A 72089-nucleotide genomic window follows, 5' to 3' on the forward strand; every position below is an offset into this window, starting at 1 on the left:
AATAAAAAGACCACACATGGAATGAGAGAACATATTTTCCAATGCATCTAATAAGTGGTTAATATCCAAAATAGAAAAAAACACATAACACTGAAAAAACCAAACAAACCAATTAATAGTTGGCAAAGGACCTGAATAGAAAATTCTCTAAAGAAGACATACAGATGACCAATAGACATATGAAAAAAATGCTCAACATCATTAATCATCAGAGAAATGCAAATTAGAATCACCATGAGTTACCACCTCGCACCTATCAGAATGTCTATCATCAATAATCAGCAAACAGCAAGTGCTAGCGAGCATGTGGTGAAAGGGGAGCCCCTTTGCACTGTTGGTGGGAATGCAGACTGGTGAAACCACTGTGGAAAGCAGTATGGAAGTACTTCAAAAAATTAAAAGTAGATCTGCCTTCTGACCCAGGATCCCATGTCTAGGAATATATCCTAAGATACCCAAAACACTGATTCTAAAGAACATAAACGCTCCTATGTTCATTGCAGTGTTATTTAAAGTCACCATATATGAAAGTGGCCCAAGTGTCCATCAGCAGACAAGCTGATGAAACAACTATGGGACATTTACAAAATGGAGTACTACTCAGCTGTAAAAAAAAGAAGAAATCTTATATTTTGTGACAGCATGGACGGACCTGTAGAACATTATGTCAAATAAAGTAAGTTAGTCATAGAATCAGACAAAAATACCATATGATTTCACTTTTATGTGGAATCTAATGAATAAACTGAACTAACAATCAAAATAAAGAAGATTCATAAATAGAGAGCAGGATGAGAGTTATTGGGGAGGGAGAGAGGAGTAAAAAGGAAAATGGACTATTGGAGATGGACAATAGTGTGGTGATTGCAGGGGTCATAGGAGTTTAAAAGAGTCAAATGGTAAAGGAAATGTACAATAAAAATAAAAACCAAATTAATTTATTCATATATGTATTGTAACATAAATAAGCCAATTTGATACCATATTTTAAAAGATAAATTCTTGGGGCCAAAAAGCATAACAGATTTACTTTGAAACTGCTAAATATTAACCTGTTATTCAATCTTTTTTCAAATAAGATAAATCTTTTTTTTTAATATTTCTGTCCAAGTGGATATTTATTTAAAATTCTTTCTTATTGCTCCCTTTGGTGAAATAAATATATAAGCATATATGTGGAAGAGAATTGAAGTATCGCAGGATTACTTGACTATTAGAATGGACTCTCTAGACATAAGACACTGACTTTACTGGAGCTTTTAAAAAATATATGCCCATCTGTTTAATACAAGCTTAACTATTCTACCAGGGTATAGAATCTATTTCTAAACTTTTGGATTTTCTAAACTGCTTTTATAAACAAGCTCTTGATATCTACGGAATTTTTAAAGAATCATTTAGACTTAATTTACATTTAATTTATTAGTGTACAAAGAGGTGTTAGTTTGTTGTAAAATGTTTTTAAGTACATGTTTATAGCCAAAATGTATTTCCCACTAGATTATTTCAGTCTAATGGAGGTCACCTTCTGGTTTAAATTAAGGGGTAGGTAACCTTTGATTTTTCAAAAAAATTATTTCAATTTAACTGTGATTTCTAGGTTCAAGGACAAAAAGTTTGCTCACTAGGAATAAGCATATCATTGGAAATCAGGTTAATCTGATAGATGACAGTTTAGGTAAAAGAGCAACAAACAAGAGTTTCATTATGTTTGTTTATTTTTCTTTAATACTTTTTCTTCCACCAGTCTGTATTCTCTCTTTTTGCAATCTTACTTCTTATTTTCATTGTTTCTGCCTAATATAGCCAAGGAAGGCTCTGGTAGTAGGGTTGAAGTAGAAAGTTAGTTACTCGAAATACCATGTTTCATGTTGGGTGGCAGTTGCTATATTGGCACTTCCAGCTTAAACATCAGTGTATATACATTTCAAACAATCTTTCAAGGGTTCTTGTGAATACGTGGATGTGTTTTTATGGTTTTTTTAACCTGACATTAAGTAAAAATACATTTTTCATAAAACATACTATTCACTTTCAACAAAATTATAAGATGTAAACAAGGACAAATGGCAATTTAATCAACCTATTCAATGAACAATTTTGAATTTTAAATGCTAACAAAAGTAGACAGAGATTTCCTGTTTCATGAAGGGGTTGATACATCTCATCATGACAATCATGAATATGCTTAGTTCTTTCTAACATTTTCTTCTTATGTATATGCTAACATCAGTCTAACTGCAAATGTATAAATAATATTCAGAATATGCATCGTGTACTGCAAACTTTTGAAAAAAGCTAGAACTATGTTAAGTATTAGCTACTGTCTTTTATTAATAAAAGTGTCTATCAAATCACCATTCTTATAGTATATTTGAATTGTATATTGATTCTAATTTGATATAAATTAAAATATAATCACAGAACATATTTGAATATAACCAGTTGTGAGTAAATGAGGAGCACATGATGAGATGCAACATGTGGATTTCAGTGTTCAGACCTTATGAACACTTGCACATGTTCAGGAAAGCCCACTGGATAAAATTTATGTATTGCTAATGATTTTTATTGGCCCCTTGGCCCAAAGTAGTGGCAAGCTGCCCAGGAATCTGAAGGAATCCTGTTTTCAGTTAGTAGTCAGAATGCAAAGAGTAATAAAATTCAGAAAAGGCATGGTGGAAGCTAAAATACATTTATTCAGGTACAATGAGTCTAGCCAACCTTACAAATGTGACTTTTGCCTCTTTTTCCTGAGGTTATGAAATTTTGTTTTATCAGAGTATTCTAGTTGGAGGATCATTTTAAACAAAGTCTTAAAAAGTGCTGCTTCACCCATTTGTGTATATTTGTTTATATGTGTGCCTGCACAATGTCATAAAATGGCTTATATGATCCATGGCTTCCTTTTTTCCTACTGAATGAATGATCTCTTACATTGTTGATGGAACTTCAGGCAAACTGCTTTGCTTATATTAGAAGCAGGCATTTGGATAATCCAAAAGTTATATGTAATTGTACATAAGAACTCTCTCTTTCATAGTAAGGTCAAATTTTCTGCTGAACTGTGCTCATACAGCCACAAGAAAGAGATGGCATAATTAAAAGCACGTCAGCTTTCAATTTTTTCTCAGGCTGGTTATTTGTACTTTTTATTACTAATTAAAAACTTAGTTTTTTGTGATTATTCATATATATATAAATATATATAATGCATTATGGTTGACTACTTTTCAAAGAATCAAGTAATGGGAGTGTGGGGGAGTGTTTGGAGAATTTGAATTAGTAGCTGGACAGATGGTATACAATAATTTTTCTTAATATTTTCAGAGAGATAATGATATTATAGTTCTGTTAAAGAATATAGTTGTTTTAGTTTAAAATACATAATTAATCAAGATGAAGTAATATGTATCTTAGATATAGATATAGATAAGGAAATAGGAGTATAGTTACAGGAATTGGCTCATGTTAGTATGGAAGCCAAGAAGTCCCAAATTGCCCTCTGCAAGTTGGACAAACAAAGAAGCCAGGGGTATAATTTAGCCTGAATCCAAAAGTCTGAGCACCAGGGGAGCTGATGGTGTTCCCAGTCAGTCTGAGTCTAAAGACCCAAAAGCAAGGATGACCCATGTCTGAGGGAGGGAGATGGTGGGCAGCCCAGCTCAAGCAGAGGAGCATTTTTGCATTTCTGTTCTACTTAGCCCCTCATTAGATGATGCCCACCCACACTGGTGAGGGGGATCTTCTCTACTCAGTCTACTGATTCAAATGCTAATCTCTTCCAAAAATACCATCACAGATACTCTTGGAAATAATGTTTCACCAGCTATATGGGCATCCCTTTCCTCATCATATGGGAGCAAAAAAATTAGCTATCACAGTAGACAAGTATTGGAGGTGGATAGAGGGTACATAAGGATTATTATACCACACATCCCTCTTTTGTATGTTTGAAATGTGAAATTGTCATAGCATTTTTTTTTTAGTACTTTCTAAGATGATGTGGACTATTTCATCTGTAAGTTATGCTACAAGGCAGGTGTCCAAAAGTTTAAATCATAGTATTTTAAATGCCTTGGAAATTTCCTATCTAATCTGAGCTGGTTTCCATATATACAGGCTAATCCAGAAGGCTAGACAGTTTTTCTGAACAGACCCATACGCGTTTTTAGTGGATGAGAGAGAGAGCTGATAATCCCTATATACAGAGAAGTATGAATTGAATAAGAAACTAAACCAGGTTATAGGTACAGGAAGCAGGGCTCAAGTACAGAGGTGGTTGAAGAAATTTGCTACCAGAACCTAGAAAGGGAGTGCTCAATTACAGTGAAATTTGTGTGGAAGAACAAGGCTCACATTCTAGCTAGGGGAAATATAAAGTGCTCAGGTATCTAGGCACATTCTGGTTACAGTCATGTTAGAGCAGGAGACCAGCATCTGGGCTAGCAACTGTGGTAGGGCCCCCACAGAGCCGAACCTATGTTCCCAGTGACTGTAAGGAGTTGGGCTATCTGTATGAAATTCTCAATACATATAAATCTTTGGGCTACAAGTAAGGATAGTCAGTTCCTGTTCTTCCATGACATTTTTAAACTCATCCTCCATATTATTTCAAGGACTACCCTGGTCAGTGGCATACTCTATGTGAGACCCAATTTTCATGTTTGCCCGATGGGTTAATTATTTACAACTGCATATATCCCATTATGTTGCTTATTGTTGAAATGAAATCAGAAATAAAAACAATAAATAACTTAAGAAGGGGAAATAAACAAAAGAAAATCCTAAATGCCTATTCAGTGGGATAGCCATAACTATCTTAACAACCAAAATGTACATGACACAAGACAGAACAAATGGAAAAGGACCCAAGAGAAGGCTATTGAACATATGGCTGCAAATAACCTACCTAAGCAAGTAGGAATAAAATTCACAGGAAATAAAAGCTAGTATAAAAAAAAAGCATGCAAAATAAGGATGATAAAGCAGCAAACATGATATTCATAAATTCCCAGAATTCAGTTGAATGTGCAGAAAATTTAATAAGCACAGCCATTATCAAAAGTGCTGAGAGTAAGCAAGGCAGGCAGCTCAGGTGTAGTAGGGATCTTTGAAGGGGGGTGGAGCTGATCGGCCAATGAACAGAGGCAGACACAGAGGCCCAGGCTGAGAACAATGACCTTTTAAAATAGATACAAATGACCTACTTAGAGGGCCTGAAAAGTCCCAAGTTTAAAGAAAAATAATAGGAAAACCTCAAATAGCAAAAATGAAAAGCCTGAAATTATAGACAAAAGCCTATACTGTAAGATGGAAAATATCAGCAGGTGTAAATGCAGGCTCTTATTGGTATGTGGAACAGCTAGAAAGAAAGGAAGGAAAGATGGAAGGGAGGGAGGGAGGGAAGGAGGGAAGGAAAAAGAGGGTAAGGGAGAAAGGGAGGATTAGTCCCCAAAAGCAATAGTTTCAATTGTCTCTCAATAAGAATACTATTCCTTAAAAAAAAAAACAAAAAAACCCCCCTGCAAATAATAATTAAAGACATATTTTCATCTAATACAGCACAGTAGATCGACAAATTTATTAAACATGAAATTAGAATAGGATGAGCTTTTCCACCTAATTGTTGCCAGAATTTTTTTAAAAGGTACTTTAATTAGGAAGCTTTCTTTTACATCAGTAAGTGGGAAAAATCATACTTCTAGTCTCTCTATGGCCATAAGCCAATTTAAAAAAAACATATCAAATAATATATGCACCATGTAAATAAATAGCAACATTTTTTTCAAATATGTTTTTTAGTGGAAGAATTATTTTTGTTTATTTCTCATAGGAGAGATATACATGATTGCTGGGGGTAGGTGGGATGGCGTGCTATCAAAGTGCCAGAAACTAGACAGCTTAAAAATAGAAATGTTATTTCTTCACAGTTCTGGAGGCCAGAAGCCCAACATCAAGGTGTCTGTAAAGTTGGCTCCTTCTGAGAGTTGTGAAGAAGTATCTGTTTCATTGTGCCATGCCTTTCTTCTAGCTACTAATAGTTTCAGGCAAACTTTGATGTTCTTTGACACACAGACCTGTACCTTCATACTCACAACCCATTTTCTCTTTATGCAAGCCTGTGTCCAGTTTTCCCTTTTTTAATAAAGAAAAATTGTTAAAGTGCAATAGGAGTCCACCCCATTCCAGTATATCCTCCTCTTAAATACTTATCTCTATAAAGATTCTATTTCCAAAGGAAAGTCACATTCTGAGGAACTGGAAGTTAGGACTTCACCATACGATTTTTGAGGGCCATAATTCAAAACATTAAAAGAGATATATGTTAAAGTTGTCAACTCGAATACAGGACATTGGGGCAAACTTGAATTTCAGAGAAACAACAATTTTATACTCCATGAAATATTTCTATAAGTATTTTTATGTAATATTTGTATTTTTGTTTGCTGAACTTGTCAACCATAGAATCTGTACATCAGTATTTTCAAGATTGTAATTTTTGGTGAATACCAAAGCAACAGTTATTTAGTTGTGAGGTAATTCTCACTTAAACCAAAAGCTGTGAGATGAAGTTACTGACTCAATCTTGCTTGTCAATGTGAGCACACCACAAAGCAAGGTACTGAGCACACAGTATATACTTAATTTTAGTAACTTAATTTATTAAATAAATAAATTCCACCTTTATGTTTCAAAATTGCCGTGTATATATTGCATTGTTAATTAGAATTTGTGAACAAAATTAATATCTCAGATATGCATCAGGAGAAAAAGATTCTTCATTCTCTTCTTTATATAAAATTCAGCCCAGTTGGAATGTGAGCATATAACACAAATTGACACAGATCAATATCCTATAGTAATTAGGACATATAAACTAGTGAAATGTTACTATTATATCCTGAAATGCATAATATAATGGTAAGTCCTCTTACTAAATGAACATACTCAGATAAAATTAGAAACTGAAAGATGATACATGATTCACTTGTTGAATCTTCTTAAACTCTGTATTTTTGTTGTGCTAGCAGCACCTTGACACTTCCCACAATCCAGCGTGTCTCATTTGACATTCACATTGTTTCTTAACCTCCATGATTCTTTTAATCGTGCACCTCCAGCCAGTATGCAGCCTCCTAGATGACAATTATTAAGCTGACTTTTTTTTGCCCTTCCAATATTGCCGTCAAATATTAGGTGCTAAAAATAGCTATTTGAATATGAATAAATGTATTAAAGACAGCAATAATAAATGAAAACTGGTATTACATGTTGAAAACATAATGGTTATAGTAAATGTTATATATCTGCTCAGCAACTATTGTTACATTTTAAAGTAACTACATTGGAGGAGGGCATGCTAAATAATTGACCCAACTGCTTCGAAAATGTACAGCAGCCAAGTTTCTAATTAATGGCAAGACCATAATATATGTAGTCTCTTAGAAAATTAGACTAGTAAGTGAATGTTAGAATGTTCATTTCTCTGTGGTCCTCCCCTGCTCCACTCTTTATGCTGGTCAAGGCAAGACTGGACAGAGTTTACTTGGCTGGGGTAACTACTACAGAAATTCATGTGGATTCTTTAGGGAAAACAGTATAGAATTTCCTCAAAAAACTAAAGATGGAACTGCCATTTGATCCAGTGATTCCACTGATAGAACTATATCCTAAGAATCCCAAAATACAAAATCAAAAGAACCTATGCACCCCAATGTTCATAGAAGCACAATTTACAATATCCAAGTGCTAGAAACAGCCTAAGTGTTCTTTGGTAAATAAGCAAATCAAAAAACTGTGGTACATGTACACAATGGAGTACTATGCCGCAGAAAGAAAGAAGGAGCTCCTACCTTTCACAACAGCATGGATGGAACTGGAAAGTACTATGCTAAGTGAAATAAGCCAGCTGGTGAAAGACAGATACCATATGATCTTACCTATAAGTGGTACCTAATCAGCAAAACAAACAAATGAGCAAGAAAGAAGCAGAGACATAGATAATACAAAGAACAAACTGAGCCCTGGCTGGCGTGGTTCAGTGGATTGAGTGCTGGCCTGTGAACCAAAGGGTCACCAATTCGATTCCCAGTTGGGGCACATGCCTGGGTTGCAGGCGAGGTCCTCAGTAGGGGGTGCTTGAGAGGCAACCACACACTGATGTTTCTCTCCCTTTCTCCCTCCTTCTCTCTCTCTAAAAATAAAAATAAATAAAATCTTTAAAAAAAAAGAACAAACTGACCAGTCACCAGAGGGGAGGGGGAGGGGACTAACAGGGGAAAGAAGTGGAAGAGGACAGTCAAGGAACACATATAAAAGACCCAGGGACATGAACAATGGGGTGGGGTTTGAGTATGGGAGCAGCGGGGGCGGGATGGGGATGGGGGGAGAAATTGGGACAACTGTAATTGTATAACAATAAAAACAAAGAAACATATGATGGAGAAACAGGCAAAGATTAGAGTTTGTGAGTCTCATCCTCTGAGGTGAATCAACATTGAATGGTGTCATATATCTTCAACTAAGACAGAAATAAGTGCAGACTACTGAGGAGCTAAGAGAAAAATGAGAAAAAGGAAGTAGTCAGATACACAGATACACATGGGTGGGTTTGACCTAGCAGGGGTATCCAACCTTTTGATGTCTCTGGGACACACTGGAAGAAAAATAGTTCTTTTGGGTCATGCATTAAATATATTGCAACATGTAATCACACACACACACAAAATCTCACAATGTTTTAAGTAAATTTACAGTTTTGTGTTGGGCCACATTCATAGCTATTCTGGGTCATATGAGACCTTTGGGCCACAGGTTGGACACCCCTGAAAATATTCACATCATCTAAGAGTGCAGGCAAACTGGGATTATTTATAGGAATTAGATCCATGGTAAAGCCTAACACAATATGGGAATTCAGAGAAAAACAAACACAGTGATTGTATTAATGTTTGTTTTCTCTTATGAGTACTGATCTTTAGTACAGTAAAAGACAAAGCATATATGATCTGACATAATTATAGATGCATATATATTTCAGTGTTTATTGAATTGTTTTCTGCATATTACATATCAAGAAGCAATTCCAAAAAAATTATGGAAAAAATGTTTAAATACTCAGAATCTGTTGTTGTTTTAACCTATGAATTATCACTCAACATTATCATCCTCATTGTCATTACATCATCAGGCTCTCCAAATATGAGGCCTGTCCAGAAAGTATCAATCCATTAACTCTGAAGAACGGAGACATTAACTGAAGAAGATATAAAGTACAAGAAACATTGTACATAGGACAATGACACCTCAGTCCCTTCAAAGTAGACACCTTGGGACCTCAGCAGTTTCTCAGTCGCCATCAGTTGCCCTGTTATATTTTCCTGAATTTCATAGGTGGCTTGAAATCTTTTCCCTTTCAGAGGAGATTTTAGTTTTGGGAAAAGCCAGAAGTCACAGGGCTTCAAATCTGGGGGTGCTGAGTCACCTGGGTTATTTGATGTTTTGCCAAAACAATCTGCATAAAATGTGATGCATGAGCTGGGTGCATTGTTGTGGTGAAGCTGCCAATCACCAATGGCCCAAAGCTATGACCTTCCAACTCATTCAAATTGTTTCCATGGAGGAATGTTCAAGCTTATTGCAAAATTTGATGTAGAGTGGTTGTTTTATTTGCTCAGTCTTTTTGAATGTACACCGCAAAGTACAGATGCTAACTCAGTGGCATCTACTGCCTCCAGTGGCTAGTACAGTGAAGTCATCATGGTTTATGTATGCAGTCCACTCTCTTTGACTGTCAGGTTACATCGATGCCATGAAAACCATTCTCATTATGTTAAAAATGGTTGGATGTTTTTTGGACAGGCCTCATATTCTTCAAGAAAAATTATTTTATATTATGGATCTAAACACTACACCACTTACACTGAAGCTCAATAACTGCAAATAAAAATGTAATTAGAAATTGGTACCCTTTCATATTGTACTGTAAAGTCCATCACTTTTTATATGATCACAGTTTCAAAGCCAACACCAATCATCAACAATTTTATTTTCTTTATTGTCTTTATTTATTTAAATTTATAAATCATGTTTATTCCATTACAGTTGTCTCTATTTTTCCCCCTTTACCCCCCTCCACCCATCCCACCACCACCATCCCCCACTCCCACAGCCAATCCCCACTCTGTTGTCCATGTCCATGGGTCATTCATACATGTTCTTTGTCTAATGCCTTCCCCTTCTTTCCACCATTGTCCTCTTTCCCCATTCCCTCTGGACATTTTCAGTCTGCTCCATGTGTCCTTGCCTCTGGTTTATTTTGTTCATTAGTTTATTTTGTTGACTAGAGTCCACTTACAGGTGAGATCATATGATATTTGTCTTTCATCAACTGGCTTATTTCACTTAGCTTAATATTCTCCAATTCCATCCATATTGTTGAAAAAGGCAGGAGTGCCATCTCTCTCTCTTTTTTCTTTCGTCCTTAAATGAAGATTGATTTTATCTATTTTTTAAATGCCAAAGTTAATTATAAAATATTAAAAAATTTAAAACCATTATAAAGTCTCAGCAATTAAAACAACATGACACCAGCACAGAAATAATCAAGTAGATCAATGAAATATAATAAGCATTCCAGAGACAAACATATATATCTGTCTAAAAATGTAATACATAATTAAGTTGATATTTCAAATAAGTGGGGAAAATTAGGCTTATTCAACAAGTAAGGTGCATGGACTACTATTATGTGAAATAAATATATTTCACACATTCTACAAAAAATATTCAGGTGACTTAAAAATCAATATGCAGAATATAAGGAGTTTTAGGAGAAAATACAAAGTTATATTTTTCTTACCCTGAAGCAAAATATTCAAACCCAGAAGCTATAAAGAAAAAATATTGACAATATGACCATATTAAACATTTAAGACTGTATAGTAATATACAAAGTATATAAAAAGTTAAAGGACAAGTAGTAGAATAGGAAAGTGTTTGCAATGCATCTAAAAAGATGGCAGAGGAATGAGTGGAAGTCACACTGACCTCCTCCCAGGAACAACCTGGAATAACAACTAAATTGTGGAGAAATCACCTGGCACAAACAACTGAACAATAGCAAGAGAGGAGCCTTGTAACCTCGGAGACAGAAGAATTGGCTTTAGTGCAATCTAACTGGTAAGGAGTGCGGTAAAGACCTGAGAAGGGGGGTGGGGAGCCCATGGGCGGCAGCACCAAAAAGATATTGAAATGGCCAGTTGGGTCTCCCTGAGAAGGGTGGGGTCTAAACCAAAAGCAGGGATCTCTGGCCTACAGCACCAAAACCCAAAAAGTACACAGAAAACATCCAGCTTCGAAAAGCAGGACTGTTGCTCTCTGCCAGAAACAGGCAGCTGGAGATGCAAAGAGCCTTTTAAAGGGCCAATGCAAAATTTGTATTTGCAGCCACTTACCCTGGTCTCCGGCAAAGGTGGGGGCAGAGTGGGCTGGAGACGCCTGAGGAGAGACTGGGGAAGGAGGTTTTGGGGAGAGAACTGAGAGAATAGCTGGCTGGATCCCAGTGCTGACTCATCCCCCAAGCAGCGGCAGCTGCAGCTCTCTTGATTAATAAGAGACCACTCCCCCTGAGCAGCACCAATGTTAGAGAACCCAATCGCCCCACCCCAAAATGGGATTCCACCCTACCCTGTGCTGTCTAAGCCACCTATTGACAGTATATCCCTGGCTAAGGGGAGTGCAGAGAAGTCTGGAGACCCTTGAGGAGAGACTGGGGACGGATACTTTGGGGAGAGAACGGAGAGAGTAGCCGGAGAAATCCCAGTGCTGACTCCTCTCCAATACTGCTGCAGGGAGAGAGGACCCAACAACCCCACCCTTAGGAGGGACTCCTTCCTGCTTAGGTGGCCTGCTGGGTACAGAGTGACTAGATTAACAGCTGAAGGAGACAGCCACAAATAGTAGATTGCTGTAAGTCTCGAACAAACTGCCTAAAGTCAGACAGGGACGACATCTGACATAATCAGAGGTAGATCCAGAAAATAAAAACAGCGGTCTCCTACCACAGAAGTTCACACCACAAAGTCAGGAAATCAAGATAGATCTACTTAAGAAGCAAAAGCAAAAAAGAAAAGTCTCAAAAACCATGGCAAGACAAAGAAATACTCCCCACTCTAAGGGAAAGGAGGAATCCCCATGAGGAGAACTAAATGAAATAGAGGCAAGTCAATGATCAGATATTGAGTTCCAAACAACAGTTCTAAGAAAGCTCAATGAGCTCAGTGAGCTCAGAGAGAATTACAAAAAACTACAGGGAAACTACGAGGAACTTACTGCCAACTATATCAGCCTGAAACAGGACATAGAAACTATAAATAACGGACAAGAGGAAATGAAGAATACAATTTCTGAGATGAAGAACACAGTAGAAGGAACCAAAAGCAGGCTAGATGAAGCAGAGCATGGAATCAGTGAGCTGGAGAATAAGGTAGAAAAAAGCTCACAGAAAGAGCAAGAAAATGAACAGACTCCAAAAGAATGAAGAGGCATTGAGGGAAATGCAGGACAACCTGAAACATAATAATATCTGTATAATAGGGATACCAGAAGGAGAAGAGGATGAGGAAGGGATAGAGAACCTGTGTGAAAAAGTCATGATGGGAAACTTCTCTCATTGTAGGAGAGCAAAAGTCACACAAGTCCAGGAAGCACAGAGGGTCCCATTCAAGAGGAACCCAAAGAGGCCCACTTCAAGACACATCATCATTAAAAGGGCAAATATCAAAGACAAACAGAGAATCCTAAAGCAAGCAAGGGAGAAAGAGGTAGGAACATATAAGGGAGCCCCCATATGGCTATCAGCTGACCTCTCAACAGAAACTCTGCAAGCCAGAAGGGACTGGCAAGAAATATTCCAAGTCATGAATAGCAAAGGCCTGCAACAAAGGCTACTCTACCCAGCAAGGCTCTCCATTAAAATGGAAGGCGAAATAAGGAGTTTCCGAGACAAAAGAAGGCTAAAGGAATACGCCTCCACCAAACCAGAATTGCAAAATATGCTAAAGGGATTGCTTTAAGAAAATGGAGAAAAAGAGTCTATGAATACCCAGTTCCTTTCACAGTTGCCAGTACTTGATATTACCAATATTTTTTAACATGCATTAATTTGATTGCAACAATGATGTGTTATTTTAATTATTCCTTTATTATTTGTTTTAAACTAAACCTGTTTTGTATATTTCTTGCCTATTTATATTATTTTTGAGACGCTTACATGACTTTTTGGTGTTCTTTATCCATTTTTTTATTATATGTTTGTAGAATTTTTTCCCTAAAATAAATTCATCAACAATTTTAAACAATATGAGTACATAAGACTTGAAATGATATCAAAGATGTAGTGATAGTTATCAAAACAACAATGGCAATATATAATTTCAATCTTGGACATAAAGATTCCACTTAGGAGGGGTGGTACACTCTCATTCATTATATTCTGACAAACAGAAAATAGGAAAAAGGAGAAAAGCTAAATCAGAAAAGCTGATTGTGGTATCATTTCAAATTCTAGCTTTTATGTAAGCATCATTAGGTACCTTACCTATCTTAACACTGGAAAGAAACTTAATGCAGCTGTGAAGCAGGTATAGCTTCACAAACCTTTTCATTATTGCCCTTGCAGAATCAGCAAAAGCTTTATGGAAAATGTCTATTGTATTACTCCATATCCTTTATTTAGCATTTATTATAAATTTTAAAATCATTTAATGTTTCATTTACTCTTTTACTGCAAAGTATATTAATATTAATTTCTATACAAAAATAATGAGGTGAGGGGTTATAGCTATTTAGGTTCTAATTTAGCAGTATCAGAAGGAGAAGGACAGTTTTATTTTCTAAGAAAAACAACTAAAACACTATCCTTAATTTGCCAAACCTGGTTTTACCTCTTCCATCTTTACACATTTTGGGAACACACTCTGATAATGCATGTAGAAGAGTGTTTACATTAATAGCAAGGTCATGATTAGAAATAACTCTTTAATCCATAGCTATGACTGGCTTCAAAATTTCTCTTGCATCATAGTCCCAGGCTGTAGGTTTTCTGCTAGGCTTTCATCCAGTGTCAATCTTCACATTTCATGGATAAAGTCGTTAAAATGGTGTCAACATCATGTGGAGTAGAAGCAGGAGAGATAGAATTCAGACAATCCTGTGATTACTACTAAGAGAATAATCCATAAGGAGTTTAGGCTGGCCCACAGTATATAGGTATACATTAAAGATTTAAATGCATTTTTTCACAAGATGTAGGATTTGCCCTGGAGGACTCTGCCAAGATTCTGGAATCTGGATGTAAACCAAGAACCTGGCATATCCCTATAGGGTAATAGTCACCTTATAAAACAAGATTTATGTATTTACTTAATTATGCCACATGATGCCCCTTCAAATTCATGACCAAGTTCAATTTAACTAAATTTCTTTGTGATGAGTGTACCTCTCAGATTGAATAAAATAATTTGTCAATTTTTCAATCATGGATGTAACCAAGATCAATTAAATGTACATTGACATTATGCCATCAATAGTTAAGAATGAGGTTGCAATAAAGAATTTTTAGGTTTAATCAATATTTTTATTCAACTTTTGCTTAGAAAAGAAAGAATGCATCAAGGCACAGTTAAACCATTAACATGAAACACTTTTTATATGTAGAAGAGTGACTGACCATTTTTATTGTCACTAATAAAACTCATGAATGATGTTAAAATATAAGGCAAAATTTAAGAATATTACGACAACTCCTTATTTTGTAATTTTGAATAACAGGAATGAATCACCTCCAGATTAGTGATCAAACAAAACAATTGTTAATGAGAATTAATAGCACTAATATTTTTTTTGCAAAAATAATGTATACATACGTATTAATTGTGCTATTAGACAGAAGTCACAAAAGCAAAGGATTTTATTGCTGGTTGTTTTTTTTTTTTTTTTTTTTTGTAGTTCTGTTAGTGCTTTTATTTTTCTTTTCCACATACTGCAGAATATTTTCTATAGCCTTGATTTCCACTTCTTGATAAGTTTTATGTGATTGATGGCATTGGTGACAGCCATTTAGAATTAGGATTGAAAATTATATCCATCCTTGAACACTGCTCAGGCTTTCTGCTTTCCCTCTCTAGAGAAAACTACTGTTAATATAATTTTCTTAAAGCTTCTCCCTACCTAGTTTTTTTTCCCGCTAGATGTTATTTCAAGGATAGATTCTGCTTCATTTTCAAATGTCTAGAAAATTTAATGTGGCATCAGAATTTAGGGCTGATTATATAGCATCATTACCTTTTCACACAGATAACATTCCTACAAAACAGTGCTCCATAGCTGAACTCTAAATATCAACTGGCAGATTCACATGCCTTCTGAGGGCACTGTCATTATTCACATCTGTGAGGAAGGCAGTCAGCACTGGACTATTTCAGATACTTAGTGGTGAAAGAGAAGATAAGTTCTGAAATTTTGAAAACTTTTCTTTATTTCTCTTCATCTTCCTCCTTCTTTTCTTCTTCCTCCCCTTCTCCTACTCTTCTTCTTCTTCTTTTCTCCCTTCTCCTTCCTCTCCCACACTCCCTTCTCCCCATGAGTAATAAAAGATGGACTGACTGCATATCTACCATTATTTAACAGAATACATAAATGAGAAGTGGAAACATTGATTTGTCTACAGTAATAAAGCCAGGGAGATTGAATTTCCAGGGGAAGGTCATATCATTACCAAGATATTGGGAATTAAAGTAACTGAAGAGAGAATTAAATGATTCATCTGGCGATGTACAAATCTCCCAACCAGCATAGAACATCAGAAAATTCTCATACAAAGTTAATGTAGCATTTGTTGTATTTAAGACAAAAACTTGTGGAGTGCAAAAGTATGATTTAAATGGAAGAGAAAGTAGAATGGCCAATGACCATGAAGTATAAATTTCAACACAGAGCTACCACAACATAGGAAAACTCTCTGCTTCATTTTGAAACCTCTTTTATCACCGCGAATCCTAGGAAAAGACATTTGATTGGCATGAATCGGTTATAGCATGTAGAACAGATTAGAACTAAATTCATTTGAATTTCAAAGGGTGGGATATTAAAGTAGACATTAGAATTATGTAAGGGGAAGTCAGTAATTAGATACTGGATGTATATGAAAATATTCTACAACAGTTACTATGCTGAGTTATCAAAGCTTACTTATGCAGAATTATTCTCAATATATTTATGTACTTTAGCCACTATTTTTGTTAACTACTGTGCCATGATACATTAATGGATAATAATTTTTGGAGTAATTTTCTACTCTTCCTTCTAAAGACAGCTGGTACAATAATATAGTAACTAGTAGAAAAATCTCTCACATAAATATGTGTGTGTGTGTGAGGATACGCATTTTCTCACAAATTTTTTGTTGCTAGTATGGCAGTATATCTGAGATATTCCTCTTCTTTTAATATTTTGTATGTTAATAGTTCAGTGTTTATGCTGTCATGTACAAATTATATAAGAAAAAAATATAATGGTGTAGCTTGACTTTAGAGAAACTGTATTGTATATATGTATGTATTTACATGATCTCTGTTTCTGTCTCTCTTTTCTCTCCACTATTCCCCTACCTCATTTTTCTTTCTCTCCCTCTTCCCCAATTTTTCATCTTTATAAAATATCCAGTATGTACCCAAGAGGTTAAAAATAGGACATGCTATTTTTTAACTTTATAATTACCCTACATATCTATCCGAACTTCTAAAATGTTCTTAAGAATTTCAGTATGATTCTCCCATAGTCACTTATTTATAAGATGCAGAGGTTGAAATGTCCTAGGGTTCTGGAGTTGGCAAGTCAGGTAGGAAACTGATAAAAGTACCTTAACCATTAGTATCTTTTTCCTGTAGCTGAAGAAACTAAAAGAGTGATTAAGTAAACTTGCCTTAAGTCACATAGTTCATAAGTAGTAGAATTTATGTTTTAATCTAAAATATATTATGAGAATATGCTTTTGATTGCATTAGCACTTTTAATTATCAGCCAGAAACCTGTATTTCAGAGAGAATGTGGGTAAACTTCCCACGGTCACATACCTACTTAAAAACAATTTGCACATTTAAAGAAATAATCATGAAGAAATTTTCTGTTTTATCATTGATTAACCATTTCTTCACTTGGAAACCACTATCATTACTTATAGTCAAAAGGTGATGTCTGTATGCATGTATACATGTATTTTCACAGTTCACCCACTATCTCCCACTTGAAGGATAGTTCTAAGACTAATGGCTAGAAAATTGAGCTCAACATGCTACTTTAATTTTATTATTAACATGAAAATTTTAAATTAAATATTATATATTATATTACTCTATAATATATTTTAAATACTATATATAATGTTATATTATATATAATTGTTTTTTCTTTTAAGAAACCAAGAATATGTATATAAGAGCCAAAGTAAGTTTATACTTTATGACATGTCACAATATTAGTAGGAAGTAAGTTTAAGGAGAATAATATTTCACTTCTGAAGGAATATCTTAACAGATTTAATTTCTTCTTAAGAGAAACTGTCATTGGAAAAGTCTGAAGTTATTTTATATATTTTCCTATTCTTTATATCTTTTAGGCCCCAGAGTTCTCTGCAAAACAAGTTGACTGAAGGCTGGAGCTGCTCTATCTCTGGCTTAGTTCAACGGTAAAAAACTATGGACCTCAAGCCAAACCCAAACCCACCCATTTTGGTATATAAAGTTTTACTGGAACACAGCCAAACTGATTTATTTTTTATTTTTTTATTTTTTTGCATATTGTCCATGGTTGGTTTCTTACTACAAAGCAGAGTTGAATAGCTGTGACAGAGACCACATGGCCCACAAAGCTATAAATATTTACTATCTGGCCCTTTACAGAATATGATTGCCAAACCCAGGTTAGGCTTTTACAACTCAAGAAACAGGGCCTCCTGTATTCCTTCTAAAGCCAAATGCCAGGTCCAGTAATGTGAAATGGTGTGAGACACAGAGTACTAGTCTATGGATCGGTTATATTGTTCAACTTCAAGTTGATCAAAACCAACTTGCTAAATTTTATTTTGACATAATGTATAACATTTTATTAATCGAGCACTTAAAATGCATTTAAAATAAAATGAAAGTAGACCATTTTATTTCTTTAGTTCTTTAAACTTAAAACAAAACATAATCAATTCAGCTTAAGGTTTCTATGGGTATTCTTCCTCTCCATCTCATATACTAATCTATACAAACTAAGCTATATGGTAGTCTCAGCTCTGTAGATAAAATTCAGCTCTTTTTGTCCCTGCAGTGGGAACATTATACACCTAAAAAGAAAAATATCTGTATTCCAAAACTCTACCAAAGATATTGTATTATAGAACATAGAAATAAACAATTGCACTGCAAGTCATTTGAAATACATGACTTGAAATAGGCAGGACAATAAATATATAATTTCAGGCATATTTACTGCTATATGAATTCAGATTTTTTCAACGTTTATTTTTAACATAAAATTTAGGAATGAAATCGAATACATAAGGAAGCATGGATGGAAAATGAAATAGAACTTCTCTGGCCTGTCCTCATCTCAGCTGGTATCTTGTTTCTGCACTTCTGCTGTGAGCAGAAGTAAATCAACAATATGTCTGAAATATATGTCTACTTTAGGTCAGAGAGACAATGCCAAATCTTTGAATTTGGGGTCCAGCCTAATGGGTCATTAAGTTCCAAATTATAACTTGAATCTTTATGGCAAAGAATTTTTTGGTGAAAGGAGTTCTCAAAATTGTAATTATTATTACCAGAAATTGGCTACATGCAAAATTACATCTTTTTCTCATATAATGGGTATATGTTTGGGCATGGTAAATACATTTAAATGTAGCATTTTTTCTCTTTTCTTATAAGTGGGGAGAAAACAATTTCAAGTTCCTTTTTCACATACTTTCTTGCTCCTGCACATTTTCAGATAAGAATATAAATTCTGGAAATGGATAGGATTACATCTGCAAACAGGAGACCTGGCTGCAGCAGAAGTGAGTTCAGGATAGGAACGACCAGCCTGTGCACCTTCAGGGAGAAAAAAAAAAGCCGTCTATAATGCAGAGTGACCACAAATGAAGCTAAATGATGTCATTATCCCTCCAAGAGTTAGAAAAGATGGGCAAGTTACTGCTAAATGATTTTTGTGAGGACTGGAAAAGGTACCAAATTTCAACATTTTGGTTTGAGGACATCAGCAGGAACTGAAGGAGAGGGGTGACTTTGAGATTATGTCACCTGCCTTTTCATCTGACACTTCTCTCTTAGAGGACTCAATCCATTTACACAGAATGAATTGCAGTTCTCTGTATGTGAGAGGCTTCTTCTCTCTTTCCTTTTCTCAAGCTGGTCCTTTGGCCTACAACACCTCCTCTGAACATTGTCCAGTAGTGTGATGGAATCAAGCTTTAATTTGAGCAATGAAGTCTCAATATAGCATCAGATGGAAACAGAAGGGGACTCAATTGATGATTTTAAGATGTAATATGCCCAAAAAAGGGACTCATGATCATCTCTCACAATCCCATTCTTGACAGTTTTGCACCTCAGTAAAAGACTCCTTCATTGTTCTAATTCTCCGGTTGAATTCCCCGGGATCAGTTTTGACTCCTCTTTTCTTTCAAAACCATACTTAATGCATAAATAGGTTCTGTTTATTCTATTTTCAAAATATATTTAGACTCTAACCAACTCTTGAAACTCTGACGGCAATCACTCTCATCTTCCTGGAGAGAGCTTCCTCTTATGTCTTCCCATGTCACTCAGAGAAAAACCAACAGCTCTTCAATGGTGTAGCCAGCATAACTTCTGTTTCTTTTTCTTTGCACACCTAGTTACTTTATTTCCCACTATTATCCTGATTTCTCATGGTGGTGTGGGAGCAGTGAACATGCCCTCTCTACCAACCACTAAGCCAGTTAGGAAAACGCCTGTGAGGGCTGGCCCACTTGCTGTTCCTTCTGAATACAATGCTCCCTTCCCACCCCACACACATACACAGGACTCAGTTCCTCATTTTCTCCAAAGCTTTGCTAAAATACAGTTTTACCAGTAAAAGTTCCATAAAAGAAACAGAAGCAATAAGTTATACATATGAAGAGGTTTTTTTGTTTCCTGCTTTTTTTTTTTTTGTTGATATTGTTGTTTTGAAGTGAATGTTGGGACCTCAAAACATGTAGGGCAGGAAGGAATTAAAGGACGCGAGCTTAAGTTCCAAGTCACAATTGGAATTTCTTCAGGGAACCCTCAGTTCTGACCTTAAGTCCTTGCAACAGGTTGACTCAAAACCATTCTTATTATTGAAAATAATCTCCCTTAATTACACTAAACTGATTTTAGACTTTAATCACATCTACAAAAAACTTTCACAGAAACAATTAGATTAGTATTTCAATAGCTGGAATAGCCAAGCTAAGTTGACACAAACATTTAACTGACCATCATATCTTTTCAGTGAGGCGTCTCCAAACCATTGTCATTAACACTGCAACCCCTACCACAACATAGAATCATAGACACCTGCCATGCCTTATTATTCTAATCTCATTGTCTTTTAAAAGCCAGTACATACATTTTGGTTAATTTTATATCTCCTGTATACACAAGAACACTAGCCAATACAGAGTAAATACTTCAAAATATTTGTTGAAAAAATATATACAAAGCCAGAGTAGGAAGATAAGAAGAGAAGAATAAAGGTAAGAGTATGGTATATGGAAGAAACCCCTTGAAACTTCCCATAAAAACTCGGAAAACAATTTAAAACACATGGAAAAGTCAAAATGATAGCTAAATAAGTCTTTATACTCTTCACCTATATACTAAAGATTCCAAACAATATTCCACCCCAAATTATACCATTATCGCACACTTAAAAATTATTAATCTTATACTATTTAATAAATATTCCATACTCAAATTCCATCAATTGCTTATCTGATATACCATATTTTGAAACCAGACTTTGTTCTTAGCATTAATGACACCAGCATTTAATGGAACTTTACTCATTTCACATGGTTTGTATATCTCCTTACTTTTTCTAGACCAGTGCCCCCACTTTTTTCCACTGTATTATACTGGAACAACAAATCAGTTGTCTTATAGGATAAATTATATTGTTCATTTGTCTGAAACAATCACAGCATAAAATTTATCCATCTACTTCCAATATTTTCTGTAAAGTGGGAGCTAAATTTAGAGCTTTAGAAAGAATACTCAATATGCTGCTTTTTTATTCTTCATATGACATCATATTAACTGTCACAGTCACATAGTGTTTATTGAATAGAAACATCACGTTTGAATAGAGATCTTTTGAGATCTATTATAAGCCCCATTTTGCATGCCAGGCTGCCTTATTTAGAAAACATGTGTTATATACTTTGAGTTTAGACCTTTGTTGCTACTTTTAAAAATATGTACCCTTATGGCAATAGATGCAATATGTGGCTTTCTGGGAAAAGAAAACTTCAAAAATCTTTGAAACATAAATTTAGATTGGGTCTCCAAAAAAAAAGGTAATGTGAGACACAAAACACTGAAATGAAAATAAAGTCTTCTACAGTCTCAATAATGAAGAATAGCTGGAATATAGCATGTCATAAATATTGAATATGTATGCTTCCATTTGATTTTATATGTAAAAATTTAACCAGGGAACTAATCACATTGTATCTTACTGATCAATAATTAGAAAACTGACAAATTAGTTTACAAAAGTATTTTTGAAAACAATAAAACACTATTTTATCACATTTAATATATGTTCAAATTATATACATGTATATTTTCCCTTTTTTTTATATTTGTAAGTGTGTTTCTGGATATTCAAAGTATCATGTTTTTCTTCTGACAAAGGAAACTTTGAGAATGAAAGTTTTATATAAAATAGTGGTAATTTATATTTTATTCATTTTTTTCTATAGTGCTTTTGTAAATCTATCAAACTCATTTTACATTTTTTAAGAGGCCATTTTGTGCACAGAGAGGTTAGGCTGTTAAAACAATGTAGGAACAGCTCTTGTGTTCTTCTCTGTACCTGTTCTCCAATATACAGAGTTGCCAGATGAAGCCTGCATGCTACATCCCTCTAATGCTACAAACTACTCCAATCAAGTTGTACTGCAGCCTCTGTCCAAGTCAGAGCCCAGATTCCCTTTCTTGTCCAAAGTTCCTACCCCTTAAGTACTAACCCCAAATGAAGCAGGCTGCTGGCCAGAAAGTGAAGTAACCTAGCATGACCTACACATGTGAGCCTGTCAAGGCTATGGGGCAGTTCATCGTCCCCAGGCTCAAGGCTTTGAGAGGACTGCTTTATGAGGTTCCTTCAAGGCTGTGAGAAGCTGCTACCTCCAGTTACCCAAGCGTCTGGGTGAGGGAGCCAGACTGCTTCCACTTACCCTACACGAGTGTACATCCTTCCTGGGTGCTCTGTGCTCTTTGAAATTGGAGGCTGCATCTTACATTTTTGTTTGTGAGTACCTCACACAGCCTTGATGATTCTGTGTGTTGAAAAATAACATCTCTCAATCTCCCATCTTTCTTCTTAATCTATTCCTCTATCCTTGAAATAAGAAAAAAAAAACCTTATTTTTAAATTAATTGGCATTTTAAAACTATTTAATTTCTAGTAGCAAATGGAAAGTCTTAGAAGCTTGTGCACACACGTGTGTGTGTGTGTGTGTGTGTTGTTGCTGCTGTTGTGGTAGCTGTGGTTGTAGATGTGGTTATTATTGTTGTTGCTTGAGTTTCTAAACACTTAATTACAAAAAAATCCTAGAGATGAAGAGAAGGCTTTCAGAAAAATAGCCATGGTGGAGAGTGCTGGTAGATGTAGAAGAGGTTCTTTGGATAGCAATATAAATTCTGAAATTTTGTCTAGATGCAATTGAGTAGCCTACAGGATGCAGGACTGCAGTTACTCTGGCTACCTCTGCATACCCTCTATTAAGCTATAGTTTGGAAACATCAAGCTTTTATTTGCATCTATCATAATGCTTTAAGCAGAATAGATATTCAACAAACCTTTGGGAAAACTAAAGCTGGTGTTAGGGTGGATGTAAAAGGATTTGCAATGTCGGCTCCCTCTGGTATATTGGAATCTCATACCTAATTTTTCTACATTAAGAATTTTATTTTGGGACCTGCTCTAAGTAAATTGTGGTAGAGAGGTTACAGTTCTGTGGTCAGACTGAAATTTAAATCTAGACTTCTGTTACAAAAATAATTTTCCACCAGAAAGTTAACTAATATTCCTAAAAGCATATATAATTATTAATATTAAGAATATATTTAGAAAATGCAATATGTAAACACAGGCATACATATATAATTTATCAATATTTATTTTAATAGTTCTTGAAGTTTGCTTATGTGACCAAATTTGTGTTATCTTTTAAAAAATATATATACTTAATATTCTGCTATTGGATTTAATGGCACACATGTTTACATATTTAAGTAAAACACTGCAAAAATAAACATATATTATTTAAAATACCTTAAAAAGCAATGAAGCCAATATTTTGGCACAAATGAACGTAGTTGTGTACTTTAAGCTTTTAAAAATCTATATTTTCTCAAATTCCAAAATGGAAAAAAATTATTGGCTTCTAAATCACTGAAATTGAAATTTGAAATAAAACAGGAATATGATGCACATTATAATTGATGTCAAACTGTGAATTACATTTAGATTAATACATTTATACATCCAACAAATATTTAATATATATCATTTAGGGTAAGGGACAAAGTGGATTTATATGTAAATACGTAGAAACCTTCCTCAAGAGACTTACAAAATCATATTCATGGTAAAAGGCTGTATTATTATCTTTATGCATTTTGTTTGTTTTTGTAGAGGAACTAGTATGAAACTTTATCCATCAAAATGAGATGATTGAGTATCTTACAAGAAACAATTATATTCTGGGACATACTCTCTAGAAGCTTGATACAAAAAAAAAAAGGAATACAGTTTAAGTATTAAAAAGAAACTGAAAATTCTTTATGTGGGCTTTGGGACCTTCCTCTTAAGTTTTTATGGTCAATACCTAGTCAACACTAATATTTGCTAAAAAATCAGACAACCTTAAGAAACATTAGTTCTTTCAATAAATTTGTATTGAGTATTTATGCTCAATGAGTATCCTCCATAATTTGATACACCATAAGATAATTTTCTTTTTAAAAATATCCACCACTCAGAGGCTGGAGTATATCACTGTCTTGAAAGCCACTTTTCCCCACAGACATGAAACTTAATTTCTTTCATTGAAACGCAGGAGTTCACAGGCAGGACCAACAGGTAGAATAATGCACAAAAGCAGCCAGGATCTAGAAGTCTTTTTTATCCTAGTGGGCCAGAGAATACCTACTTCAATCTCAAAGCTTTAAGGCAACCCTGTCTGCAGAAATCCCTTCTGACCTCTCATGCAGAAACAGTATACTTTAGTGGGAGCACCAGCAGAGTGAAATAAACAAAACAAAACAAAACTAACAACAACAAAAACCTCATAAAGCCTATGAAAATAAAATCATCAGTAAATTCATAGTCTACCAAAGTAAGCCAGGACCTGTGTCTAAAACTATAGAGGGTGACTGCCCGCTAAAACAAAAATATGACAAAGGTTCAGAATTTCTTTTTTATATTTAATGTTCCATGTTTATTTTTATTTCTTGCTGTTCCGTTACAGTTGACCTGCTTTTTTGCCCATTGCTCTCCTCTACTCCATCCCCTCCACTCCCACAGTCAATCCCAACCATTGTCTGTGCCCATGCGTCCTCTATTTGTGTTCCTTTGCTTGCCCCTTCCCCTTCTTCCCCCATTATCCCACCTCCCTCTCCTCTGGTCACTGTCAGTTTGTTCTTTATTTCCAAGTGTCTGTTTCTATTTTGCTCATTCGTTTGTATTATTATTAGGTTCCACTTATAGGTGCGATCATATGGCATTTATCTTTTACCACTTGGCTTATTTCACTTAGCATAATGCATTCTAGTTCCATCCATGCTGTCTTGAAGGGTAGGAACTCCTTAAATAATAGACAAAATGTCAGGGATGCAATGGAAAATCAACTGCTATAGCAAAAATGAGAGGATTCAAATGCAAAAGAACACCATCAACTGACACCAACATAGAGATGAATGAGATGTTGAAATTATCTGTCAAGGATTTTAACAATCATAAAAATGCTTCAGTTAGCAATTATAAATTGTCTTGAAACACAAAAATAAAAGACCTTACCAAAGAAACAGAAGTTACATAAAGTAATCAAATAGTAATTATAGAATGGAAAAATTAAATCATAACGACAACGAAAACATCAACAACAACAAAATATGTTTCATTGACTCAAGAGTCTGATGGAGATGACAGGATATAATTGGGGACACATCAGTAGAATTTACTCAATCTGAACAACAGAGGAAAAAGTACACAAACAAACAAAAATGAGCCTCAGGAACTGGTATGACAAAAACAAAAGATCTAACACTAGTATCATTTTAGTTCCAGAGGCAGAGGTAAAAGAAAGTGGGACTGGTAAAGTATTTGAAGTAATAATGTCTGAAAACTTATCAAAGTCGGTGAAAGATATAAATCTGTAAAACAATGAAATTGAGTGAACGACAAAAAGGATGAAAAAAAAATCCACATAAAAAGACACATCATAATTAAACTTCTAAAAACTAAAGACAAAGAAAAAAAATCTTGTAATTCACATGACAGCCGATTTCTTATCTGTAACCATGGAAGCCAGTAGGAGGTTGCATGACATTATACAAGTGCTGAAGGAAAATCTCCAGGGAAACTCTCCTTTAGGAATGATGGGGAAATAAAGACATTCTCAGATGAAAGAAAATCTTAAATTATTTGTTAGTAAACTACCTTTAAGCATGGTTAAAGAAAGATCTTCATACAGAAATAAAATTATCTTTAAAAAGCTCAAAACATCAAAAAGAAGATAAAAAGTGTAAATGAGAGAACATATAATAGCATATCCTCATAAGTTTTATAACTCAAACTTTTTGATTTTTGAAACAAATATTATAATACCATTTGATAGTACATTCAGTGATGTTTCAGAATAGAGAAGATAAAATGATCTAAGTAGAAGTAATGTGTTTAAACTTTACTCATAGTGGTAGAAAAGATGACATATAATGGGATGATAAAGTAAAATCAGGGCAAATTGATCAGAAAAAAAAGCCAGTCAAAAATAAAGAAGTGAATATTTTAAAGAAATAACCAAGCATATTTTACACTTGCTTGCATATTGCTTAATTATTTTTACATCAGAACATTTTTATATTTACCTCAGAGAATTCATACACAGTGATATGTAATAAAGATTTGCTTGTTGCTAAATCAAGATACTGCAAAAAACAGCTAAAAGGTATACAGAACTTTTGAAAATTTGAGTATGAATTCAATATTATATATAATTAGGAAACTATTGTTAATTTCATTAACTAGGCTAATACCATTAGGATTACAAGACAAAATATCCCCAGTTATAGGACAGGCAACGTGATTTATTTACGAATGAGGTATTCTGAAATTTTAGGGTTTTTTTTCCTATAGTTGTATTTACACACACATAGACTAACAAATAATGACAAAATATTAATGATAATTTGATTTAAGTGGTGAATATCCAGGGGTTTATTATACTACTAATTATTCAAACTCTTCAATGTTTTAATTATTTCTTAAAAGACGTACAGTGAAACAACAGGGAGAAAAAGCACATAATCAATTTCTTAAAAACAATGTGATGCATACTATTATTTTAGTTAATCTGAAAATAAAAGAATTCTATGCTAAAACATTGTTAAATTTGTTTATCTTATTATTTTAAATGTTTAATTCTGTTTGTGGCTAAAGTACATTTTATACAATCATATAGTGGTACATGTTTGATGTTGTCACACAAATTTGCAATATATAATCACTCTGGTTTCAAATTATTTTTTATAAAAACTGGTTTATGTGATGCTTTTATCTCAAAATATTAAAACTATTTCAATGATAAATAATTTCAGAAGCTATTTTAAGGAAAAGAAGGAGAAAATATGACTTACTGACAACAATAAAAAATTGTGGTTTATAGAAAAAAAATATACATCAAAAAACTTATCAGTCCGAAAGATAGTAAGAATATAATACATCTAGATTCTGTTTTCTATTAGAATTAATATAACTTTAATGTGGTTGGGAAAATTATATTAGACACAAGAGAAATAATAAAACTGAATTTAGGAAAAAATGAAGCTGGGTGGAATTGCTACAGATTTTTCTTCAAGAATTTAAACAGGTGACTTTTTTTTTTGAACCAACGTAACAAAATGCATTGATGGTTTAACATATTAATGAATTGGCATATTCTGAAGCCAATTCATAGTGTAAAAGTTATAGAGGACTTGACCTTAAGAAACCATTTCCAAATGCAACACCATGTTTAAAAACTATGGCAGTTTCTGGGCTCAGTGCACATTGGAATGAAGTTTTCCAGTATTGTAGGATCAATAAAGTATTTCAAGGAAACAAAAAGAGTTGTAACACAGCTGCAAGAGAGAGCACCATTCCTTCAGGTGGAGAGACTGACAGGCTTCAAGAGCACTTTCAAATGCTTTCCCAGGTCCATCTATGACACTCTTTCTCACATTGATTGAACTCCTGCCACTTTGCTTCCATCTAAACCCTTCACAATAATCAGGTACAAGGAAACCACAGAATTGGAAGAAAGAGAAAATTAAAATGAAAACTTAAATTAAGCCACAATAATCTATTCTCAATCTCTACCTCTAAAGTTGGGCTGAGAATGCATGCCAACATGCATAGAAAGCCATAGACAAGTCAGAAGACAATTATTATTTTTTTTCTTTTTAATTTTGAGCTAACACTTGAAACTTCTGGATGCCCAAGAGAGGATCAATCAAAAGGTAAATTCACCCTAGCTGCAGTCACACTGTAATGATAAAGCTCCTGTACTTTATCATTAATCTTTCTTTAAAATTAACCAGTAAGGCTGCAGTGAAATTAGAACTTCTTTTTTAGAACGTGTTCTCCAGCATATTAGAGGGTTTCTAATATTATTGCAAGCGCTTAGATAAAGAGACTCTTTGTGATCTCTCATTAATCTTGTACATTCAACCACAAAATAGTTATTCTATCTCAGGGATGTTGAGATTAAGGCATCCACCACATTCAGATTTTCATTCCACACATTTAGAACAATTTTGTCTGTAAAAGTGGCTTGGTCTAGTTTTATAGTCTTACCTTACAATAAAATATGTGACACACTTTTAACATAGAGAAAGCATAATTAAAAATAAGTACTAAGATGTAATATTTTCCTAACAATTAGCTCAGTTTAACGAAGGCATCATCCCTCTCTTAAAGACAGTTGGCTAATGCTATAGTTCCAGTTTAGAGTTGCTTACTCAACTGAACTACAATGTGCACATCAGCTGCTGCTGGGTAGGTGAACTTTATCTACTGCTCATTTGGTTAAAGCATATGGTGCCTTCCGTGTTTTGAAATAAAATAGCACTGGGCATTCCTTCCCTGCCCATTAGAGTCTTTGGAAATACATATACAAGCCTGGCTTAGTTTAAGAATTTCATAAGCAGTGGTGAAATCAGAGTTTATTATAGCTAGGTATATTATAACTGCCCTATTTAAAATGTGAAATTTATATTTAAGAATTATTATGCACAGTGGCAACATATTAATACTGACTTTATTAGCTCATGGATCGCTATGTACAATAAGTTATATAAAAAGTTGATTTTGCTCCTGCTGACATTGTTTCCACCTTGCAGTAATGTGAGCTGTAGCAAATCACATTTAACAATCTGTGGGTCTCTGAAGCTCAGCCTTTTCGTTCCCTTGAAACACATTTTAAAAACCGGTGCATTTTGCAAAATGAGGATCAAATGTCAGCGTTTTAAGTAGCCTAAGAAAGTTAACTGCTAATATGGATAAATCGCAGGTTCATTTTATTAAATAGATGACTTTGCTTAAAGAATGGATATTCAGGTAAAAAACTAATTTCATCTTCAGAAATGTGATTTTAAAAAAGATAATGATTGAAAAGGAGAGGGCAAACAGATTTTTTAAAAAAGACTAAAGCCATGTGAATAAAAAACAATCACAAACATTTGGAAGAGTTTTGAGTGGTTTACCCATAGGACTATTTCGGCTTCATCCTTTATAATAATAAAACTTCCCTAAGATGATCTGTTTGACCAGTTATTTTTTAGAAGAGAATAGGAACTTTTCCAAGCAGTTCTTCTCAGTTCTTAATGGTGTCAGCTTAAATGGAATGCAAGCAAGCAGTGGCCAGTTACGGTGACATGAGCGAAAGCCCAGTTTAAACGCACCAGAGTCACATATTGAGGTAATAGAACCTTAAAGAAAGGTGGTTTTAATAAAGAATTCTTTTTATACTGGACGCATTTGTTTAGATTTATATTCTGTAGACTCTGATGACAACTCAATAATGATTGCTCCAGACCTCTGTATTAATAAGATTTAATATAGTAAAGTTTCCAGAAATGTGTTTTTTGAAATATTATGAGTCAGGAAATATTCTTCTGAAGCTGAATCTCATCAACAGATTTTATGAGTTTGAATTCAAAGAATTATATATAGTTTCTAAGAAAAAAATGACCCCAAAGCAAGCAAATTAGTTAACTAGTTCTTATGCGTGACAGATACGTATGCTAGAATGCAATACATCTTCTGTGTACCTTTTGAAGTTCACATTTTTGGAGTTAATAGTAGAACAGAATCCATTCTGTTTGCAGATGTATTGCATTGTAATTGCCAAAGGTCTTGGGCCGAAATATTAGTTCCTTTAAAAACACACTACAGATTTAGAAATTTTAAATGGGTTTCTTGGATCATTCAAAAGAGGTGAAAAATTATATGTTGGAAATACAAAGAATTCAGTATGTATGGAGTAACTTAATTTAACAATGGGAATACATTTCTCATATATTAAAATCATTTTAGGATGTTTTCATAAGTATAGCTTGATGTTAATACAATTATTTTATAACCAAAACAGAACATTTGGAATAGACATATTTGAAAAAAAGATCTCACGTGACTTATGTGGTTATTTTGCTTACTATGAGGCAATTTATTACTTTTATATTTTAACCTCAGTGTTCTTGTCTAAAATTAAGAGAATCCATCTTATATTATATGTGAAATTATTTAATTTTTAAAATTTTTAATAGAAATGGAAATTAATTCTTATAGCATAGTGGATATTAAAAATAAGAAACCTTTATAAGTTCTTAAAATAATGATATTGAAATTTGAAATTTTATATGAAAACATGAGAATAATTCAAGTGTATTTGGAGGCCTGAGTGCATGTAGGAGTTTTCATATTCAGTAACATTAACTTCATATCTCATTTTTCTAAAGTAAATTCTACATGTAAGTTAACAAAAACAAAATAAACCTTTAAATAGTGCATAAACCCTATAAAATATTTTTATTTTTCTCATCATAATGACATTTTTTTTTCTTTGAGTGCAGAATGTTCTGAAGATCATGATACTGCACCAGACAGCACTTTGAAGTTTGCTTATAGTTAATCACATTATAGTTTCTTTTTTAAATACAAATATTTAATGTATTGATTAAATAATGATGCATGAACAATGTATAAGAGCAAATGTCATTCTAGATACTACCTTCAACAATAGTGAATTTAATAAAGGTATCTATATAATCAGCTCTTTAATATTATGCAATTATAAGTCATTTGGTTAAAGCCATGTTCCAAACTTCAAACTATTTTTTGAAATAATCAAAATTAACATTGTTAAAAACAAAATAATTGAATCCATAAGTATGTGAAATGAAAGCAATAACAATAAGTTATAAACATATACAATAAAATGTTTCTTAGTGGGACTTGAAATTAACATATAAAAATATTTCAAGAACAGATAATACTGAAACAAACTCATATATACAGAAAATAAACTGTTGGTTGCTAGGTGGGAGGGGCCTTGAGGGTGAAAAAGGTGACAGGGATCAAGAAGTATAAATTGCCAGTTATACAAATAGTCATGGGGATGTAAAGTACAGCCTAGGAAATATAGTCAATAATATTGTAATGACTATATATATGGTGTCAGATGAGTGCTATACTTATTGGGGTGATCACTTCATAGGATATATGAATGTCTGGACACTCGCTGTGTGGTATACCTGAAACTAATATAATACTATATACTAACTGTAATTAGACAATAAATTAGTTTAAAAATAAAATTAAAAAAATAGTTTTATCGACTGCAAAAATACCAAATCTAGAGAAGAGATTCTTCTATAACTACAGCAACAAAAATTGTCTCCAATGAACTTGTAATTGTCAATGTGATCTCATACTGAAGACTGTGGTTGACACATTACTATTTTCTGTATTTTAAATTTCTTTTACTTATGTAAGGACATAGAAGATTTTCTGACACTATTAATGTCATTATAAAAAGATATTATTTCAAGAAGTGTTATGTTTTCTCAAGAAAAAAAATGCTATGTAGCAGCATCCAGAGTAGCAATGTAACTTCCAAACCAGATTTTTCTAAGGAAATGCTTCTGGAAAAGTTTTTATTGTAACTGATGTACTATGACGTTATGAACAGAATTTTCCAACTGAAAATGTCTTTCATGGCTTTTACTCAGCCAAATGGTCTGGCTGTTTCTGATCATCCACTTAATAAGCAAGCTGGAAATGATTAATTATTGACGCCTTTTCTTAGTCTTAAGTTAACACTCTTGTACTCTTCCATCCTCTAAATTTGTGTGCTATATATACATATCCATAGGTATATATCAACCAGTATTGTTGTACCTGACTTTCTTTTGATTATTCTCTTCATCTCATCTGTTACATTTTTTTTTTAAATTTGTACTTATTGATTTTAGAGAGAGATAAGGCAGGGAGGGGAGAGAGAGGCATTGATTTGTTGTTTCACTTATTTATGCATTTACTGGTTGCTTCTTGTGTATGCCCTGACCTGACCAGCAGTAGAATCTGTAGCCTTGGCATATCAGGATGATGCTCTAACAAATCAGCTACCTGACCAAGGCTTATAAACACTTTGATAAATCACCTAACAGCAAGACAGTTTTGATCACATTACTTATTTTCAAAATCTGTAGGGAAGGTGGGGACAGCCTGGCTTCCTCACCCAGGTGCTTGGGTAACTAGGGGGAGGAGCTTCTCACAACCTTGAAGGAGTCTGATAATGCAGTGTTCACGTAGCCTTGAGTCTGGGTGTGATAAACTGACCCCTACCCCTTAGCCTTGAGTAGGTTCCCATGCACAGCTCATGCTAGGTTACCTTACTATTTGGCTCGTAGTTGGCTTTGTTCCTTCTAGTATTTAAGAAGGTAGGGGCTTCTTAGGTCATGCTGCCACAGACATAGGCTTGTGGTCTGTGTGACTCCCCCAAATAAAGGCATTTCAAGCATCCCCATGGATCCATACATTTTCTTCCATTTACCTGAGTCTCAAGTGGACCAGCCAAGCCTAGGGAGGCTGCAACAGAAACTCCTTCAACATTTTTACATCATTTTTCAACTATATTTTACTGATTATGCTATTAAAGTCCCAATTTTTCCCTCTTTGCCACTCTCCAATTTAAAGGACAATGTACCATTGTCTTGCTAATTGTTCCAACATTTATATTATCAATGAAGGAGAAATGCTGATTTACTAATAGAGTGACATTTTGTGGAACAAGCTGCTTAGAGATTGAGGTAAACAGAATTCTAAAGATGTGTTCTGTAATCCCTTTCCCTGGTTATACAACCAAAAACACTAATCTAGACATTAATAATAAGGGCATTTGCAGTTATTATAAAATGATCTTAAATAATGATATTATCCTCAATTATTCACTAGGTCCCAATCACATGATACCTTAAAAAAGTAAAGGCATTTCTTAGTCTGGAGTCACAAAGATGTGGCAGAAGACAAAGGCAGAGAAACCGATTTGAAGTAAAGAGTCAACCTTCCATTATTGGCTTGATGACTTAAGGAAGAGGCCATGGGCCAAGAAATACTGCCAGTCTCCAGAATCTGAGAAAAAACTTCTGGCCATTAGCCAGCAACCTCAGTCCTACAACCACATGGATCTGGATTTGGCCAACCACCTGAATGAGCTTGGAAGTGGATGCTCTCCTGAATGTTCCAAAAAGGACCACATCCCTGTTGATACCTTGATTTTGTGAAACCCAAGCTACATTGTGCTTAAACTTATAACCTACAGAACTATAATAAAAAGAATGGATGTTTTTGTTTCTCTAAAACAAACATAATCAGGATGTTAAATGTTTTTGTGAAAGATTGACACATTGAATCCATGATATCATTCCTTGAATTAAAGGAAAGTGGTTATACACAAAGGTAGCTTCCAGAGGTTTGAATGGGATAGTACACTTTCTATAATGTTCTTTTCTTAGTAATTCACTGATAGCCATGTATTTATGAGGAGTAACTCAAGACAAAGTGGGATCTAAACGGAGTCATTGAATTTAGTTTCAAATCTTTTTCCTCCAATTCAATAACCATTTGAATCATCCCCCTCCAAATCATTAGTTTATGCAAAATGTCTCAATTTTGATACTACCTCACAAATTGCTAGATATTGTTTTAAAACAAAAGTGTACTGTTATCTAAAGCTTTCCCTGCAGTTCTTCAAACAACATGTGTTTTGGTTCCATATTTCAAGTACCTTGTAAACCATTCCATAATTGGTATCTGTCTTGTCTTACAGATCAGAAAATACACAGTAAATTTTTAACAAAAATATTTAGGGTTTTGGAAACATATTTTCATGTTTCTACTAATTTAGAAATGCAATTTTAGGACAAACACTTTTAAATTTTTTTCTTTTCTATCTGTTATTAATGAAGATATAGCTTTCAAGTCAAATACTAACATCTACATCATTTTGATGCACAGTCAATGCATGAAGTAGTATGATGGCCAGTTTCTGTTTCATTTGTCATATTTACTCTTTTATTATTTCCATGTATTTTTCTAACTATGAGAGGAAAAATAAGTGACTATTTTGGTGTTTAGAATTTAATGGAAAAATTAAAAGTTATAGTTATGTTAAGTTTGCTGCCTAGAATGTAGATCAAAAGTTAACTACATAGTATTAGGAAATTAACTTATAATGGGAATATTTCCTTATATTTAGTTTTCTGTCCAAATTAGATAAAAATAGCAAAAAAAAGACAGAATAATTATAAATAAGTTTGTCTTGAACTGAAAAATTTTAATAAATGAATTCATTGTATAATGTGATTAACTTTAAATGGAGTGTTAACAGAGAACTCCAACAAACAGAAAGCCTCTAAAAAGATGAATAATAGGAGACATGCAACGATAAAACATATTTAGATGCTTTTTAATATAATATACTGAAGAGATGTCTTCCTTTATGTTTTGGCTTTCCAACCAGTTAATTTCTCATTAACTCTAGAGAGTTATCCAAGGAGAAAGCATAGAACACATGAAATGTTTCCAGGTACCTTTTTCCAGAAACTGAAATGATGATTTTCATATAAATATCTATTGAGACCATGTCAAAATTTGTTTAAGCTATTAATGAAAGCATTGACAGGATGATAAAGCTGATTGAAAAACAATTTGAAGGACTGAATAAATATTATCACTGAAATTTAAAAAATGTCAAAATCGGATTACCAAGTTATAAACAAAAATTAGTTTATATACCACAATAGAACCATATGTTTTTGTGTGTCCCTTACAGTGGAAAGGTAAATGGAATCTGTGTAGAAGAAGAATATATTATATACTGCAAACTGGGAGATTCATGAACATAAAAGTGTTTTTAGTAGTGATCTCACTTGGACAATAAGCATAAACCCAGTCTTGTTAGACACAGCTATTAATAGACAAGGACACTCTCAGAAAACCAGACCATATGGTCATCTCATGTATAAAGTAGGGAGACAAGTGTTTTAGGTCAGGTTTGCATTGTCTAGCTATGAAATTTAAATTATGACAAACTTCTGGACCTCCTGCTTTATCAAGAACAAAACAAAATAAACAAACAAAACCAAAGGGATGAATTGGTAATCCATAGGTCCTTTCTAGCTATCCTTTTATGATAGAAAGGTATGTATACCTATTGATTGAAGAAGACTTACAACGTAAATTGTTAATAGAACCAAAAAATGGGTACATTCTTTGTAACTCTCTAAGAACACAAATAATAAATAAGAGAGAAGCTGGAACACAGAGAAAATGTATGGGCTTGAAGAAGAGAATGAGGATGAGAGTGAAAGGATCTTACCAAAGCTTTGGATGAACAGCAGATAGAAAGGAAGCTCTTGTGAGAGCTTTTGGAAGAATTTCCTATTCTGCTGAAATGTGGCAGTGGTAGCAAAAGTCAGGTGAGAGGGCCACTGAAGGAAAAGATGCCAAAAGATATCCTCCAGCCTTTTTATCCTCCTGCTTTCCAATTAATTACCCCAAACCCTCCTTCTGTCACATTGGAGAGAGGTATATGTGAGCAGATGGGGAGAGTGGCCTGTTGTTTGTATCTATATTCTAATCTACAGTAATGTTTTAGATCTGTGAATTGATAGTGACCAATTGAAGCCTAGTTTTTGAAGCAAAATAAGATATATAGAAATGTAAATATATGTCTATTTATAGATGTGCATGGGTGTTATATACATTTTATATATATATTTTTAATTTTATTTTAATTTATTTTTTCAAATACATTTGTCTCTACCTACCCACCACCACTTTCCCTTCCCCCTCCTTCCTTCCCTGCCTCAGCTCTTCCCCTTTGGTTGTGTCCATGAATCCTTGCTATATGTTCCTTGACTTTCCCCTTCCCTTCCTTTTCCACGCCCCTGCTTCCTCCTTCCCTTTTGTCTCTGTTGATTTCTTTTCCTTTCAGTGTTGGTGGTCTTATTTTCCTTGCATCTTTGTATTGTTGGTTAGGTTCCACTTACAGGTGAGATCATATGGTATTTCTCTTTCGCCCCCTGGCTTATTTCGCTTACCATAATGCTCTCCAGTTCCATCCATGCTTTTGCGAAGTTTAGTAGTTTTTTTTTTCTTTTTTTTTTTAAAGTTAAAGCTGATTTATTTTTCCAAGCTTTGAGTGCTATTATACATTTATAGCTAATGTTGCAATTCAGGCCCATAAGTAGGGTGAAGTGAGTGAGGGTACCCTCCTAGGAGCTGACACTGTGCTTGCTCAACCTCCTGGGTGAGTGCTTTCTTCAATTTGCACCCTAGGATTTTCACTGGCCTCACCTTACTCTGAGCCCTAGTTGCAAATATGCCCTACATTCTTCACCAATAGTTGATTTGCCATATCATCTTGAACTGAGTATTCCAGTGTTGTCTGCCTTGGTAGAGCCTCTCTTTGTATGAGCTCCTTGTGTTCTAGTTAACAGTTTAGACCTATAAGTGACTGATTAAATGTATGCAAGGAATAGGAATGGAACAAAGACACAAAAGAAACTGTCATATTAGAAGCTAAAATTCCAACTATATGATGAATGAAAGGAATGGAGGGAACTATACTAAAATAACAGAAAGTAGTTGGGGTTGGGGGAAGTGTTTCAAATTATTAAGGTTGGTTAATCTTTCCTTCTGCGGCGTAGTATTCCATTCTGTATATGTACTATAACTTTTTGATCCAATCATCTACTGATGGGCATTTAGGTTGCTTCCAACACTTGGCTATTGTAAATTGTGCTGCTATGAACATTGAGGTGCATAGGTTCTTTTATATTGGCGTTTTGGTATTCTTAGGGTATAGTCCCAGCGGGGGAATCACTGGATCAAACGGCAGTTCCATTGCCAGCTTTTTGAGGAAATTCCACACTGCTTTCCACAGTGGCTGCACCAGTCTGCATTCCCACCAACAGTGGACTAGGGTTCCCTTATCTCCACAGCCTCGCCAGCACCTGTTCTTTGTTGATCGGTTTATGATGGCCATTCTGACCGGTGTGAGGTGGTACCTCATGGTGGTTTTGATCTGCATTTCTCTGATGGCTAGTGATGCTGAGCATCCTTTCAAATGGCTCCGGGCCCTCTGTATCTCCTCCTTGGAAAAGTGTCTGCCCAGGTCCTTTGCCCATTTTTTGATTGGATTGTTTGTCTTCTTGGAGTGGAGTCGAGTGAGTTCTTTATATATCTTGGAGATCAAACCTCTATCTGATGTATCATTAGCAAATATATTTTCCCATATGGTTGGCTCCCTTTTCATTTTGCTGATGTTTCCTTTTGCCGTGCAGAAGCTTCCTATTTTAATGAGGTCCCACTTGTTTATTCTTTCCTTTATGTCCCTTGCTTTAGGAGACATATCGGTGAAAAAAATTGCTGCATGGGATATCTGAGAGTTTCCTGCCAATGCTCTCCTCTAGGACTTTGATGGTGTTGTGACTTATATTTAAGTCTTTTATCCATCTTGAGTTTATTTTTGTGTATGGTGTCAGCTGATGATCCAGTTTCAATTTTTTGAATGTAGCCGTCCAGCTCTCCCAACACCATTTGTTGAAGAGGCTATTATTGCTCGATTTTATGCTTCTGCCCCCTTTGTTAAATATTAGATGCCCATAGAGACCTGGGCTTATTTCTGGGCTTTCTATTCTGTTCCACTGGTCTATGGGTCTGTCCTTCTGCCAGTACCAGATTGTTTTGAGTACAGTGGCTTTGTAGTAGAGTTTGATGTCCGGTATTGTGATCGCTCCTGCTTTGTTTTTCTTTCTCAAAATTGCTGTGGCTATTCGGGGTCGTTTATGGTTCCATATAAATTTTTGAAATGTCTGTTTTATTTCTGTGAAATACGTCATTGGTATCTTAATTGGGATTGCGTTGAAGGTATAAATTGCTTTGGGTAGTAGGGACATTTTGATGATATTAATTCTTCCAATCCATGAACATGGTATATGCTTCCATTTATTTGTGTCTTCCTTAATTTCTTTTTTCAATAGTTTTCTGCATACAGGTCTTTTATGTCTTTGGTTAAATTTATGCCTAGGTACTTCATTTTTCTTCTTGCTATATCGAATGATACTTTTTTTCTGATTTCTTCTTCTATTGCATTACTGGTGTACAAAAATGCCTTTCATTTCTGAATGTTGACTTTGTATCCTGCTGTTTTGCCAAATTCACTTATTAGGTTGAGGAGTTTTTTGGTAGAGTCTGCAGGGTTTTCTATGTACACTATCATGTCATCTGCAAACAATGATAGCTTTATGACCTCCTTTCCTATTTGGATGCATTTTTTCTCTTTCTCTTGTCTGACCACTGTGGCTAGGACTTCCAATACGATGTTGAAAAGAAGTGGTGAGAGCGGACATCCTTGTCATGTTTCCGATCTTAGTGGGAAAGCTTTCAGTTTTTGCCTGTTGAGCATGATATTGGCTGTAGGTTTTTCATATATGGCCTTTATTACGTTGAGGAATGCCCCCTTCATTCCCATTTTACTGAGTGTTTTGATCATAAATGGGTGCTGTTCCTTATCGAATGCTTTTTCTGCATCTATCGAGATGATCGTGTGGTTTTTGTCTTTTCTTTTATTTATGTGATGCATCACGTTTACTGACTTGCGTATATTGAACCATCTCTGCATGCCTGGGATGAATCCCACTTGATCGTGGTGGATAATCTTTTTAATGTATTGCTGGATGCGGTTTGGCAATATTTTGTTGAGGATTTTAGCATCTATGTTCATCAGCGAAATTGGCCTGTAGTTTTCCTTCTTTGTAGGTTCTTTATCTGGTTTTGGGATCAGGGTGATGCTGGCCTCATAAAAAGAGACTGGGAGTCTTCGCTCCTCTTAGATGTTTTGAAATAGTCTGAGAAGGACAGGGGTTAGCACTTCCTGAAATGTTTTGGAAGATTCTCCTGTGAAACCATCTGGTCCCGGGCTTTTGTTTCCCAGGTCTTTTATCAGGTCTGTTCAAGCATTCTGTTTCTTCCTCCTTCAGTGCTGGAAGATTATACTTTTCTACAAATTTTTCCATTTCATCAAGATTTTCAAATTTCTTGGCATATAATTGTTCATAGTAGTTTCTGACCATCCTTTGTATTTCTGTGGTATCAGTTGTTATTTCTCCTCTTTCATTTCTGATTAAATTAATTTGGGTCCTCTCCCTTTTATTCTTAATGAGTCTGCGTAAAGACTTGTCGATTTTATTTATCTTTTCAAGGAACCAGCTTCTGGATTGGTTGATCCTTTGAATTGTTCTTTTCGTCTCTATGTCATTCAGTTCTGCTCTAATCTTGACTATTACCTTCCTTCTCTTTGCTCTGGGATTTATTTGCTGTTGTTTTCCCAGTTCTTGAAGTTGTAGTGTTAGCTCTTTTATGTGAAATGTTTCTATCTTTTTAGGTAAGCTTGTATTGCTATGAACTTCCCTCTCAGGACTGCCTTTGCTGTGTCCCATAGGTTTTCGACTGCTGCATGTTCATTTTCATTTGTTTCCAGAAATTTTTTGATTTCTTCTCTTATCTCATTATTGACCCATTCATTGTTTAATAGTCTACTGTTCAGTCTCCATGAGTTTGCAAGTTCTTGAGGTTTCTCTTTGAGGTTGATTTCCAGTTTCAAGCCCTTGTGGTCTGAGAAAAAGTTTGGTCTTATTTCAATTTTCCTAAATTTGCTGAGGCTTGCTTTGTGTCCTATCATGTGGTCTATCTTTGAAAAACTGCCATGAGCATTGGAAAAGAGTGTGTATTTTTCTTCTTTGGGATGTAAGGTTCTATATATGTCAGTTAAGTCTCTTTGATTCAGTGTTTCATTCAGCTCCACAATATGTTTATAAATGTTTGGTTAGGAAGATCTGTCCATTTTCGACAGTGGGGTGTTGAAATCCCCTACTATCAGTGTGTTGCTGTCTATATCTTTTTTGAAGTCGTCCAACAATTTCCTTATAAACTCGGGGGCTCTTATATTGGGAGCATATAAGTTTACAATGTTGATGTCTTCTTGATAGATTCTTCTTTTAAGTATTGTAAAGTGTCCCTCTGGGTGTCTTTTTATGTCCTTTATTTGAAGTCTACTTTGTCGGATACAAGTATGGCGACCTGAGCCTTTTTCTCATGCCCATTTGCTTGGAATATTTTTTTCCATCCCTTTACTTTCAATCTGTGTAGGTCTCTTGCTCGGAGGTGGGTTTCTTGTAGACAGCATATGTGTGGGTCATGTTTTCTTATCCATTCAGCTACCCTGTGTCTTTTAATTGGGGCATAGTCCATTCACATTGAGAGCTATTACTGATAGAAACTTACTCATCTTTTCTCTTTGTACCTGTGTTTCTCTCTCTCTCTCATTCTTTTCCTTCATCTGCTTAAAGCAGTCCCCTTAGCATATCTTGGAGTGCTGTTTTGATAGAGATGTATTCTTTTAGCCTTCTCTTGTCTGGGAAACTCCGTATTTCCCCTTCTATTTTAATGGAGAGCCTAGCTGGCTAGAGCAGCCGTGGCTGTAGGCCCTTGCTTTTCATGGCTTGGAATATTTGTTGCCATTCCCCTTCTGGCTTGTAGTGTTTCTGTTGAGAAGTCAGGTCCTAGGCGTATGGGGGCCCCCTAGTATGTTACTTTCTCGTTCTCCCTTGCTGCCTTGAGGAATCTCTCTTTGTCTTTGATAGTTGTCATTTTAATAATGATGTGTGTTGGAGTGGACCTCCTTGCGTCCCTCTTGAGTGGGGTCCTCTGTGTCTCCTGGATCCATGAGAACCTTTCTCTCCTCAAATTAGAGAAATATTCCATCATTAGTTTTTCGAGAAGGTTCTCTATCCCTTGCTCCTCTTCTTCTCTTCCTGGTATCCCTATTATACGGATGTTATTGCGTTTCCGGTTGTCCTGCATTTCCCTAAATGCCTCTTCATTCTTTTTCAGTCTTTTTTCCATTTCTTGTTCTTTCTGCTAGCTTCTTTCTACTTTACCGTCCATCTCATGGATTCGATCCTCGGCGTCCTCCAGCCTGTTCTGGATTCCTTCTAATGTGTTCTTCCATTCAGAAATGGTAGTCGTCATATCCTCTTGTGTCTTCTTGATAGTTTCTATGTCCTTTTCCAGGCTGATATAGTTTGCTGTAAGATCCTGATAGTTTCTCTGCAGTTTCTCCTAGTTCTCTTTGAGCTGGCTGAGCTCATTAAGCTTCCTTAGAACCATTGTTTTGAATTCAATATATGATAGTTCCCTTGCCTCTATTTCATTTCGCTCTCTTTGTGGGGAGTCCCTTTTTCCACTCATTTTGGGCGATCTTCTTTTTCTTCCCATTTTCGTGAGAGTCTGTTAAGTAATGTACTGGTTTATTTATTTATTTTTGCTTTTGCTAAAATTAGGCCGTCTAGATTTCCTGACTTTGGGTATTAATCTTCTGTGGTAGTAGGTGGGTCTTTTTATTTATTTTTTTATTTATTTTTGTCCTTTTCTTCCTGGGCCTGCCTCTGATGATGTCAGATGTTGACCCTATATGACCTTGGGTTGATTGTTTGAGTCTTCCAGGAGTCTATTGTCTCTGTCTGACTCCTGCCTGGGGCAGCTCTGCGTCCCCTTTGGTCAGGGCTGGGCTATTTTTTGGGATCGCTCTGCACTCTCACCTCGGCTCCTGGAGCACGCTCCCCGGGGTGGTAGTGTCCCCCGGCAACCTGGGCTCGCATGTGGTTGCCCCAGACTAGGGGGCTTATTCGCGACCTTGCGTACTCATCTGGCCCCTCTGGCCGGCGAGCTCCCCAGCACTAGTCAGTTTAGAGTCTTCTATTGTGTGTTTTCCCTGCTTTTGGCTCTTTGATTGCGTGGCTTGCCCTTGCCAAATGGGGACTACAGAAACGGGAGGAAGTCATCTCCAGGACTCTCCGGTTAATCCTGTCTCCGTTCTTTCCTCCAGGGACTCTGGGCAACTCTGTGACCCCTGAGGCCCGGGATCTACTAATTTTGTGGGCCGCTCTGCAGTCGCTGGCCGCGGGGGTCAATTTACACCTGTCCTTGCCGCTCTGTGCACTCCCTCGCAGGCTGTATCGGTGCCAATCTGTGGCAGGCCTTGCCGGCCAGTGCAAGCATTCGCCAGCCCACGCGGGTCACACACAGGCTCGCCAACTTTCGCCGGTCACTCTGCACAAGTTTGCACGCCTGCGCTGGGTGGTTTTGGGGTGTCTATGTGTGCTTTTTGGCTTTTGGCTCTTTGGGGGTGTGGCCTCTTCCCGCACCATGGAGACTACAGCAAAGAGAAGGAGTTGGGACTCTCTGGTTCCTCCTCCCGTTCTTTCCCCAATGCCTCCATCTCCAGTCTCTCCTCAAAGCTCTCCCAGCCAGTCTGCACTCAGTCCCCCAGCTCACATGCACAAGGTGTGTGTGGAGTGCACAAAAGGCAGGTTAATTGATTCCCTTATGCCTGAGCGAGATGGTAGCTGCAGGGTGGGAGGTGCGTTATCACCGGGGCTCCGCTGGCAGCCATCTCAGTTCTCTTCACAAAGTTTTCCTCACCAGTCTTTTCCCTGGCTCCAGTCCACCCTGCTGCTGCCTCTACCCAGAGATCAAGGAGGGTGGCTGCCACTGCAATTTTTGCGTTGGCCCTTTAAATGTCTCTGCAATCCCAGCCACCTGTCTCTCGCAGAGAGCGCCCCTAAGCTTTTTGGGGTTGCATTTTATCTGTATTTTCTTGGTTTTTGCTGCTGTAGTTTAGGGATCCCTGTTTATGAATCAGACCCCGTTCTTCTGGGGGCAGCTAACTGGCCATTTCAATGTCCGTCGGGTGCTAGTGCCCGTGGGCACCCAGCCCACCCTCTTGAGCCTCCACCGCACTTCTCACCTGTTGGGATGTGTGAATCGAATCCATTGTCCATGGCTCCAAGGCTCCTCTCCCACTATTGTTCCATTGTTTTCCAGGTGATTACTCCACTATTTATTCGCAATTCCAGTTTGGTCATGGGAGGAGGTCAGCGTGACTCCCATTCACTCCTCCACCATCTTCCTGGGTCCCATTTTATATAATCTTATTATTGGGTCTCAAATATTTTACCAGAGAGAAATTTTGTGACTCTGTATTTAATTATGACTCCTCACATTTAATTTCTGTCCTTTATCTTAAAAATCTATCAAAATAAATATTACGTGTTTATTTAGTGTGTCTATTTTCTATAAGCTTTATGAATTTAAAGAACATATTGTTTATCTGCTCAACACATAAAGATGCAATAATTGTTGGTTGAATAAATGAATAAAGTACAAGTATTAGTTAAATAAATTAATATCTTGTGTGAAATTAATAATGATCTCATAAAAGAAATAAAATAGATACCTAGTAAAAGTCAAATATGGACTACAACAATCATATGGAGGATAAGCTGGATATGAAAAGGAATTTTAGACTGAATTTTTGCATGTCACTAATTAGGGAGTAGCAATTTTGAGAAAAAAATCAAATTTACATTCATTTTACTAGTAAAAATCTCAGGAAATATTTCGTCAGTGTTAGATATTGGATAAAGCCAGTTGGATATCGGTGAAATGTAGGCTGCACAGCAGTAATGTGAATATTTTTCTTTTAAAACCTTTGAAGAGGTGTGAAAGACACATGGATGAAGCCAAGGTGGGGAAGGATTGCGGAGGGGCAGGTGAGAGTGGTGGCTGGTAAATGGAGACAAAAGTATGTGAAAATTTTTTTTAAAAGGATATAAAGAAATTAAAAAATCTTTGAATTTGACTTAGTTGTAGCTTATCTCACTGTGGTAGGGAAAGGAGTTATAATTGTGTCATAGAAACTTGGTGGAAACTGAATGTAGAAGTAATTAAGTTTTTGGCAATGAATGAAATGATTGATGTACAAAGAGAGAAGACAGAACATATAGAACCATAGGCAATTTCTTTGGGGGTGGGGTTGAAATTTGTGTTAGTGCTGAAGAAAACAAGAAATTGGTCAAGGATTCAGATGGATTGCATAGGCTAATGTAAATTATTTATAAGGCAACAAGTAGCATTATTGAATACACGGTTTGTTAGATTAAATATAAACATTCAAGGAAATTTAAAAAAAAATAGGTCATTAAATCCTCTGAGAGAGAATGTTTAGTAATCCAAAATTTATATTCATATTATGTGGAATTATTATAGAAGACAGTTGGCAGATAAATTGAGGCAATGAAAAATATTTCTCTTTGACTGTGATTGGAAAGAAGATGTGTTGCCAATTTAAGTAGGGGTAATGGAAATACTTCCAAAGTGTTTATATAAATTAATTTGCCTGATAACCCAGTGGAATGAGCCAGCAGAGTAGTAAGGACAGGATGGTGCTAGTAGCTCATCTGTAATGTGCCTAATACATCATTTCATATAGTTAAATGAATGGCCACACTATGAGTAGAATTTTTAACATGAAAGTCAATTTAAAACTATTAAATAGTTATTTATCTGTATCATAATTACTTTGCATTTTAAATTTGGCTTCTCTCATATTAGGTAGTTTACAATTAGAAAAATGATTTTTTAGAATGACTAAAGTAACTACAAAGAGAGGGAAGACTTGACCACATGTTGAGTCCTCCAAAAAAGCAGATGACCTGATGGAATTAAATATGTAAGTCATTGGTTTTGAGAAAGGGAAATATCTGTGAAAGGTAAAGGGGAGAAGGAGAAGACATAGGTCGAGAAAGCATGCAGATCGTATTCTACGCAGTTGACACCTGTGAAGGAGAAAGGGAAGGAAGTAAGATTGGGTAGTAAGAACCTCAGCCTACAGAGCGTCTTCGAGAGATTCTTGGCCAGTGTAGTGAGGCACAGAAATAGTCTGAATCTTGTGGACTTCTGTGCTCATCATTAGCTGGGAGATACCTGGGCAAAGGCTGCCATCAACAGGAAAGCTGCAATGTGTGCTTCTACCTCAAGGTGTAGAAGCTGGAAACTGTCAGTTAAATGCATTCCCCACGTGAGGTTCTTCTTGAAGGAAGGTGGGGGTAGCTATACCCTATGGCTGCCATGAAACTAGGTTTATGGCATCTCTGATATTTATCTTCAAATGGATAATCTGGTCATCTTAAGGTTCTTTTTAAAATAGCAAGTTCTACAATTCCAAAAAAGCCAAATCATTTAGTTGCCAAGAACTGTGGGTAAGAGAGAGACATTTACACATATTCGTAAATTGAAAACAAATTTTGTTTTCTAAGAGAGAATGAATTTCATAGATAAATCGTGACATAATTCTATGTTTGCCATACTGGTATTCCCATATAGAAATTTATCTTTGAAGTTTTTTTTTTTTAATAATAATTTATGTGACATTTTTAGCAATTGCTCCACTGACCTGGTTGGAAATCCCACGTGTACCTTTTCCTAAGTCATAGAAACATTCCATTTTGTAACAGAGAAGTTAGGGCTGCAGTGGGAAAACTATAAACATACTTAAAATTGGGTTACAGATTTCCCTCGAGGAGAAAAAGAAAACAAAACAAAACATGAAACAAAGGAGAAATAACTGCTTGGTTCAATTGTTTTAAAATACACCTGAAGTGGCTACTGCTAGCAGTGATGACGGTATTTGTGTATATTTGAAGGCTTCTTTGGTCTGTCATGTCACTTGGCTGGAAAATTGTAGATGTTTTGAATTACGAGCTGTTTTTTGCCCTTTATACTGTACTCTGAAAAAATAAAAACAAAAACAAACAAAAACCCCAGCTCCCTCTCCTATGATGTGTTTTTTATTCAAAGTGAGTGCAGCCATTCAAATTGCCAACCAATTATTTTAGGGCAATTGAAATTATTCAAGGGCACCTCATTTTGTGTGACAGCCCCCAGGTGCCATTTTACAGGGCTGGTGCACCCACTCACTAGAAGCTGGTATTGGTCAGGACCCGATTGTAGTGCCAGATAACAGCACACTTGCTCTGCACACTCCTCTGCTAACTCAGTCCTGCTCACCACCAATGGGTGCCTACATGGTTTGGATTGTTCTGACCTTGATGAAAGGAAAAGTTGTGAACAAATATAAGCAAACAGGTTTGTGTGAAAGAATGCCTGTGAGCCAGCTGGCCCAGTGTTTGTTCATTGCAACAGGGTTAGGAACCTTGTATGGTCCTAATAAGTAAAATCAACTGGCTTCATATGTATTTTGGCACTAATCTGTGGCCATGGCCCCATTTCCTGGGGTTTACTACAATATTAATAAAAAGGGGCTATTCTAGATTAGGCACAAATCATTGCAGTATTATAAAACAGTTTTAATTTTTGCTAAAAAATAAAATGAAATAGGGTCACTGCTGTTTATAATATTGACTTGAATACTTGTACAATTAGTTTAAATTGAAATTTGTTTAATTTCATATTTCTATTTGTTTATGTTTACTAGTTCAAGAATGCATTTCTTTTCTTCCCCAAGTATAAAGTTGGATATAGCGCATGCCTACAGTAAATCTAGTTTTTGCCCTTGTTTCTGAAACACATTGAATTCATTACATTTGTCCGTGTAGCCCCTCTTAATCTGTTGTGACAACAAATTAGACTCTGATTTAAATTAAAGCAATCTGCAAAATAATTAGAATTTTTTTCTTTCTTTTTCTCCTTTTCTTCTCCCACTTAACTTCCATGAGATAATCTGAAAATAAATTCTACAAGTTGAGGAACTCACTCTTCTCATTAAGGATTATTTTTGGTAAAATTTAATAAAACAACATTTTTGTTAAGTTTAGTTTCAAAGTATAATAAAATATCACTAAAATAAATTAAAATATTTCTTTTTATTATAACTTTTGTATTTGTGTCCCCAACTCTGATATTAATTCTCTTTGCTTATATTTTGAAGCAGAGTTGGAATAAGATGAATCATAGGAAATAACTTTCTATAATATAGTGTGACACTAACAAAAAAACAGTGAGGTAATTTATTCCCCCTTATACAAAATGTAAATTTTTTTGAGTTTTCTACTTCAAAATTTAGACTATAAATTTATTTAACACACTTAAGATTTGTTATTAAATGTTCTATTTAATTTAGTCTTAAAAATAAAACTAGAAATATAGGCCATGCTCTAGGGATAATTTCTAGAGCCCAATTACCCAAAATGTTTCATAACCACTTCCCCCCACCCCCTGCCAAGTCTCCTCCCTTAATTATCAACCACTCTCGCCCCGTGCTGGTTCTGCCTGCCGAAGTCCAGGCATAGAGTCATCAATGGTGGCCTGGAAGAATGCTTTATCAATGAGGAGTTAAATTTTGGAAAAAATGTTCACCTTTCAGGCAAGGGGGGAAGATTTTGTCAGCAATGGAATTGTCCTGGGGACACACACAATAGGTGAACAGATTCATTTACAGCAGCCAATTTCAATACCCCCAAAGGGAGGCTTAGCTTGGTGGTTTACAGAAGGGAGGAAGAATAACTTGAAGATTTTGTCTCAGATTGGGAAAATCAAAATAAAAATGATTAGCCATGAAGAAGCAGCAATCAGAGCTCTTTACATACACAAGAACACTTTTATTATTGCTAAAAATCTGGAATCAAATGCCAAGCTCCTGAAACCCTTTTAATTTGCTTTGGGGATTAAGTGATATAATTTATGGCCCAGAGGATAGGCAGTAAATATTAATGAATATTATTCCGAGAAGGCTGAAGCTTTGAAAAACAGGACACACACATGCACAAACACATACACGCACAAATAAAATTTCTAAATACAAAAAAGAATAAAACAAAAATTTTATTATAATATTGTTCACACTAAGATGTTAAAATCTATATATGGAACTTTCACATTAAAAAATAGTTTGCTTAGAATGAAAATAGTGTCTTAGACACCTGTAAATGATAATATATAACAGCTGAGAGTAATAAGTAATAGACAAAAAATAAGTCCACTTTCTCTGCATTCCAGGGAGATTATGTGCCATAGATAGGGAGGGGGATAAAATTAACCACAAACCTCCTGAATAGTCTACACTAGAATTTATTCACCTTTCATGCCTGGTTCAAATCCATTATGTAACAGATAAAAAAAACAACAAACTCTATAAGGTAACTGGACAGGTCTCTAGTAATGAAAATGATGCTCTTATATAAAGAGCCACCCATAACACACTAACCCTTTAATATTAACATGCCAACAGTTATTAAATTATTATGCATCAAACAGTCTGATCACTGAGGAAATATTAGTCTCTAAAATATCTTAAAATGGACTACCATTTTCATTATTTAGATGGGTCTAACTCCACAAAATGTATCATTTTCCCATAGTGAATGCAGTAATCATGAGTAAGTGGGCACAAGAAAAAGAAAAGACAATAATAAACAAGGGTTTGTGCCCCAATCAGAGTGTAGCAGAGTAAAGTTCAGAGCTATATAATGAAACACATTTTGGAAAATTTTAAAAAGCAAATTAATGAAGATAATATCAGAACACTAAGTTCTCGAGGTTTCTCTGTTTAAATAACCGGCCTTAATTTAGAGTGTATGTACATACTATAAGGTGAAATGCATCCCTGAAATATAAACACATTAAGATTTCATTGAAGTTTTTTCCTGGTTTCCTGATTCAAAAGATAAATTCAATTTTGCTTGTAGTAACAGGCTTAGTAGAAAAAAATTATTATCATATCTTCATTCAAAGGCTGTCCCTGCCACTGCTGTCTTACACAATTTAAGTACTCAAGGATAAGTGGGATAAGAATATTTACATAAAAATGAAGTCATTGAAAAATAAGTGGAGGAATATACTTCTGCTTTAATTTTTACTTTTCTCATTTTCATTCGTACTCTTGTAAGAGGTCTTATTTTTCTTTTAATAAATTTATTTCAGGAATTCTATCATCTATTTTTGACAATTGGATAAGACTATTTTAATATGTGATAATTATTGTGTCAAATGCACCTTTTTTTACAGAAAATAATCAACTCTTAATATGAACTGCAACACATGGGGAAATGAACATGACCAAAACTTAGGATAGAAATTTAGCATTTTGCCCCATACAAACAGAAACTGAAATAGAATAGAAAACAATTTTACATAATTATTTTCCTCCTGTTTCCTCTCTTTCTCTTTTTGTAGATAGATATTGTAAAGGAGGAATAGTTTTAAATTGATATATCTGTTTTGGAAATGCTATTGTATGTCACTGTTGTCTGAGCTTATGTAGTTTTATTCATTATAATTGGAATTACTGTTCAGTGATACTTTTATTTAGAAATACTCTTCTTAAAATAAAACTTATAAAAGAAATAAAGTGATTAGGATTTAAAATGTCAAGACTTCATCTCTGGGCTCTGGGTTAGCACATCCTTAATTAGGCACTGTCAGTCACTGTCTCTAAAATAGTACTCCTAATTAAAAGAAGGAACTACCTCTTCACACCCCTGGGAAAATTTCACAAGCATCTTAGTCTTCACAGGAAAAGATATCCAGCACCTATTCCATCTCCAGTTCCTTGAAGGCAATTCCGTATTTATTATAGTTGTTTGGGACAGAGCTCAACTTCCCCATTCAGCTTCCTTCAACTCAAGGAACCTCCCAGAAAAAGGAATCTCTTAGTTTCATATGCTCCATTATTCCCAATATAGACCTAGCTTAGCTGTTCTCTTACTTAGTCTAGGCTTCCCCTCATCTTAACTCCATATCTCTTATGTGGATCCATGAGTACCAATGACAGTTTCTCCCTGGAACTCAGAAATCCACAGGGGACAAGATCATACATATCTCAGGTACTTTATGCTATTATCCTTTCTAACTTCCCATAGAAACTTTCTGTGACTAGCCTCCAAACTCAGTTACTTTTATTGAAGAAGCTGTCACCAATCATGATGTTCACACATGTGCCTAGAATTTAAAGGAATTATTTGAGCTTTCTTATTAGATTTATCTCATATGGAAGCACCAGATGAGCTGACAGTGCCCATCATTCTGTTACCCCATTTGCCTGGCAATGGTAGGGAGCATGAAGCATCCGACTTATGCCATGCAAGCACATCCACTGCTGTGTAGCTTGTGCAATGAATAAAGTCACTTGATCAGACTGGAAAGTTGCTGGACATTTTAAAACATAGCAAAGATGTCTTCCTACAACCTACAATATTTTTTCCCATATCTATGGCACATTGGAATGGTAGCCCCATATCTGACATAGGTGTCCACAGTGGTGAGGCACCAGCAGAATTCCTAAATATTGACTAGTTTTCAATGTAGTGGTTAGTTTGACATACTCTCATGGGGTCAATGCCTCATGTGATGTGGCCTAGGTTGCCACATTGTACTGCCTGGGGTCCTGATGAGAGTCCCAAACTATGTCACTTATTTGGTTTTCATTTCTTCTAGGGGAGTTCTCATGATTTGGCTCATTCTTACATCTGACATGCATTTCCATGTCCTGTCTGAGGTGGACTCAATGTGATATTAGAGTGATTTGTTGAGAACATGCTTGATTGACTTGTAAGTTCCATCGATATTCTCTTTCAAATGATATCATTCTCATTTTGCAAGCTTTTTCCATAGTCCTTGTCTTGATACAGTGAGCCAGTAAAGGTCCAATCATTAATCTCCCAGTCACTGGACCATATGGCTAACGGTCTACAACTATGACTCTGTAAATAAATGGAAATGGATAAGGTTCACAACCGCTACTACAATGCAGAGCTAGCTCATGGGGCAGAGTGTCCTTGTCCGCTCTCATTTAAAATGTGGTCATTTTTGGAGCACATGGCTGCAGCAACCCATTGGACTCCATCCTCTTTGAGTTTCATGGATTCACCATGAACCAAATCATATCATCAGATGGACCATTTTCAAACCTTAGTCCCACATAACTAGAGGGAAGGAGCACCTGCTACAGACCATTCAGTTCCTTCCAGCAAGACAGTTACTTGTTCAGCTGAGTTAGCTGATCTCTTGGGGTCGTGGCATTTCACTTAATGATGAAACTTTTCAGAACATGCTCCGTCTTATCACTGGGATTATTGAGTATCCACATATGGAGAGGTAGCTCAGTTCTTAAGGTCACATATGGTAAATCAGTGGTCTGGCACTCTGTTTCCAGTCGGACCTAATAGTAGACTAGGAGCTGCTATTGGAATGGACATGCATCTGATGGCCACCTCACATATTTTATGTGTTCAAAACCTGAGGGACCAGGTAGCAGTCTTCTGTTGCCACAGGCTGCAATCTGCATGGGAAATAGTCATCGGGACCCATGTTGCTGGCAGGATTCCTTGGCCCCAATGGCCAGGCTGTGGTACTGCATCTTTCATGACCTCTAAGGACTGCTCTTACTGGGGTCCTCATTCAAAGTTATCTGGCCTTGCTGGTAAGCTTGACTCAAAAGGCCAAAAAATACTCAGATCTCTACATTTTGTCCCTAATAGTCAAACAAGCTGCCTGCTGCTGAGCCTTTTTCTTGGCGGGGACAGCCATGGACAGTAACATCAGATTAATTTTATCAGAAATTCTCTATCAGCCCAGGCAGGTTCTGAAAACTGCACTTATTAGTCAGGTCCTTGGATCTTTTATGGATGACAGCCCAGCTTGCTCATGTCATAATTCTATCACTTTACATAGGGCCAGGTCAGCTTGTTTTCTAGGCTAGCAATAAGAATATCATTAATATAGTGGATGACAAGTACTTCTCGAGATAATTGAGCTTGTTGTAGATCAAGCCTTACTCATTTGTGGCATATTTCAGGGGAGTTGTTACTAAATTCCAAGTGAATACAAATTGGTCTTAATCATCTAGTAGTAAGGTTGAGAAAAATGCATTATCTAGATCAGTAACAGCATACTGGTGGGTTGCTACCACCTCAGCTGTGGTAAAGATGCAAGGCCAAGGATAGCATCTAATTGCTTAATTTATAGTTGTCTACTGTCTACCAGTACAACCAGGCTTTTAAATTGTGATGAGGTGGTATGTCACCCTCCTGCCTGAAGCTAATCCTGAATTATCAAAGGAGTATGTTTTTCTCTGCTTGGTAGGCAATATTGTATTTTTTAAATAAATTTTCAGGGCTTGAACAATTTATATGGTTGGGAAGAGTGGATTAACCCCACTGGTATGTCTCTAATCCTTTGTTGCGAGTAGGCATATCCCCTGAGGCTGTAGAGACGTTTTGTGCTACAAGCATCCCCAAAATTTCAATACCTATAATGTATTCTGCTGTTGGGACCACAATCACTTGCACCAGAAATAATGTAAAGGGTCCCACCCATAAAAGTATACAAACTTGTCTGACATGGTGATTACATTTGTGCTAAATGACCCCAGTGACAACAGCTTGCCTCTGTAGGGGCATTGGATTATTGCCACTTAGACACCGCTGTCCAACAGCCCCAGCAAAATCTGGATCTCAAATTTTTTCCCTGCTTCCTACATAGAAACACAGGCTACCTGTCTGGCTAGAAGGCCTTGGCCCCACAGTTAACTATCGTTTCTGCAGGGGAGCCTTAGCCACTCAAACATACATTTCCCCAGGCAGTGGTCAGGGACTTTGAGGGCTGCTCTGATGTTTTTTTTTTTTTCTGTTTTTTGTTGTTTTTTTTTTTTGCCATTGTCATCATTAGAATATCAAGTATTGTAATCTATGAATTCAGGGTGCCTTTTCACTTATTATGTCTTTAATTTCTTTCAGCAAAGTTTTGCAATTTTCATTGTACAAATCTTGAACTTATTTCTAATTATTTTATTGTTCTGGATGTTAATGTTAGAATCTTCAGAATTTTCTATGTTTAAAATCATATCATCTACAAATAGAGATTATTTTATTATTTCTTTTTGACTTGGATGCTTTTTAATTGCCTAGGGTAAGATTTTCAGTACAGCATTAAAGAGAGGTGGGAGACAAGGCCTCCCTATCTTATTCCTTGTCTTAGTGGAAAATCTTTCTTTATACTATTAAGTATTATGTAAACTAACTTTTTCATAGGTGTCCTTTATAAGAGTTGAGAAATTTTCTTTTTGTTCTTAGTTCTATCTCTGATTTCTACTCCTAGTTACTATTTCTAGAGGATATTTTTAAATCATAAAAAAGGGTGTTAGATTTTATAAAATGATTTTTATGTTTCTGTTGATATGACCATTTTGTTAAATTCTGTTAATATTGTAGGTTGCATAAACTGATTTTTGTATGGTGAACCAACCTTGCATTCCTGGGATAAATTCCACTTGGTCATAGTGTATAATTCTTTTAATACGTTCCTGCATTTGCTTTACTAGTACTTTGTTGAGAATTTTTGCATATATATTTATAATAGATGTTGGTCTGTAGTATTCTTGTAACATCTTTATCTGACTTTGTCAGCATGGTAATACTGGATTATGAAAATTATTTAGGAAGTGCCTGCCCCCTCCCTTGCCCCCCAAAGTCTCTGTCTTTGCAGAGGGCCTTTGTTTTTAGGTTAGGCCACACATTTAACACCAAGCTAGACAGTTGAAAACTCTGCCTTGGTTTTTATTCATTCCTTGAAAATTTCCATGTCAAATACAGGTGACCACTTAGGGTCTCCTCAAGACTTTACTGAGACTATGTACAGCATGGGCATGTGTGTGACCTTTATGATTTCAAGTAACGTGTCAATGTTTTTCAAAGCCCTTATACTCCAAAGCATCTCATTCCTCAAACTTTCCCCACAGAAAAATCTATTTGTTTAGTCTTTTGTTTGTTCCATCTGTTATCAATTGCCTCAGGTAACAATGAGTAAAATATTTTCCTCTGTATATTTTGGACAATCGCTCACAGGTAGCAGCTTTAGCATTGGGTAAACTCTGAGTTGGGTGAAATAAAGACAAGCCTTTTTAATGAGTCTTTTAGATATAGCCACCCGGAAACAATAAATAAACACATACATGCATACATACATACATGTAAACTAAATAAATATAAATACCTAGAATTATTTGCAAATGAGGTTAGTTCTGCTCCATCCTGTACCTCTAATGGAATCCAGCCTGTCATTTTCAAGGCTACCACTAAACTGGGAATTGAGACTTGGAACTAAGTTAAGTTAAAATGACACATAGCTCTCTACTCTTGCCAAGATGCAGATACTTTTCTTGAAAGAATTTTCTCTGTTTTCTCTAAGCTTTGGATAGTTTTCAGAGTTATGAAAAAGTTTATTCTCACATTTTCCCCCAGTTATTTCACTGATTTTTATAGAGAGGCAAACTTTGGATTTTCTTAATTGATTATTTTTGTTACCTTGTAGGAATTTAACTATCTACTTTTATGTTAACATTAATGCTCATCTCAAGTGGAAACAAGCCAACTGACATAATTTGTGAAAGTCTGAAAAGATGCAATCCATATGTATAAGTACATTTACATTTATTACTACTCTCATCATTTTATTTTAGCAATTTTATTCATTATAAATAGAGATCATCCTCTATATTTAGTGTTTTTCTTAAATTAAATTTTATGGAGTACACTTTAAATCATAACAACAAAATTATGTAAACATTAAAGCTATAAAATTGAAAAAAATACTTTCTTTTTTTCTTCCACAATAATTTAGAAAAAATCAAGGCATGTCTATATGAGATTTTAGGATTCATGCATCAAAGTGACAGAGTGGAAAGTTAGGAAATCGTGCTCTATTCCCTAGAGCTTGCCTCCAGGTTGGGACCAGATGGCTCTTGTACTCTCCTCTGTAAGCAATTGGAATGCTCCTGACTGCAGCTGTACCATGGAGGCAAATGTTCAGAGAGTAGATGTGTGAAATGAAAACCTAAAGAAAAATTCCTTCAGCAAGTTTAGACAGGTTCTTTCTTTGCCCTATGAGCAAAATAAAAATAAACAAAAGAAAATATAATGCAAAAAAACCTCATTATGGTCTCTACATTACTTAGTAATGGCCTGTATGCAGACATATTTTCCATTGTTAATATCACCACTAAGTGACACATACATAATCAAACCTATAATAGGTCATAAAATGATTATATTGTCACATAAAGCAAATAGCACTCATACCTAACTCTCCAAATGCATATATTGAATTGCATTATAATATTTTTGAAAAAATACATAAAATTTTACAATAATTAATTTGCCATTTCATATCATTAAATATATATTGAAAAATGAGTATGTGGTAGGTATGTTTCAAGATGTATAGATTAAGCTGACAAAATACTAGATGTGCAATTAATTTGAATTTCAGATGACACACACATTTTTAAAGGATGTTCTAAATATTGGGACGTACAAACACAATTTATTTAAATCTGAGCTTTAAGTTTAAATAGGAATCCTATATATTTATATGTTAAGTCTGCCTATATTACTAGATACTGGCTGTTTTTATTACCAAGTGTATTTAAAGATACAATACAGAGAAATTAGTGCAATAAGGGTGGAGTGGAGGATATAAAACCCCTCTTTAGGGTGCTCAGAGAAATTTTCTGAAAATATTGATATAGTGTCTAAGCCAAGATTAAGTTATAAATCACAAGGGAAGAGTAAAAGGAGGAATAATTGGGTTAAAAGGAAGAGCTTGTACAAAGTCTTAAGAGCATAAATGAACCTCATTTAAGACTTATAATTTACATTCCCAGACTATTGAGCAGCAGGTAGAAATTTTACATGTGAATCTTAAAATCTCTTATAGACAAGAAAAATAAGTCCATATAGGTAAAGGTTAAAAATAAAGTAAAATAGTGCTTGATAGGTTCACTATGGAGAAACCTCCGTTTACTACACTCAGGGGTCAGACCTGATCAGGGGGATCATGTCAGCAGTCTGTTTCCATGTCTAATGATAGTTTAGACCAGAGGAATAAGATTAAAGATGGAGAAAGCTAGATGTGAAAGATCGATGCAAGTTACTAAAAGATGAAATAAGGGGGGATGGATGAGAGAAAGGGGTCAAAAATAACATTTAAGTTTCTACCTTTGGCAACTAGGTGAATAGGGTGACCTGTACTGAAACAGGGGCTATCAGAGGAAATAAAAGTTTAAAAGAGTTTAATTTAGGAAAGCTATAAGAGATATCAAAGACAAAAAATTGGAATACTGGTGTAAATTATAAATACACACACATACACATATGAATACACAGAGACATATAAAAATGTACACATACATATGCATAAAATTATGCTATTTGTGTGTGTGCAAAAAGTGTGTGTGTGTGTTTATATATAAAAAAAAAAACATATGTATGACTCACCATTCTGCTGATGATACTTGAAACTTTTGGAATGGACCTGCTTACCCAGGGATAAAAGGATAGATTGAGAAGGAGAAAGGGTCTACAGTAGAAACCTGAAGATTCATAATCAATGATGTTTAAGAAAATGACAAAGAAAGAGCTGTCAACATGGGGCAAATGAGATATCATATAGAGTTAGAAGACTATGTACTAATAAAATATCCCAAAGAAGGAATATTTAATAAGGAAGAATAATCACTTTTACCAATAAAAACATGCAGATAAAGAAAGATATTGATGAATAAAGAACACACTAAATTACATACAATGAAGTATGTTGGTGGAAATATCTATAGTTCACTAGCTTACTTCACCTATTTTTCTTTTAGATTTGGGCAGAAAATGAAATATTTTACTTTGAAATCAATTTAATTTTATATTTAATTTATGATCAATTTATCATAATAATTATCACTATTTTGCCTAATTCTTCCTCAGTAGAAGGACGTTTTCAACAAACAGCAGCATATTTTCCATGCATGAGGTTTCAGTCGTGGTCCCAACTCCCAGGTTGAGACTTTATCTGACAAATCTTCACAGTGTTTAGTGATTTATTTTTATTATCCAAGAGACTGTTTTTCACTTTTTTGGAAAATAGAGTTTTATTTTATAGGTAAACATAGTTTATATTGTAAGATTATAAAGTATATTATGTCCTTCCTCAAATTCTACAGGCATTGCTTTTTCTTACCTGCTTCAGTAACACATGGACTCATAGAAACATGAGACAAATAACTGAAGTTGCTTCGACTGATTAAGGGTTGCTTAAGCAACAGGCTGGGAGAGGCAATATTTCCAGCTTACTGCTGTTGCTGAAAGCAACACTGAAATGAGAATCATGGAATCATTAAACTTTAGATCTGGAAGGACCCCAGAGAAATCTTATGCCTCATTTTCAGTTGAGGAAACTGTAGCTTTGAGCACTTTATTGATTTCTCTAAAGACTTGTGCTGACTCCTGTCAAAATCAGAACTAGATCTTCCTTCTTCAGACCTCTGCTCTCCCACTTTGCTGTATTTCATTTCTTGTTCAGGTATACCCCAATCTCAGTATTACCAGCACTGGAACAGCAAATTTTGGAAGTTGTCTAGTAACAAAAGCAACTGAGAAATGGGGGAAAGATGGGATCATGGAAAAGTGGACAGAGAAGCTCAGTATTGCCAAAGATAGGGAGCAGCACCGTACCACAAACCGGAAAGACTAAGGCAATGGCTGGGAAATATGTACATCAGGAAGCAGTACAACATTAACTTCATGAAGCCTCAAGGCCACAGACAAACTGGGCAGAGTACTAGGAAAGGCAGCTCTATAGAAGCCATATCCAGAGACACAAAGAAATACAAGGTCCAGAACAAATTATGCCTTTTTTATTACAAAATCATCAGCATGTAATTCCGTAATATAACAATATCACACTCAAGCACACCATATGACATTTTAGGTGAAATGTTCAAGTTGCTGTCCATCTTATAGGAGACATTCATGCAACTTACCAATCACACTTAGTGGCATTACTTCTGCCTGCACCCATATATAAATGTGGGGCCAGTAAGAAAGAAGAGCACAAATAAACTAAAAGCATATTGAGAAGACAGGCTCATTTTTTCATTTGGTATCTGGAAACCTAAGGTTTTGGCTGACTATAAAATTCCCTCTTAAGCCTCTTGGACCTGCTCTTCCTGTCTGAAAAAAAAAATGTAGTTCCGTAGTTCCATTTGAGCAAAGTGAGAAGGAGGAAGATGTGTCTTCCCTTTATGAATCATCTTCTATGAGCATGTTTTAAACCATACATTACTTCTAATCAAAATTCTCTAAGCCTAAAATTATTATCTTCATTTCACAGATGAGGAAATGGTGGCTTAAATAAATTTAGTATTTTATTCAAGGTCATATGAAAAAGAGGGGGCACAAAATCCAAGCATGTTTAATGCCAAATTTTAGGTATCTTCTATTTGACATGATGAGTGAATCCTGAGAGGAGTACTCTGGAATTAAGCTGTCAGTCCTGTGTGATAGAGGCAACATCATCGGATTACAGGGAATTTAGATGTAGAGATTTATTTACTTCTTAAGAAAGTTTAGATGAAGATGGAACTGGAGCTTTGAAGGAGTAGCAAATGTACATGGAGTACATAAATTCTCTGGGATGGAACATATTTCAGGGCTCAACATCAGAGTATACAGCTCAGGGAAGAGTGAGATAGTGGTGTGCTAGAGCAAGCTCATATGTACCTATGGTTATTGGTGAAAATTGTACAGAAAAATTTCAGTGTGGTTTTTAATGAAACCATTATAAAAATCATATAAATAAACCTGCTATTAAATTAATTATACCAAAACAAATGCTTTTACAACTCATTTCCTAATTATGTTATTATATTTTCTTATCATCTATGCTATTGAAGTTATTGATGCCTATTATTTTTGTAGTGGAAATGATGTGTTACTTATTGTATGTTCCCTCTGAGCTCTCTGTTCAGTGACATCACATTGGTAGCGTGGCATTGGTTATGATGAGAGTATTTATACAAGAGAAAATGGCAATTGCTACAAAGAGAGGCTTCATATTTTGTTTTGTGGACTTCTGAGGCTTAGGAAATTACTAAAGAGAGAGGTAAATAATGCAGAGTAAACTTAAAAATGTGCTATGTTTCTACTGCTCTGTAGATAGCACAAAATATTGTCAAATCGTGGTTGAATTGCAATAATAGGTTGGCTGTAGACACAAGATACAAGAATTTCACAAAACTAAACAAGCATTCTGTGGAAATCAGTTGGCTTTGTAATTTATAACAAAAGTATTGTATGTTGTATTATTATTTGTAAATTACTTGCCATATATTTTTATATCAATAAAATATAACACACACACACACTTTATTTCTGCCTGGATAGACAGATCTTAAACTATTGCAAACCACTACAGAATAAGGGGATGAAATTAATGAGATAAGCTGTACAGGCTGGTACAATCAACATACAAAAATCAGAAATGGAACACAGACAAAGGAAAAGGCGATAGCTCTTTAAAAAAAAACACTGGAATTCTTGCAAAAGTGCTACGTAAATAATGATGGTCCCATCAGTATAGCCCTTTAGTTAGAACATCGCTCGATACCATTGACACATATTTAGAGAAAACAACAAATATATGAATCTGGGAAAATCTGGTAATGTTTGGAAATTCACAAAAAAAAAGGATGAAAGATGGTGGAGGAGTGAACAGGAGTCAGGCTAACTTCCTCCTCCCAAGACCAAACTGGAATTGCGACTAAATAATGGAGTAATCACCTGGAAAACAACGGAACTATAGTGGGAGAGGAGCCTTGGAGCCACGGACAGACAGTGGATTCGACTCTCACATCTTCCAACTGGTGAGAAGTTTGGAGGCTCCAGAGCATGGGCTGAGTGCCCACGGGCACTAGCACCAGAGGGACATTGAAACGGCCAGTTAGCTTCCCCCAGAAGAACGGGGTCTGAATCATAAACAGGGACCCCTAAACTACAGCAGCGAAAACCAAGAAAATACAGATAAAATGCAACCCCGAAAAGCTTAGGTGTGCTCTCTGCCAGAGACAGGTGGCTGGGGATGCAAAGAGACATTTAAAGGGCCAACGCAAAAATTGCAGTGGCAGCCACCCTCCTTGATCTCTGGGTAGAGGTGGCAGCAGGGTTGGCTAGTGCCTGGGAAAAGACTGGTGAGGAAAACTTTGTGAAGAGAACTGAGATGGCGGCCAGCGGAGCCCCGGTGGTAACGCACAGCCCACCCTGCAGCTACCATCTCGCTCAGGCATAAGGGAATCAATTAACCTACCTTTTGTGGGATCCGCACACAGCTTGTGCGCGTCAGCTCGGGGGCTAAGTGCAGACTGGCTGGGAGAGCCCTGAGGAAAGACTGGAGATGGAGGCGTTGGGGAAAGAACAGGAGGAGGAACCGGGGAGTCCCGACTCCCTCCTCATACCGTAGACTCCATTCTGGGCAGGCAAGGCACGACCCCAAAGAGGCAGAAGTGGTGCACACACGAACCAGACTGCCCACGATTGAAATGCAGTCCTCACAGGTGGTGGATCCTTGGCGGAAAAGGTCCCAGAACTGCCCAGAAACCCCTGAGGAGAGACTGGACAGAGGCATGGGGGAAAGAACAGGAGAGGAACCGGTGAGTCGTGACTCCCCCTCCTTTCCCTAGTCTCCATTGTGCAGGAAAAGGAGACATACCCAAAGAGCCAAAAGCCGACAAGCACACAATAGAGAGCCCAAAACCGCAGGCAAGTACACTTGCGCCGAGTGGCCAGCAAGGGTTGGCGAGTGTGTGTGTGGACGCGCGGGGGCTGGCTAGGGCTTGCGTGGGCTCGCAAGGCCTCCCACAGGTTGGCATTGATGGGGCCTGCGAGGGAGTGCACAGATCGGCTGGCGCAGGTTTAAATCGACCTGCGGGGGCCCCAAGTGTAGAGCAGGCCGCAGAAACAGTGGATCCCGGGCAGAAGGGGTCACAGAGCTGCCCAGAGTCCCTGGAGAAGAGACTGGAGACAGGATTAACTGGAGAGTCCTGGAGCTGACTTCCTCCCATTTCCGTAGTCTCCATTTGGCAAGGGCAAGCAACTCACCCAAAGAGCCAAAAGCAGGGAAAGCACACAATAGAAGACCTTAAACAGACTAGTGCCAGGGTGCCAGCCAGCCTGGGGGGCCAGACAAGTAAGCGAGGTTGCGAAGAAGCCCCCTGAGCTAGGGCAAGCACGCACAAGCCCAGGCTGGTGGGGGATCCTGCCAGGCCGGGGAGCGCAATCAAGGAGCCAGCAGGAGAGTGCAGAGCGATCCACGGAAATAGTGGAACCCTAGCTGAAGGGGTCACACAGCTGCCCAAAGCAGGAGTAAGACACAAACAGTAGACCCCTGGAAGGCTCAAACAAATGACCCAAGTTCATATAGGGGCAACAACTGACATCATCAGAGGCAGGCCCAGGAAGAAAAGTAAAGGGAAAAAAATAAATAAAAAAAAATAAGTAAAAAGACCCACCTACTACCATAGAATTTAAACCACGAAATCAGGAAATCTAGATGGCCCAATTGAAGTAGAAGCAAAAATAAATAAATAAACCAGTAAATTACTTAACAGACTCTCACAAAAATGGGAAGAAAAAGAAGTTCCCCCCAAATGAGTGGAAAAGGGGAATCCCCACAGAGAGAGTGAAATGAAATAGAGGCAAGGGAACTATCAGATATTGAATTCAAAACAATGGTTCTAAGGAAGCTCAGTGAGCTCAGGCAGCTCAAAGAGAACTAGGAGAAAGTGCAGAGAAACTATCAGGATCTTACAGCAAACTATATCAGCCTGGAAAAGGCCATAGAAACAATCAAGAAGACACAAGAGGATATGAAGAATACCATTTGAGAATGGAAGAACACAGTAGAAGGAATCCAAAACAGGCTGGAGGAAGCCAAGGATCGAATCCGTGAGATGGAGGATAAGGAAGAAAGAAGCTCGCAGAAAGAACAAGAAATGGAATAAAGACTCAAAAATAATGAAGAGGCATTTAGGGAAATGCAGGACAACCTGAAACGCAATAATATCCATATAATAGGAATAACAGAAGGAGAAGAAGAGGAGCAAGGATGGAGGACCTCTTAGAAAAAGTTATGATGGAAAATTTCCCTAATTTGAGGAAAGAAAGGCTCTCATGGATCCAGGAGGCACAGAGGACCCCACTCAAGAGGGACTCAAGGAGGTCCACTCCAAGACACATCATCATTAAAATGGCAACGATAAAGACAATGAGAGATCCTCAAGGCAGCAAGAGAGATGGAGAAAGTAACATACAAGGAGGCCCCCATATGCCTAGGAGCTGACTTCTCAACAGAAACACTACAAGCCAGAAGGGAATGGCAACAAATATTCCAAGCCATGAAAAGCAAGGGCCTACAGCCACGGCTGCTCTAGCCAGCTAGGCTCTCCATTAAAATAGAAGGGGAAATACGGAGTTTCCCAGACAAGAGAAGACTAAAAGAATACATCTCAACCAAACCAGCACTCCAAAATATGCTAAGGGAATTGGTTTAGGCAGATGAAGGAAAAGAGTGAGAAAGAGAAAAATGCAGGTACAAAGAGAAAAAATGAGTAAGTTTCTATCAGTAATAACTCTAAATGTAAATGGACTAAATGCCCCAATCAAAAGATACAGGGTAGCTGAATGGGTAAGAAAACATGACCCACACATACGCTGCCTACCTCCCACCTCTGAGCAAGAGACCTACACAAATTAGAAAGTAAAGGGATGGAAAAAAATATTCCAAGCAAAGGGGCATGAGAAAAAGGCGGGGGTTGCCATACTTGTATCAGACAAAGTTGATTTCAAAACACATGCCATAAAGAGAGACCCAGAGGGGCACTTTAAAATACTTAAAGGAAGAATCTATCAAGAAGACATCAACATTGTAAACTTATATGCTCCCAATATAGGAGCCCCCGAGTTTATAAGGAAATTGTTGGATGACTTCAAAAAAGATATAGACAGCAACACACTGATAGTAGGGGATTTCAACACTCCACTGTCGAAAATGGACAGATCTTCCTAACCAAACATTTATAAACATATTGTGGCGCTGAATGAAACACTGAATCAAAGAGACTTAACTGACATATATAGAACCTTATATCCCAAAGAAGAAAAATACACACTCTTTTCCAATGCTCATGGCAGTTTTTCAAAGATAGACCACATGATAGGACACAAGGCAAACCTCAGCAAATTTAGGAAAATTGAAATAAGACCAAACTTTTTCTTGGACCACAAGGGCTTGAAACTGGAAATCAAACTCAAAGAGAAACCTCAAGAACTTGCAAACTCATGGAGACTGAACAGTAGACTATTAAACAATGAATGGGTCAATAATGAGATAAGAGAAGAAATCAAAAAATTTCTGGAAACAAATGAAAATGAACATGCAGCAGTCGAAAACCTATGGGACACAGCAAAGGCAGTCCTGAGAGGGAAGTTCATAGCAATACAAGCTTACCTAAAAAGACAGAAACATTTCACATAAAAGAGCTAACACTACAACTTCAAGAACTGGGAAAACAACAGCAAATAAATCCCAGAGCAAGGAGAAGGAAGGTAATAGTCAAGATTAGAGCAGAACTGAATGGCATAGAGACGAAAAGAACAATTCAGAGGATCAACCAATCCAGAAGCTGGTTCCTTGAAAAGATAAATAAAATTGACAAGTCTTTATGCAGACTCATTAAGAATAAAAGGGAGAGGACCCAAATTAATTTAATCAGAAATGAAAGAGGAGAATTAACAACTGATACCGCAGAAATACAAAGGATGGTCAGAAACTACTATGAACAATTATATGCCAAGAAATTTGAAAATCTTGATGAAATGGAAAAATTTGTAGAAAAGTATAATCTTCCAACACTGAAGGAGAAAGAAACAGAAAGCTCGAACAGACCAATAACAGCTGGGGAAATTGAAGCAGTCATCAAGAAACTCCCGGCACACAAAAGCCCAGGACAAGATGGTTTCACAGGAGAATCTTCCAAAACATTTCAGGAAGAGCTAACCCCTGTCCTTCTCAGACTATTTCAAAACATCCAAGAGGAGGGAAGACTCCCAGACTCTTTTTATGAGGCCAAATCACCTTAATCCCAAAACCAGATAAAGAACCTACAAAGAAGGAAAACTACAGGCCAATTTCGCTGATGAACATAGATGCTAAAATCTTCAACAAAATATTGCCAAACCGCATCCAGCAATACATTAAAAAGATTATCCACCACGATCAAGTGGGATTCATCCCAGGCATGCAGGGATGGTTCAATATACGCAAGTCAGTAAACGTGATGCATCACATAAATAAAAGACAAAAACCACACGATCATCTCGATAGATGCAGAAAAAGCATTCGATAAGGTACAGCACCCATTTATGATTAAAACACTCAGTAAAATGGGAATAAAGGTTGCATTCCTCAACGTAATAAAGGCCATATATGAAAAACCTACAGCCAATATCATGCTGAACGGGCAAAAACTGAAAGCTTTCCCACTAAGATTGGAAACACAACAAGGATGTCCGCTCTCACCGCTTCTTTTCAACATCGTATTGGAAGTCCTAGCCACAGTGGTCAGACAAGAGAAAGAGATAAAAGGCATCCAAATAAGAAAGGAGGTAGTAAAGCTATCATTGTTTGCAGATGACATGATAATGTACATAGAAAACCCTGCAGACTCTACAAAAACTCCTCAACTTAATAAGTGAATTTTGCAAAACAGCAGGATACAAAGTCAACATTCAGAAATCAAAAGCATTTTTGTACACCAGCAATGCAATGGATGAAGAAGAAATCAGAAAAAAAAATACCATTCAATATAGCAACAAGAAAAATAAAGTACCTACCAATAAATTTAACCAAAGATGTGAAATACCTATACACAGAAAACTATACAACATTGAAGAAAGAAATTAAGGAAGACACAAATAAATGGAAGCATATACCGTGCTCATGGACTGGAAGAATTAATATCATTAAAATGTCCATACTACCAAGCAATTTATAGATTCAACGCAATCCCTATTAAGATACCAATGACATATTTCACAGAAATAGAACAGACATTTCAAAAATTTATATGGAACCATAAACGACCCCGAATCGCTGCAGCAATCTTGAGAAAGAAAAACAAAGTAGGAGGGATCACAATCCTGGACATCAAAAGGTACTACTAAGCCATTATATTGAAAACAATCTGGTAATGGCCCAAGAACAGACCCATAGATCAGTGGAACGGAATACAAAGCCCAGAAATAAGTCCAGGTCTCTATGGGCTTCTAATATTTGACAAAGGGGGCAGAAACATAAAAAGGACCAATAATAGCCTCTTCAATAAATGGTGTTGGGAGAGCTGGACGGCTACATGCAAAAAATTGAAATTGGATCATCAGCTGGCACCATATACAAAAATAAACTCAAGGTGGATAAAAGACTTAAATATAAGTAACACCACCATCAAAGTCCTAGAGGAGAACATTGGCAGGAAACTCTCAGATATCCCACGCAGAAATTTTTTCACCTATATGTCTCCTAAAGCAAGGGACATAAAGGAAAGAATAAACAAGTGGGACCTCATTAAAATAGGAAGCTTCTGCATGGCAAAAGAAAACATCAGCAAAATGAAAAGGGAGCCAACCATATGGGAAAATATATTCGCTAATGATACATCAGATAGAGGTTTGATCTCCAAGATATATATAGAACTCACTCTACTCCACTCCAAGAAGACAAACGATCCAATCAAAAAATGGGCAAAGGACCTGGGCAGATGCTTTTCCAAGGAGGAGATACAGAGGGCCCAGAGGCATTTGAAAGGATGCTCAGCATCACTAGCCATCAGAGAAATGCAGATCAAAACCACCATGAGGTACCACCTCACACCAGTCAGAATGGCCATCATAAGGACATCAATAAACAACAGGTGCTGGTGGGGTTGTGGAGAAAAGGAAACCCTAGTACACTGTTGTTGGAAATGCAGATTGGTGGAGGCACTGTGGAAAGCAGTGTGGAATTTCCTCAAAAAGCTGAAAATAGAACTGCTTTTTGATTCCCCTGCTGGGACTATACCGTAAGAATCTCTAAACTCCAATACAAAAGAACCTATGCACCCCAATGTTCATAGCAGCACAATTGACAATAGCCAAGTGTTGGAAGCAACCTAAATGACCATCAGTGATGATTGGATCAAGAATTCATGGTACATTTACACAATGGAATACTACGCAGCAGAAAGAAAAAAAGAACTACTAAACTTCGCGACAGCATGGATGGAACTGGAGAGCATTATGCTAAGCGAAATAAGCCAGGGGGCGAAAGAGAAATACCGTATGATCTCACCTATAAGTGGAACCTAACCAACAGTACAAAGATGCAAGGAAAATAAGACCAGCAACACTGAAAGGAAAAGAAACCAACAGAGACAAGAGGGAAGGAGGGAAGGGGGTGCAGGGGAAAAGGAAGGGAAGGGTAAAGTCAAGGAACATATAGCAAGGACTCATGGACAAAACTAAATGGGAGGAGTTGAGGGATGGAGGGAGTAAGGGGACAAGGGAAAGTGTTGGGTGTTAAGGAGAGACAAATATATTTGAAAAAATAAGTAAATTAATTAAAAAAAGAAAAATGTACAAATATATTATTAAAAATTAAATTAAAGAACTTTAAGTGTTTTATTCTGATCATTATTTTTAGTCTTTTTTATTGTATTTTTCCACTACCATCTTTTCCCTGTATACCCTCCTACCCGCCACAATCACCACACTGTTGTCCATGTTTATGAATCTTTTTCCTCTTTTGTTCAGTCTTCCCCACCCTATCCCCTCTCCCCTAATGCTATCAGTGCACCTTTTTTCTTTTTCTTTCTTTCTTTCTTTTTTTTTTTAGCAAAGTAAACTGCAGAGGGAACTGAAGCAGTGATAATAAGTACATTTTCTCAGCTTAAAAAAAAAAAAAGCAATGGTGAAACTGTCCAATTACTACTTTATTTTTTCCCTAAATAATTGGATCACAGGGTTATATCATTATTTCCATGTAAGACTAGCTATAAAATAAACACCATAGATTATGAAGAGCTCACAAATTAAATATGTAGTGGTGATATACTCAGTGACATGAAGATATTAAGTACAGCACAAAATTGGGTTATATGACAACAGAACTATTAATCAAAAACATTGAATTAAGCCTCAGATTCCTGTTACAGAGCAGTCATTCTCATAAATTTAACTGCTTAAAAGTACATACTGGTGAAATATTCAGTGGATTTATGATTGGTTGGAGTGTTATACTCCAACAGTGCTATTATCATTTATCGCTTATTCCATATGCCTTTATTTTGAGTTGAGGACTCATCTTTTCTACAAGACAATAAAGCTCATTAGGTCAAGGGCTTTGTTTTAAATATCACTATACCTTTTGCACATTACACACCACCTGGTTCATATATGTTACCTGGAAGAATGATATTTAATTGTAAAATTAGTACTGAACAGTCTTTCTAATGAAGCAATATGAATGGATATATATAACAAATTTTAAAGTATTCCTTTCATAATTTTTGGCCAAAATCATACTCTATTGTTAGAGTACTAACTTCATTTCTAGGTTGTCTAACTAGACAATAAGCAATTGTGAAGGATTCACACAAGAATCACAGTATAATTTAAGGGCAACGTTCAGCAGAAAGTATCAAAAAACAAGGCATTTTTAGTGAAAGTCTTGTGATTGAAGAGCTGTTCCTTTTGTCTTGGAAAGCAGAACTAGCAGGATGATAATTTGAATTAAGGATGAGAAAGTAATATAATACCTTTTTAAATTTGTAACCTAATCAAATGATGTAATTGTTTGAGATAAGAGGGCGGTTTTCTTGCATAAACTGTGTTGGAAAGTGACTATGGCCAACTTTGTAGTAGCCAAAAAATTCCAATTCTTTCTTGTCTTCACTGAGGCTGGAAATCATACTAATACTTCTTGTTTTCCTCTGTATTAAGGATTAGACACTGCCTGCCACAATACTTTATAACTTAAATGATCTTATGCAAGGTAATTTAGTTCTTGAAGTCAGTAAATGCTGTTTGTCTACCAGATTGTTATCTCTTTTCCCTCTGATGAGAGTAGCTAGGAGGGCACGCGGTGTTGATGCCTCGGATGAGAGGATTCCAAAGAAGGAGAAAAGAAGAAGAAAAAATAAGAAAGAAGGAGGAGAAGGAGAAAAGGAAGAGGAAGAGGAAGAAGAAGAAGAAAAAAGAAGAAGAAGAAGGAGGAGGAGGATGGAGAGGAGGAGGGGAAAAGACAATTAAAGAATAAGAGGGAGGAATCTTAATAAAAAATAACTTATTTTAAAGTAATTATTTTTTACTCACAGGAGAAAAATAAAATTTATGTACCTCTATGTTCATTATTTTAGAGTTTGATGAAGTTCTTTCAGAATTTATTATTCTATAAGGTAAAAAAACTCTTATTATGCAAAAGATAAGTTAATAAGAAATGAGTTATTAAATCTTTTTAATTGTTCGGCAATGATTAATAAGCTATAAATAATTATGGTGGTAATATTAACTGATGCAATCACCAAACAATAAACTTATGCAAGGCTTTGCAAAAGTAACTTCAAATAAACCTCAGAAATAAAACAGTGGCTTCTGGACAATCTATTTTCTCATAAAAATAAATATGCCTTAAACAAGTTTAACTGAAATCAGAACTATAGCTTTTATAGATGCATTAATTTTACTAAAATATTTTTAAGTATTCATCTAAGTTTATTGAGTTACTTTATTTAGAACTTAAATGAATATTGTAACATCATTTGGTAGCATCTGTGTCATGTATTAATTGCAGAAAATAATATTATATATATATAAGGATACATACTTAAATTTTACCTTTTATTTATTAAATTTATTTTTATTTAATTTACTGAGGTGATAATGGTTAATAGGATCACATAGGTTTCAAGCATACATTTTTATGATATATGATCTGTATATTGCATTGTGTGCCCATCACCCAAAGTCAAGTCATCTTTCACTGCAGCACTATTCTCAGTGGCCAGGACATGGAAACTACCAAGTGTCCTCTTATTAGATGATTGGACAAAGAAGATATGAGAGGTATATAATGAAATACTATGCAGCCATAAATAAATAAAGATGAAATATTGCCATTTGCAACAACATGGATGGAACTTGAGAATATCATTTTAAGTGAAATAAATCAGTCAGAGAAAACTAAGAATCCATGATTTTATTTATGTGTGGTATATAAAACTGAAACTCATAAACACAGATGATAGTATGGTGGCTACCAGAGGGAAAGGGGGTAAGGGGTTAGTAAAAGGTAAAGGGGGCCAAATATATAATGATGGACTATATACTTAGTATTTTAATTATTTTTAAATTTTCAGAGTCCTTAATAAAATTTAGCTGATTTGTGAAGTCATCCCATGTTACATTTAAAAATACTTTCCCAGAAATAATTTATATTGATGAATTTTTCATTTATTCAACAAATGTTTATTGCACATTTGTTATGCACCACTTGTGCTAGATACTGTAAGGTATTCAGTAATGAACCAAAGTATAGCCTAGTGGAAGGGACAAACAATTTAAAAAAACAGACAAGCAACATGATAAGCAGAGAATGTGATGAAATTTCCTATTTGAATTGAAAACTGAAACATATGGAATAGCCAGGCAGGAAGAGCCAAGGAAAAGACAGATGAAAAAGCCTACTCAAAACCTCCTACCCAATAACAACCATCCTTTCTCCTGGAATCCTCAATGTGGGAACTCATGGTCTAATAATGATCCATTGGCTATGGGGTGAGAGAAAGGGGAAAGTAACAGTGACTCCATTCCAATATAAACTATTTTTAAAGAAACATATTTTTGGAAAAGAGAACATATTTTATTTAAACATTTTCAGTTTGTGGTATTTGTGAAGGATTTTAGTAAGTGAACAAATTCAAATTCAGGAGACCCTACTGAGCTGGAGGCATAAAGCTTGGTTGGCATCGTTAGCATTATTTGTGGCTATAAAACATTAGGGAGGGTTGAAATCATTGAATCAGAGAAGTTCAAATGCTGAGCCCAGAAGAGACCAGAAGTTGCACAAAGAGTGCAGAGGCAGAAATAATGGGAAATTGAAGAGATGTGGGAGTACAGAAAGCAATATCTTATTACTAATGGTAGTTGAGGGCTTAGGACACATGAACTACCTATGATTTCTTATTTTATTAGGTGTTGTTTCATAATACAACATAACAGATAAAAATGACATTTATCAGGTACCAATTAAGTGTTTGGTGCTCTTCAATCCACTTCATATCATTTAATCCTCAAAATAAGCCTATGAGATCATTAGCATACCTCAACGTAATAAAGGCAATATATGAGAATCCTACAGCTAATATCATACTCAACATGTAAAAACTAAAAGGTTTCCCACTAAGAACAGACACAAGACAAGGGTGTCCACTTTCACCACTGCTATTTAACATAGTATTGGAAGTTCTAACCACAGTAATCAGACAAGAAAAAAAAAAAGGCATCCAAATTGGAAAGGAGGAAATAAAACTGTCGTTGGCAGACAACATGATAGTGTATATAGAAAACTCTATAGACTCCACCAAAAAACTGCTTGACCTAATACATGAGTTTGGCAAAATGGCAGGATACAAAGTCAATATTCAGAAGTTGCAGGCATTTTTGTACACCAACAATGAAATATAAGAAACAGAACCTAGGAAAAAGTCACATTTACTACAGCAACAAGGAAAATAAAGTATCTAAGAATAAAGTTACAAAGGAGGTAAAAGACCTGTACTCATAAAATGACACAACACTGAAGAAATGAAGGAAGACACAAATAAATGGAAGCGTATACTGTGTTAATGGACTGGAAGAATTAGTATCATTGAAATGTCCGTACTACCCAAAGTAATTTATAGATTAAAAGTAATCCTTATGAATATATCAATGATATATTTCACAGATATAGAAACAATACTTCAAAAATTTATATGGAACCTTAAATGACTCTGAATAGCATCAGAAATTTTGAGAAAGAAGAACAAGGTAGGAGGGATTACAATACCTGATATCAAACTATACTACAAGGACACTGTAATCAAAGTAGTCTGATAGAAGCATGAGTTTTTAAAGTAGGAGAAGTGTTAATCTTGCCCGATTTAGCAAATTCAAATGCAGGATCCTTAGAAAAAATTTAACTTCAGATACCAATGAGAAATGTTTTAGTATATATATGCTCCAAGGAATATTTTGAGAACTGTATCTCTGCAGCAAATGAGAGTTTTGAAAATGAGGAAATGTCTGTAGTAGATATTTCCGCTGTGGAAAACAACATGGAATTTCCTCAAAAAACTGAAAATGGAACTACGTTTTGACCTGGTAATTTCACTGCTGGGATTATCCCCTAAGAATACTGAAACACCAATTCAGAAGACCCTATGAATCCCAATGTTTTTCGAAGCACTATTTACAGTAGTCAAGTGCTAGAAACAGCCTAAGTGCCCATCAGTAAATGAGTGGATCAAAAAACTGTGGTGCATTTACACAACAGAATACTACACAGCAGAAAGAAGGAAGAAACTTTTACCCTTCAAAACAGCATGGATGGAACTGGATAGTATTATGCTAAATGAAATAAGCCAGTCGGTGAAAGACAAATACCATACGATCTCACCTGTAAATGGAAACTAATGAACAAAACAAACAAGTGAGCAAAATAGAACCAGAGACATGGGAATAAAGAACTAAGTGACAGTGACCAGAGGGAAAGGAGAAGGGGGATAATGGGGAGAAAGGCTAGGGGACAAGCAAACAAACCCTACTGGAGGATTCATGGGCACAGACAATAGAGGGGGATTGACAGTGGGAGTGGGTGGGGATGGGGTAGAGGTGGGCAATGGGGAAAAAGGCAGGACAACTATAAATGAACAACAATAAATTAAAAAAGAAGAAGAGAAAAATAATCCTAGGAACTAACATCAGAAGATATAGATTCTGATCATCAGGCATGCCAGCCTCAGAAGATTTGCTGACCTTCATTCATGGAACTAGGATGACATGAAACCAGGATGACATGAAGTCAGGATGACTAAACCAGGATGATGCACACTGGACCATCACTTGCCTTATCAGGATGGATTGTGCTAATCCGCATTTAGAGAGCTTTTCAAC

This window comes from Pteronotus mesoamericanus, unplaced genomic scaffold, assembly GCF_021234165.1.
Source record: "Pteronotus mesoamericanus isolate MK-2021 breed Mesoamerican mustached bat unplaced genomic scaffold, CSHL_Meso_final contig_26, whole genome shotgun sequence".
NCBI classification, from domain to species: Eukaryota; Metazoa; Chordata; class Mammalia; order Chiroptera; family Mormoopidae; genus Pteronotus; species Pteronotus mesoamericanus.